This window comes from Peromyscus leucopus, chromosome 5 (genome assembly GCF_004664715.2).
Source record: "Peromyscus leucopus breed LL Stock chromosome 5, UCI_PerLeu_2.1, whole genome shotgun sequence".
In the NCBI taxonomy this organism is placed as follows: domain Eukaryota; kingdom Metazoa; phylum Chordata; class Mammalia; order Rodentia; family Cricetidae; genus Peromyscus; species Peromyscus leucopus.
In genome coordinates, this window is record NC_051067.1 from 134,310,670 (window position 1) to 134,382,758 (window position 72,089).

Sequence of the window (72,089 nt, forward strand, 5' to 3'; positions counted from 1 at the left end):
CATCTCCCTCCAAGGCTTGGAGAACACTGCAAAGAGAAAGCAGCAAGAAAGGCTCCGAAATGCTGTCTTCTGAACAGGACAAACATCGCAGTCATGCACTCGCAACAACTGCAGATGTCTGCACCAGGTCCGCCCAAGAACGGGACCAGCTGGAGAGATGGCTCGGCGGTTAAGAGTACAGACTGCCCTTCCAAAGGACCCAGGTTCAGTTCTCAGTATCCACATGTCAGCTTACCACTGTCTGTAGCTCCAAAATCTGACACCCTCACACAGATATTAATGTAGGCAAGACACCAATGTACATAAAATGATACCCGAGGGGCCCTCACTGCTGAACTACTTAGGAAAATGGGGAGTCCTTGACTTCAATTATGTGCCCATTCATGACACCACCAGGCTCCAATGGATTCCAATGGTCCCACAGAAGGCCCTGGTTCAACTAAATGGGTCACAAAACAAACCCAGATGAATTGGGTGGGGGGGGGGGGTACTTGTACTTAGGTAACTATGTAAGGTAAAGAAGATGTGTCAATTTCCTTATAGTAGGCATTTCATTAGGCATAAATTTATTAATGAATCATTTTTACATAAAATTGATAGAATTAAACTGGAAAAAAACAGGCAAGAATATTTGAATTTATTAAACTAATCTGCAGATGTTTTTAAAACTCCCCAAGGAAAATTATCAGTTTTCTTCATCTGTTCATCTACTCCTAGGCTGGAAGTGTTTGGGTCTCAGGAACAGCAGCATGAAGTTGAGGTCCAAAGCAGTGACTGGTTGTTGGCCACCCACTCCTGCCGGTACTGAACAAGGAATTAGTCTACTCACTCTGGGATTTCTGCTTTCCCTCTGCTCTGTGTTGGTTCTTCCCCTAGTCCAACAACGCATTCTGCGGGAGAGAGAGACTCTGCACGCTCCCTCTAGTGGTCACAATGGAAATCACAGGAACGTTAAATTAACCGACGCCAGAATGTGTCCCGAGGAGTGTCAGTAGCCTATGAAGGCTTGGGTTATAATCTTCCAAAAACAGTTAAACTTTTGGTGTTTATATTTATGGAAACTCTGAAAAATTAAGCTACAATCATACAACTTACAATAATACAAACTGTCACCTAGAGATTCCCATAAACAATTAAAGATCAAATTGATTACATCAACTGTGAGAATAGCAAAGTAGGAAATGCCATATGCAATGAAAAACGGAGAAATAAAGACTGTTTGGGACTAACATTTTAAAGGAGGCTCATTTATCAACATGTTTTCCAGAATTATACAGTCTACCAATCTCACGAACGGGTTCCCTGAGCATTGTGCTTTCATGGCGAGCCAGGAGCTTATACCCTCAGTTCCAACGGCATGCCATCTATCTGCTCTATCTCTCCTCGATAGAGCTTCTTCCAGACTTCCAGTTCTCTTTTAACCAAGAGCTCTTGGATGTTCTCTTCAGAGATGGCAGCTTCGATATCTTTCATTTCAAGTTCCATCTGAGTTAGGACTGCGACGCTCGGATTCTCTCCAGCATGCACTAAGTTTTCCTTTGCTGCTGCTTCTCCCTAAAACAAATCAAAGTGGTGTGTTATTTGAAATCCGAATCCAATGACCCATTCTGAGTTGAATACTCTAGTTTTGCATCAGTAATTCAGAACAATTGAAGTGCGTGTGTGTGGTGATATTGTATTCCCCAAAATATTGTGCCCTCTAATAAACTTATCTGGGGTCAGAGAACAGAACAGCCACTAGATACAGAGGCCAGGTGGTGGTGGCGGTGGTGGCGGCGGCGGCGGCGGCGGCGGACGCCTTTAATCCCAGCACTCGGGAGGCAGAGGCAGGCAGATCTCTGTGAGTTCGAGGCCAGCCTGCGCTACCAAGTGAGTTCCAGGAAAGGTGCAAAGCTACACAGAGAAACCCTGTCTCAAAAAACCAAAAAGAAGAAGAAAAAGAAAAAGAAGAAGAAGAAGGTATAACAATAAAAGAACTTCTGGAGGTATCACCATCCCTGATTTCAAGCTCTACTACAGAGCTATAGTAATAAAAACCACATGGTATTGGCATAAAAACAGACAGGCAGATCAATGGTATTGAATAGAAGACCTTGACATAAATCCACACACCTATGGACACCTGATTTTCCACAAAGAAGCTGAAAATATACAATGGAAAGAAGAAAGCATCTTCAACAAATGATGCTGGCATAGCTGGATGTCGGCATGTAGAAGACTGCAAATAGATCCATACCTATTATACTGCACAAAACTCAAGTCCAAGTGGATCAAAGGCCTCAATATAAATCCAGATACACTGAACCTAATAGAAGAGAAAGTGAGGAATAATCTCGAACACATAGGCACAGGAGACAACTTCCTGAACAAAACACCAGTAGCACAGACAATAAGACTGACAGTTAATAAATGGGACCTCATGAAATTGAAAAGCTTCTGTAAGGCAAAGGACATCATCAATAGGACAAAACAGCACCTACAGAATGGGAAAAGATTTTTACCAACCCCACATCCAACAGTGCTGATCTCCAAAATATATAAAGAACTCATGAAACTAGATATCAACAAACCAAATAATCCAATTAAAAATGGGGTTCAGATCTAAACAGAGAATTCTCGACATAAGAATCTCAAAGGGCCGAGAAACATTTAAGATGTACAACATTATTAACCATCAAGGAAACGCAAATAAAAAATAGGTGTTTCTTTGGATTTGAGGACCTTGAGATTCCATCTTACACCTGTCAGGATGGATAAGATAAGAAATACAAGTGACAGCTCATGCTGGAGAGGATTTGGAGCAAGCAAAACACTCCTCCATTGCTGGTGGGAGTGCAAATTTCTACAACTACTTTGGAAGCCAGTGTGGCAGTATCTCAGAAAACTGGGAATCAACCTACCACAAGACCCAGCTGTACTGATCTTGGGCATATACCCAAGGATGCTCAATCATACCACAAGAACACTTGCTCAACTATGTTCATAGCAGCTTTATTTGTAGTAGCCAGAACCTGGAAACAACCTAGATGTCCCTCAAGTAAAGAATGGACAAAGAAAATATGGTACATTTACACAATGGAGTATTACTCAGCTGTCAAAAACAAGGATACCAGGGCTGGAGAGATGGCTCAGAGGTTAAGAGCACTGGCTACTCTTCCAGAGGTCCTGAGTTCAATTCCCAGCAACCACATGCTGGCTCACGACCATCTGTAATAAAAGCTGGTGCCCTCTTCTAGCTTGCAGGCATACATGCAAGCAGAACACTGTATACATAATAATAAATGAATAAATTTAAAAAAAACAAGGTTACAAAGAAATTTGAAGGCTAATGCATGGAACTAGAAAACATCATCCTGAGTGAGGTAATCCAGACCCAGAAAGATAAACATGATATGTACTCATTCCTAAGTGGCTATTAGCTATAAAATAAAGAATAACCATGCTACAATCCACAGCCCCAGAGAGGCTAGGTAACAAGTAGGGTTCATGTGGGGACACCCAGATCTCCTTGGAAAGGGGAAATAGAAGAGATTTCATGAGGGGACTGAGGGCAGGTGGGAAAGGGAACATGAGCGATCAGGTTGGGGGGATGAGGGGAGAGAGTACTGAAAGAGACTACTGGAAATGGGGGTCACTTCAGGGTCAGGTAAAAACCTGACACAAGGGAATCTCCCAGGAATCTACAAGGAAGACCCCAGCTTAGACTCCTAGCAATAGCAGACACATAGCCTGAACTGGCCATCTCCTGTGACCAGATGAGTGCCTAGCCCAAGAGGCTTCATCCAGCAACTGATGGAAACAGATGCAGACCCACAGCCAAGCACTAGGTGAATCCTGCAGAAGAGGAAGAGAAAGGATTGTAAGAGCCAGTGGGATCAAGGACACCACAAGAAAACTCACAGAATCAACTAACCTGGGTTCACTGGGGCCCACAGAGACTGAACCAATAACCAAGGAGCCTGCATGGGACTGACCTAGGCACTCTACATGTATGTTACAGTAGTATAACTTGGTCCTCTTGTGGGACGCCTCTCAGTGGGAACAGGGGCTGTCTCCAACTCTTTTACAGGCTTTTGGGACCCTATTCCTCATACTGGATCTCCTTGCCCAGCCTTAATATATGGGGAGGTGTTGAGTCTTTCTGCAACCTGATAAGCCATGTTTTGTTGATACTCATGGGAGACCTGCCCTTTCCTAAACAAAAATGCAGGAGGAGTGGATTGGGGGATGGGAACAGAGGGGAGTAGGAAGAGGGATTGAGAGGGGAAATTATGGATGGGATGTAAAATAAATAAATAAATTTATTTAATAATCCAAAGAAGAGCAAGGTATGAGTGTGGTAGTCCCTAGGCCTAGAAAAAATAGAACTGATAAGGACTTTAAGGTCAGTGGGAAAATGATAATGAAGTCTGGCAGAACCAGGACTCAGCCAAGGGCAGCCAGGAGTGGAACTGGTGTGAGAAGTAAGGAGAAATGAAACATAAAGGTCCCAGCAGACACTGGCTCAAATACTTGCTTCCTGTCCATAACCTCCACACAAGCCAAACCACCACATAATTCGAAAATCAGTGTCTCCAGAAATGACATCAAACCCAGGCTGCTGCTGAGAGTACATGGTGTGAAGACCCACCCATGACCACGACTATGATTACATGCTAAGACTTCGGAAACATGTAAACCAGTACTGTAGTTCATAGATAAACCATAAGGTTACAAAAGTCTTAGAGGCATTCCAAGGTGAGAAGCTTTAACTCAGAGAGATTTGCAAAAGTGGCTTTATAGTGTCATGAATCCCAATAAAAGTCAAGAAGACTCAAGCTCTTAAAAAAAAAAAATTAAGTAACAATGCCACACCAACTCCAGTGTCGTCCGTGTGACATGAACAATTATGTCAATAACAGTGGACGGAGATTCGTGTCCCACGGGACTAAGCTCCCTGGAGGTCCCTGGCAGAGTGCCCGTGTTATGCCTCCCTCTCAAAAAAGATGTGCTTCACAGATCATGAGCTCCCTGGGCTATGGGTTCTGCATTACTGCTTTCCTGATAATGTTCTAATTAATCTATGAAGCACAGCCAAAATTAATGAATGCTTGGCTTGTGAACTATGGAGGAAAGGGGAGGCTGGACATGGGTCTTAATCAGATAAAGCAGAATGAGCTATTTCTTAAAAACCCCAAGCCGCTAGATAAAGAAAGTATAAAGGTTCAGGCACTTCTAGGGAATGAACACTCACCCACTAAAAATCCTTTGGGAATCCCAACTAAGTGATTTATGACAAAAGACGTTATCTCATAGGAGGCAGATGGTGGGCCTTTGCATGGGAAGTTCAGCATGGGAAACTTAAGGACTACAGCAGAACCCCTTCCCCTTACAGGCGTAAAAGTACAAGAGTCCATATTCCAACAGGTAAAAAGGTTTTACATTAAAAGAGATATATGGTAAAAAACTAAAAGAGACTTAGAGAGGGTCTACAACATCCAAATTGGCTAAGTGGGCCATGGGAACCAAAAAAGTAAAAATGTATTATAAACTAGAAAACTGCTGGGATAAGATAAAGGACACAGCTACAACCACAAGAAGTCTACACAAGTCTAGGGACTGTACTAAGTTTAAGAAACACAGACTGCTTTTTGGGTCATAAAGTTCTTGTGGATGAAGGGATATGTCTAGCGCCAATTAATAATTGTGTGCTTGCTGTTTTTTAAAAGATGATGTAATTGAATTATTGCCAAGCTCTTGTTGTTCCTTGTATGACTTGATAGTTTTCTTTTCTGTATATAAACTACTGATTTACAAAAGTAAAATTGCAGCAGATTCAAACCACTTCTGAGTGTGTTGTCTGTCTGTCATTCGCCAAATCCTTGCCTTCCTGACTACCCAAGCCCTGGTTCTCCTACGTCGTGGTACCCCCGATGGGCCAGTCCATGGCATAACAAAATACTGCTCATCCACTTGGATTAATAGCAACCAAAACAGTTTCAATTATACATATATGTATGATTGAACATATACACACATATTTATTAGAGAGTGTGAGAGAGAGAACAGTAAAAGTGAATGAAACACACGTGTATATGGAAAATGGAGAGACATCAGTAAAAGTGAATGAGGCCCCTGGACATTAGAAGTTCTCTGTACTTAGATACAAACATTGGCAATTTCTCTTTTTAGGGGAAAAAGGGAAGGAGGAGGAGGAGGAGGAGAAGAGAAGAAGAAGAAGAAGAAGAAGAAGAAGAAGAAGAAGAAGAAGAAGAAGAAGAAGAAGAAGAAGAAGAAGAAGAAGAAGAAAGTGCCCCGAGGATTCACCAAAGAGCCCTGGAGAATCATCCCCACACTGAGTGCTGATTTCTCATTGAAGTCCCATGTGGATAGTACCTCCTATGTATCTCTCATTTCCATCTGTGAGGTGGGAAGGGTGTGATGGGTTAGCAGAATATAGTGTGGGGGTGATGCCGGCTGATCTCCTGAGCTCTGAAGTCCCCACATAGAGAGAAATTGTTTCAGAGAACAGTACTCTAGTAACCACAGCCTAGGGCCCATAGCCCCTCCCAGTAACCACGGCCCAGGAACCTTAGCCCCTCCCAGTAACCACAGCCCAGGGGCCTTAGCCCCTCCCAGTAACCACAGCCCAGGGGCTTAGACCACCCTCCTGGACCTGATAATACTGATAGGACCTTGTGCTTCGAGTTTTCATGAAGTCGCGACAACTCAACAGTGGCAGGTACTGAAACTGTCAAGTGGGAGATGTAAGCCACTGCAGACAAAGAGCAGAGCACACTGGCTTTGAACAGGCCATCCTTTCGCGGTCATTCCACAGAGAATAGAGAACGATTAGAGGATTTCATGCAAGTTTCAACATTAATTAGGAAACAGTCTCAGAATGCTGCCCTGGGACCCCACCCTACCCTGTGAGGACACGAAGCCACAGAGCTAGGCCAGGCGTTAACAGTGTGGGGGAGGGGAGAGGTTCCAGCTGCCACCCCACATGGCCTTCCAGCCCAGGTGTTCCTGTGCTGGAGTTCTGGCTGCCTCCCTAGGCAAAGAGGAGCCCTCGGATAACAGCAACATCTCCAGCAACCAGAGATAGCCCCAGCACCCTAGGCACCACACTGTTCCAACGTCAGCTGAGAGGCGCAGAGACAGCGCTCCAGAGTTTCCCAAACCACAGATTCAGAAAGGAAATAAATGTCTGAAGCCACCAAATTGAGTAGTTTAAAAGGAAAACGGAAAAGATTGGTTTGAAAAAGACGCAGTAAGAGAGTGACTTCCACTATAAGAAACACTAACTTATTATATAATTCCTGTCTCAGAAAAACACTGAGACAGCCCTGATTAAACATCATCAAACGATGCTGATGAGAAGCGCAGACTCCAGGAAATCTACGAATACTCAGAAAATTTTGAACAACACCTGTCCTCTGTAAATTCTTACAATGAGACCAGTGTGTCTCCAGAATTTCCCCTCAAATTAGAGAATATGGAAGATGAAGATTGTTTAATTACGCATGCACTAACAGCTATTAATTCTGTAATCTAAGTGCTTACATTTCACGGCATGTTAACTATGACCCCAAAAAGCTGTTACCAGAAAGCTTGACTTCCTACTTGTGAATCTTAACAATATCGTGGTGTGCTGTTTAGCTCTATCCAGAAGCCAGTTTTAAGACAAGAAAACCAATACTGTGCCTTTCTAATAAAAAAGAAAAAGATGTGTTTCCCTGATATCATGTATGTAATATTATAGCTCAGTTTTCATTGCCTGTTACAAGTTTTCAGACATTTATTTTTCCCAAGGTTAAGTGATTTTGATCCCACAACTGGTTACAGATTACCTCGAGTCTTAGCCCGCCAACTGGACTATTCATTTCAGCTTGACTGGCTTTTGAAACTTCACGAAAGCTATGTCTTCTGCTGTCACACCTGTGTCCTTCCTTTGGGAGCATATTCAAGATCTTCTTTATTCTGTAAGACAGCAAAGGAAGAAAGTTTTTAATGAGTAAAAACCTAGTAATTGTTTAAATATTATACCCTATTATATATATGTGTGTCTATAAATCACAATCCTGTCTCAAAGAAACTTTATTTGAAACCATTTGGATTACATTATAATCTTATTGATGTCTTAGTTAGGTTGCTACTGTATGATGACACACTATGACCAAAAGCAACTTCGGGAGGAAAGGATTTATTTTGCATGTGTATCTTGGGAAGCCAGGAAGCCAAGACAGAAATTCAAACAAGGCAGGAGCCTGGAGGCAGGAGCTGATGAGGGGCCATGGAGGAATGCTGTTTACTGGCTTGTTCTTCCTGGCTTGTTCAGCCTGCATTCTTATAGAATCTGGGACCATCAGCCCAGGGGTGGCACTGCCCACAGTGGGCTGGCCATAAGTCACTAATTTAAGAAAATGCCTGACAGGCTTGCCTGCCATGGCTGGATCTCATGGAGGCAGTTTTAAGTTGAGGTTCCCTCCGCTTAGTTTGTGCCCAGCTGACAGAAGACTAGCCAGGACAATTGATATGTATGGTTAATGTTATAACTACATACAGAATTTTAAAGAATGACTATCCATTTCAGTGGATGACATAGAACATTAACTATTAGCTAGAACCCAGAAGTCAGTAGCCAAGATGAAGAAGATAAGTATACTTCTATATAATGTTTTCACAATATATATAAAAACATGTTTTGGTAATTATAGAATATGGTCTATAAGAAGAAAAAAAGGTACACACAAGAAAGCATCAGGGAGGCTGGGAGATGTAGAACAGCGCTAGAGGCCATGTTTCTAAGCCACATTCTGAGCACAGTCCCAGCCGAAAACACAAGAACATTCGTGGTTGAAAATAAACAGAAAAGGTCCTTGAAATCTCCACAGAGAGGGGAAGTAAGACAGAAAAAGCTTGGAAGGGAGGAAGTAGTCCACAGAGAAAGAATGAATAAAGAATCGTGACTTTTTTTAAACTACATAGCTTTGCTAACACAATATTGACTAAACACATGAAATAAAAACCATGTACAGAAATAGTTAGGTGGGAGGAGAATCTTAATTCACTCAGCAAACAAACTCAGCTACCCAGAGAGTACGTATAAAGGCAGCCATGTGTGGGGCAGCAGAGAGCCCAGAAAACACTTCGGTTTTGGTCTGGTAGGGGAAGCGTGAGACTGTGTCATTCTTTGTGTTCAGGTCATACATGAGCTTTTGTACATATGGCCCCATACACAGTTCAGCCTTCTGTGTCTACAAGCTCTCTGACTGAGGTCAAATGCAGACTGAAAATACTTGAGAGAAACACATCTGAACCAACATCTACACCCCTTTCTTCTAATTCTCTACACAACACAGAATTACGGTTAAGTGTCTTTTTTAGAAAAATAAATTTGAAGATTCTTTAGAAGTTTTTTAATATTGTATTTATTGTTGGAGGACACACATGTGTGGAGGTCAGAGGATAACTTTCTGGACTCAATTCTCTCTTTTCCTAGTGGCTTCTGGGGATAGAACTTAGCTCCTCTAGCTCCCACATTGACAGGTAAGCCATCCCCAGACCATCACCTCAGGCCCACACTCACACCCAACCAACAAATACGGATATAGAGTACCATCCCCAAAGAAGAAACTTAGAAAAATCCAAGACACATCTGTTCCACATGTTGCCAATCCTGTAATAATGGACTCCAATGAGAACAGCCTGGAAGAACTTTCAGATAAAAGAATTATTATAACAATGTCCAAACAACTCAAGGAAGATATGAACACACTCCAAGAAATAAAAGCAAAGAAATGAATGAAATGCAGATGCCAAGCCAAACATAAAATAGAATTAAGCAAAGAGAACTGCTGGAGGACCCAAACTAAAATGACACTGGAAAAGAAAAACTCAATAAGCCAAATAAGAGTTCAATGGAAAGCCTCACCAGCAAAATGGAACCTGTAGAAAACGGGAAAGCAGTGGGAAGAGAAGGTTAAAAACAAAAAACAAAACAAAACAAAAAAACAACTAGAGCACTCAATAAATGTAATTCTCCACACACATGGACTCATGGACAGAAATCACATGATCATGTCAATGGATGCTGAAGAGAGTCTTTGACAAAATACAACATCCCTTCATGATACCCTGGAAAGAATGGGGATGGGGAAAACATGCCAACATAATAAAGGTTAAGTATGGCAAACCAATAGCCACAATCCTAGGGAGTGGAGAAAAACTTGAAACACTCCCACAGAACAAGACAAGGCTGTGGGTTCAACAGTGCCTGGAATCTTAGCTCGAGCAACAGGACAAGAGAAAGAAATAAGAGGGACACACATAAGAAAGGAAGCTGTCAAAGTATTCCTGTTTGCAGATGACATAATTCTTCTACATATGACAGACCCCAAAGACCCCACCAGGAAACTCCTAGAGCTAGTGAACATTTTCAGCATTGTGGCAGGTTACAAAATTAACATCCCGAGACTGGAGAGATGGTCCAGTGGTTGAGAGGACTCCCTGCCTTCTAAAGGACCTGGGTTCAATTCTCAGTACCCACATGGAGCTCACAACTGTCTATAATTCCAGTCCCAGGGAATCCAATGCCCTCTTCTGGCCTCCAAGGGCAGCAGGCACCCATGTGATACACAGGTATACAAGCAGAGAGAGGAGAAAGTGGAAGAATACTCTTGAAGTCATTGGAACAGGGAAGCACTTTCTGAACAGGACTCCAATAGTGCATGTGGTGATATTTTATTTGTGCCTTAATAAATAAAGCTTGCCTGGCGATCAGAGGAATAGGAATGGCCATTATAGTAAACAAAGAAGTCAGGCAATGGTAGCACATGCCTTTAATCCTATCACTTGGCAGGCAGGAATCTGTCTGGATCTCTGTAAATTCAAGGCCACACTGGAAACAGAGCCAGGTGTGGTGGCACATGCCTTAAGTTCCAACACTAGTTAACCATGGAGGTCTGGAGGTCTGCACAGACAGGAAGTGACAGAGCTGGGCAGGAAGAGGAAGTGATGTAGCTGGACAGAGAGAGCAAATCAGATGGCAGAACAGCAAGGCATATAGGCGTGGGTAGACAGGAAGTAACTCACATTTGGAAGCTGCTGAGTTGGTGAGGTAAGGTTGGCTGGTGGCTTTCCCTATTTCCCTGATCTCTCTCAGGCTTTCACCCCTACATCTGGTTCCATGTTTTTCATTTAATAAGACCATTTAGGAATTCATCTACAAGTGCAGGCATTCAGATCAACAATTAATTAATGGAACCCTGTGAAACTAAAAACTCCTGTATAGCAAAGAACACTATCAGCCAAGTGAAGAGGCAGCCTACAGTGTGGGAAAACTATTTATCAGCTATGCAGAATATACAAAGAGCATTAAAAAAAACTGAACACACACACACATACAAAAAAAACTCTTGAACACCTAGAAAACAAACAACCCAATCAAAAACAGCATGAAACCATCAACAACAGAAAGCTATGCAAACAATTGAGCTAGGGCGCCAAGTCAGTGAGAATGAAAGACTCTGGGGACATTTGAAGTTGAACTAAATGCATTTTGCATTATGATATGGCTATAAGTCTATGAGGGTCAGGGAGAAGAATGGGGTAGCCTGAATGAGAGTGGCCCCCATAGGCTCATATATTTGAATGTCTAGTCATCAGGGAGTAGCACTATTTGAGAAGGATTAGTAGGTGTGGCAATTTGGAAGAAATATTTCACTTGGGGTTGGCTTTGGGGTTTTAAAAGCCCATGCCAGGTCCAGTCTCTCTCTCCTCTCCTCTCCTCTCCTCTCCTCTCCTCTCCTCTCCTCTCCTCTCCTCTCCTCTCCTCTCCTCTCCTCTTCCTCTCTCTCTCTCTCTCTCTCTCTCTCTCTCTCTCTCTCTCTCTCTCTCCCTCCCTCCCTCTCTGTCTCCACCTCCTCTGTCTCTCTCTCTCCTTGCCTCTGCCCCACCCCCAGCCTGCAGATCCTAGATGTGGTTCTCACCTAGTACTCCAGCACAAAGCATGCCACCATGCTCCCTGCCGTAATGATAATGGACTACGCAGCTGAAAAGTAAGCAAGCCCCTAATTAAATGTTTTTCTTTATAAGGGTTGCCTTGGTCATGGTATCTCTTCACAGAGATAGAACAGCAACTAAGATATAGAATGAACACAGAGATTTCAAAGAAGAAACACAAATGCCTGAGAAACAGACTTTACATGTTAAGTATCCTCAGCTATGAGGAAAATGAACATTAAAACTAATGTGAGATTTCATCTTACCCAAGTCAGAAAGGCTAAGTTTTTGTTTTTGTTTTTGTTTTAAAAAAAAAAACAGAAGAGAAAAATAATAAATGCTGGCATGAATGTGGGGAAAGAAACAGTCACTTACTGCTGGTGAAAGTGTAAACTTGTATAGCTACTATGGAAATCAAGGTGGATATTCTTCAAAATGCTAGAAATGATCCTGAGCATAGTCCCAAAAGACCCTATATCCTAGTACAGAGATAAATGCCCATCCATGTTCATTTCCACTCCATGTACAACAGCTAGAACATGGAAAAGGCCTAGATGCCCATCAACTCATGAGTGGATAATGAAAACCTGGTCCCTACACACAATGGAATTTTATTCAGCTACAAAGAAAAATTAAAAGTTTGGGGAAATGGATGGAATTGGAAATAATCATTCTGAATGAGGTGACCCAGACCGAGAAAGACCAATGCTGCATGTTCTGTCGTATACATGGATGCTAGCTTTGACTCTATAGATACATGTGTTTAAATTGGGAGTACCCACAGAAGGCAGGAAAGTAGTCAAGGGCTGTGGGTTTGTGCATCTCAAGGGAAGAGGAATAGCATGCATATACTATGAAGCAGAGAAAGGGGTAATGGAATAGGAAAGTTAAATGGAGTTGGGGATGGGAGGGCAGGGTAGAGGAGGGAATGCTGGGGTGAGGGATAACTAAACTATAGGCCCTTGAAAATGACAAATGAAAATCTGCCACCATAGAAACTTCATAAAATCTAGGCATATACATATATATATAAGTAATTTAAATGGAGTTACACTGTAAAGAGGAAACAATGCCCCTCTCAGATACCATAGACTATCTATAGAATAAAACCCACTGCCAGGTATGTGTTACCTCTTTTTGAAATGTTGATCAGTGGGGTGCCATAGACTTCTTCCAAACACTACAGATGATTGCCATTTTTCTAAGTTATTCTCTGGAATCTGATAGAAAGACCCAATGCTGGAGATACCACCTACTTGTTTCATGGTTCATGGAGAAATCCACCTGAAGGAGTCTATGCGTGCTACCAGGAGTAATCAACAGTCTTACCCAGCTGTGACTCCTGAGAGCTACAGTAATGACAGGTCATGAAACGTCCACTGGTGCAACAGTTAAATCCTACACCACAAGACTGAGCTCATGTCCACTCTTGTTAACTGGTCCCAAATCTACACCTGGCTAGGTCCTAGGCCCGAAGGGAAACCTTAGTACTATTAATGTGCTAAATGGACATAGTAACACAATTCCCTCCACATTCTTATCTTCATCCCCAGAGATGAATGCGTCTCTCAACCCCCATCAGAGAAACTTCTTTTGCAGTAGATGGTGATGAATACAGTGACTACACTGGCCAAGATGCAAAGCATAAGAGACTGTGAGCGCTCAGCTCTAACTGAGACATATATGCCACATTCTCTCCTTTCCAAGTCTTGGGGACCATTGTGGGAGAGAAAGAGGAAAGACTGCAAGAGCCATAGTAGTGGACATCTGCATGCAGCAAAGCAGGCTCGTCTGGACACAACAGGACTGCTGCACACATGAACTCAGAGCAGCAGTGACGACATGCACAAGACCTGCACACGATCAAGCCAAAGTCCCAGCCAGAACGGGAGAAGGGGCTGTCCTAGGTAGTGTTTCTCTCATCGTGATGAAACACCATGACCAAAAAGCAAGTTGGAGAGGAGAGCGTTTATTCAGCTTACACTTCCACATCGCAGTCCATCATAGAAGGAAGCCAGGATAGGAACAGGGCAGGAACCTGGAGGCAGGAGCTGACGAGGAGGCCATGAAGGGGTGCTGATTATTGGTTTGCTCCCCATGGCTTGCTCGGCCTGCTTTCTTACTCAGCCCAAGACCACCAGCCAAGGTGTGGCCCCACTCACAAGGGCTAGGCCCTCCCTTATCAATCACTAATTAAGAAAATGTCCTGCACGTTGGCCTACAGCCTGATCTTCTGGAGGCATTTTCTATTCTCAGATGACTTTAGCTTGTGTCAAACTGACATGAAACTCTCCAGCATGGGGGCTCACAGACTTCCACCCTTAGATGAGGAGCTATTGGCAATTAATGACTGCTGGGGGAAGGAGAATCAGTTTTCTTTGGGGATGCAGTCATTGAAAGGCTAGCCATACTCCAGAAGATGGTCGTACATCCATTCCCATACAAGCATCGCTAAGAGACTTGACATTTCTTTAAAAAAAAAAAAAAAAAAAAAAAAGTACATGAAGTGTAGAGGAAGATGTGATGGAGGCGGCACAGGGAGATGATGGAGGGAGGGATATGGAGGTGGATCTGATCAAAACATACGTGTATATATGATACCTTCAACAATAAAATAATTTTAATAATAAAAATCTTTTTGTGTGATATAATTGTAGTATATGTTCCCTCTTTTTGTACTAATTATCTATAATGAAAATCCATGTGAAACAAAGTTGACCCTCTTTTCTTTTGAATCAAATTGTTATTAGCATAAAATAAAGGAAATGGATGATAAAATCTGCAGAATAAAAATTCAAGGTAGATGAAGAAGAGTGCAGTTGGCATTATTCTTACTGTTTTTTAAAATCATTAAAGTGTAAATGTAATATTTTGAATTTCAAAAAGGCTTAGGATGCACCATGGGTACCTGAAGTCCATGGTACAGTGCTGTACTTTCAGTATGATTTTGCGGAGAGGTTTTCATGCAATTATAGTCAGGTCAAACAATGGTTGAAGAGACTTGAAATGCTAAAGCTTACTCAGTTAGCTCTTTCTCTAACACTGTAGTCCTCCTTGCTTCTCGGCGCAAAGCACAGAGCAGAGAATGTACTGAGCTGATCAGTTTTCTCCTTGCTTTCTCCTGATCCTCAGACTTTGGAAAGAAATTAGTAGAAAGGTTATTTTTTTAAATAAGAAGACTTTCACATCTTTGTTAAAACATAGCAGGACATCTGTAACCCCACTCACATGCATTTCTAACTCCTACTGTTAAGGGTAAAGTTTAAGAAAGCCAATCTGTGTCCATATGTTTACAAGTATTAACACAAATGATGAGCAGTATCTGCTGAAAATGAGAGCTTGGGGTAAGTTTTTGTTTGTTTGTTTGTTTGACTTTTATTCTTCAATCATACATTATATCCCAACTGCAGTTTCCACTCCCTCCATTCCTTCCAGCCCCTCCCCCACCTCTTCTCTCCCCACAGATCAACTCCTCCTCTGAATTTTTTAATTATAAATTTTCTCTTTTCCTTATGCACATTATTGTGACCTTGTCTTGCTAAGCAGAAGTCAACTAAATAACTCAGTAGTTCACCCAAATTAAGCACTAAGTGATGCCAGGAAGTTAAAAGCCAAAGAAAGAATGATTACTCAACTCACCAAGCTGGGATTTTCCATGAATTCACAGCTGCCTTCTGGGCTTTGAGAGGTGTGGGGCACACTTCCTTGTGACTCCATGCTGCTGCTGGTTAGATTTGCACCAGCAGCAAATCTAACTTGAGGACACTTGGGGTGAGGTCCTACAAGAGTCACCATTGCAGAGGTGTTTTGCCTCATCTCTTCCTCAAGATTTGCTCTCAACCCCTTTGGACACTTGCAAGTCCTGCACAGATTGGAAAATGTAAACACTGAATGTGTCTCATGCTCCCCCAAATGACTGCAGGGTTCTTACACAGCTTGCTTCTTAGAGAACGGTGACATCAGAGTAGAATGGTACATTAACACTGAAACTGAGACAGGACACCGACTGCATACAATTATTAGCTTAGGATTGTTCTCAAGAACCACAGCTACGCACAGAAGCATATTGCTGTAACCTTAGCACTTAGGAAGTGGATACAAGAGGACTGAGTTTAGGGCAAGACTGGACTATGTACTGAGTTCCAGGCCAGCCTCATCTACAGAGTGAGACCTTGTCTCAAAAGACAACAAGCAAACAAAACACAGTATGTCTATTTCTAGGGACATGCTGAACCAACTAGTGAATCAAACGGTATAGGATGAAGAAAAATCACCATCAATGATACATAGCTTAACAGTTAAAATTGTTTTAATGCGCCTCTGAAGATTTATATTTCTAAGGGTAACTCTGCAAGATAATGGCATACTTGATAATTATTACCACTGCATATGAACATATTTAAATATCATGCTGTACTTCTAAAATACATACAACTAATAAAAGTTAAGAATCCTTGGGGCAGGTGTGGTGGCACAACACCTTTAATCCCAGCACTTGGAAGGAAGAGGCAAGAGAATCTCTGTGAGTTCTAAGCCAGCCTGGTCTACAAAGAGAGTTCCAGAACAGCCAAGGCTGTTACACAAAAAACTTTCTTTCAAAAAAAAAAAGGGAGGGGGGAGTATGTCCATTAGACATATCATCCATACAAAAAGTGAATCAAGAAACAGAAATTAAATGATATCATAGGTGAAATGGACCTAGGAGATATTTATAGCACATTCCACCCAAACACCAAATTATAGATATTTTTCTTAGTAGCTCATGGAACTTCCTCTAAAATAAGTCATATATTAAGACATAAAACAAGTCTCAACAAATACAGGAAAACTGAAACAATGTCTCACTTTCTACCTGATCATGATGACATAGAGCTGTAAATCAATAGCTGGGAAAACTACAGAAAATATACAAACTCATGTAGCAACACACTACTGAATTATGAGTGAGTCTTTGAAGAAAGTGAGAAGAAAAAAATTTAAAGCCTAGAATTAAATGAAAATGAAAACAGTGTACCTGGACCTGTGGAACACAATGAAGGCAGTCTTCTTAAGAAGGACGCTTACAAATCTAAGTGCCTACATTTCAAAAATCAGAGATCTTAATAGACAAACAAGAGACAAACATTAAGGAACTGGAAAAAGCATAAACCAATCCCCAGAGAATCAGACTGATGGAAATAACCAAGATCAGGACAGAAAATAATGAAGTCGAAATGAACCAAAAACAATAAAGAGAATCAATGAAACAAAGACCTGGGTCTGTGAAAAGATAAACAAAATTAATAAATCTTTAACCAATTTAACCAAAATATACAAAGAAGATTCAATATAATATAATTAAGAGTGAAAAGGGAGAGATTGCAATAGACACAGAGGAAATTCAGAGGATCATGAGAATGTAGTTTAAAATTTTTGTAGCCCACTGAATTGGAAAAATCTGGAAGAATTGAGTGAATTTCTAGATGTATTTGACCTACCACAATTAAACCAGGATAAAGCAAATAATTTAAAAAGATCCAAAGCTACAAATGAGATAGAAGCAGTAATTAAAAATCTCCCATGCAGATAATCCTGGGAAGGGGAAATGGATGAGATCTTCATGAGTATACTGGGGGTAGGGGATGGGGGATGAGAACATAAGGGAATGGGATGGTCGAGCTGGAACAGGGATGTAGTGGGAGAGCAATGAAAGAGATACCTTGATAGAGGGAGACATTGTGAGGCTAGGGAAAAACAGGGTGCCAGGGAAGTTCCCAGGAATCCACAAGGATGACCCCAGTTTAGACTACTAGCAATAGTGGAGAGGGTGCCTGAGCTGGCTTACCCCAGTAATCAGATCAGTGAATAACTGTGGGAGCCTATCTGGGAGATCAGCTCCCACATTTTACCCCAGGGTACTCGAGAAATGAGAGATAAGAGATTTAGATTGAAGGATAGAGGGGATAGAAACACAGGATAGCCTCTGGAGGGCATGGATCCTTATCCACTGGCCCCTTCTGTCTCTTCTAAAGGGCTATTTATTGGAATGCCAAGGGGTAGAGCAAAAGACCTCCCCCTAGCTCAGCCAAGTGCAGACCCTTCCAATCACCTAGTGACCATGCCCACAGTCAAGCAGCCTTCTAATGCGGCTCTGCTGGGTAAAGGAAGCTCAGATCTCACTTGGAAGCCTTTGTGGGTCTTCACAAATACCCTAACTGCCATCATAGAGCTGTCTGTCAGCCAGTAACTGATGGAAGCAGGTGCAGAGAGCCACAGCCAAGCACCAGGCCGAGCGCCAGAAGTACAGCTGAAGAGATGGAAGAAGAATTGTATGAGCAAGGGGCATCAAGATTATGATGGGGAAACCTAGGAGACAACCAAAGCAAGCTAGTGGGAACTCATGAACTTTAGACCAATAGCTGTGGAGCCTCTATGGGACTGGACTAGGCCCTTTGCATAATCGAGACAGTTGTGTAGTTATCTGCTTAAGGGGCCCCCTGGCAGTAGGATCAGAATCCATCCCTGGTGCATGAGCTGGCTTTTTGGAGCCCAATACCTATGGTGGGACACCTTGCACAGCCTTGATGCAGGGGGAGGGACTTGGACCTGCCTCAACTGATTGTACTCTGCTGACTCCCCATGATAGGCCTTACCTTTTTGGAGGAGGGCATTAAGGGTGGGTTGAGGTGGAAGGCTGGGGGAAGGGGCAGGGTGGGAGGAGGGAAGAGAGGGGAGTCTGTGGTTGGTATGTAAAATGAATAAAAAATGTCTTAATAAAGAAAAAATTAAATTAAAATAGTTGCAAACCTTCAAAAAAAAAAAAAAGACCTCCAAGCAGGCCTGAGCCGGCAGAGAACACAGATGGCTACCCTATTGCCCAGACTTCTTGGTTTCAGAGTAGGGGGAAGGATCAAGCCTGCACAATCGACAGAAATTAGCTGGGTCTGGTCTTCTCCAGGCTTGAGCCAGTGGAAGACACAGATGCCCCACCCCCACCCACTCACCCCCCACCCCACCCACCCCACCCCAGACTTCTTACACCATCATACCAAGCACTCCCCGAGGTTTCTAGGCCTGGGCATATGAGAGAAGAAAAGCAACAGCTCCACACCATGCCTTGTGGCTGGGACAGGCAGGACTCCACCAAACACCACCTGTGACCCAACCAAGAGCCCTGGTGCCCGGTGATTGGACATCACTATAGTAAGCGAGTACAGGGTGGGGAAATGGAAAAGAGAGAGCCAGAAGGGTTCACGGGCTGGGGTGAGAGGCAGATCTGAAGAGGTGGGGGTGATTAAGAACAGGCTGATGTGAATGGCTTGCTAGCCACCTGAGTTCAAGCTGATGTCCAGACCTGGATTATTGCCAAGGGCCAGGTCTTTGTCTGAGGCCAAGGGGGCCTGTGCTGATGTCTGTGGCTCCTATTGTCACTGAAGGCAGTGTGAAGGCCTGTGGTCTAGGCTACCACTTGGGGCCATGTTGGTGTCTGATGGCCATGTTGCTACAGAGGCCATGCCAATCTGGGACCATGGAGTCATCCAGGCCCAGGCCACTGCCTAGGGCCATGTCTGGGTCCACAGCCCTGTAGTAGTTAGGATCTAGGGCAATGTCCATGGCTCCTGTTACCGCTGAGGGCTCCGCAGATGCCCAGGGTCTGGTCAGAGACCATGTTGGTGCCCTAGGGCCATGCTGCCACCAGGGCCCATACTCATCCAGATGGCCTGTGCTGCCACCAGGCCATAGTGATGTCTGGTCCCAAGTTGCTGCGGAGGGCCATGTCTGGGTCCATGATCCTTCTGCAGCTGAGGTCTATAATGATGTCCATGGCTCATGTTAGCACAGAGAGTTATTGGAACCATGATATGCTGAGCCACACCCACCCTTCACTGGCCCTAGGATAGCTGGTCCTGTCCCTCACTGGATACTGCAGTAGGAGAGATGACCCCCAGGGAAAGATAGCCCTACCCATCACCACAGGCGTGTATCTCACCTGAGCAGCATACTACAGCTGACCCTGTGGTTGGGGATGCAGGTGAGAAGACCCCGAGGGTATGTGAGCAGGAAAGCTGATCCTATCACCCCATCTGCCATGTGGTGGTGTGGGTGAGAGAGAAAGATGCCCCTCCACCCCCCCCCACACACACACATTACCACCTGTGACAGGAGGGAGAACTGGCCCAGGGGTCACAAGAGTGGGAGAGCTAGCCCTGACCCTCCCTGGCTGTGGCACACAGGAGAGCAGGCTCTGTACCCCGTCTTGGCGGCACACTAGAGCTGGCCCTGTGTCTGGTATGCAGGTGAGCCAGCCCTGGGGGCGTGAGAGCAGGAGAGCTGACCCACACACACCTCATCTGCCCCCTACAGCAATCAGGAGAGAGGGCTCTGCACCTTGTCTGGGCAAAACAGTAGAGCTGGCCCTGGTGGTGTGAGTGTGCATGACCTAGATCTGAGGATCTGAGAGCAGGAGAACTAGCCTGGTTCCTTGCTGCAGGCTGCATTGGGTGAGCTAGCCGAGGCAGTGCTGGAGAGCTCTCCTCTACCCAGTCCCAGAACCAGGGGCTATGAGTTGGCCCACCCCAACATCCACCTCACCTATGAACTATTGGAGCAGGTGAAGAGGACAAACCTACAGATCTCCATGACACAGGACAACAGCAGGAGCCCCAGTGAGAACCCATTATCTGTGGTGTAGCAGAAGCCAGAGACCTGGAGCCAGACCAATGACTCCTGGCAATACACGTAATTTGCAAGTAATGATGAATGGACTAAAGGGTAAACTGTGTGACTCAAAGGGCCACACTACAGCTTCCATGACAAGATTCTCTCTCTCTCTCTCTCTCTCTCTCTCTCTATCTATCTATCTATCTATCTATCTATCTATCTATCTCTATCTCTATCTCTCTGGTTGGTTGGTTTTTCCTTTAAATTTGGTTTTGTTTGGGGGGAGGGAAGTTGGCAAAGAAAGAGGGTACACATGAGGGGTGGGGAGATAAGTGGGATTGGAATGCATGATGTGAAATCCACAAAGAATCAATACAAGTTGAAAAGAAATTTACACTAAAGATACTATCTGAACACACACACACACATAGATGTAACCTATCGTCTTATTAAAATAAGAAACACAGAGCCAATGTAAAAGAGAAAGCTCAGAGGTCAGAGGTCAGAGCTAAAATCTTACCTCCTGCAGTGCTCCTAGCTTCCCCGAGAGAGAGCTACTTCCTGTTTGTCTGTCTTTAAATAGTCTTTCTGTTCTGCCTTCTCATTGGTTGTAAACCCAAACACATGACTGCCTCGTCACTGCCTGTAAGTACCGCCCTCCAGGTCTTAAAGGCATATGTCTCCAATACTGGCTGTATCCCTGAACACACAGAGATCTACCTAGCTCTTCTAACCACCACACTCTTGCTATGGCTCTAATAGCTCTGACCCCAGAGCAACTTTATTTATTAACATACAATTAAAATCACATTTCAGTACAAATAAATTATCACCATACACACACACACACACACACACACACACACACACACACACACACACGCATGCACGCGCATACCTCCTGAGCAGGGCTGGAGAGATGGCTCCAGTAGGCTTCGCTCCGGGGATGCAGAGATGGTTCAATATATGTAAATCATTAAATGGAATTTACCACACAAATATGTCCAAGGACAGAAACTATGTGATTATCTTATTAGGTGCATTAAAGGCCTTTCACAAAATCCAACACCCTTTATGATTAACCCTGGAGAGACAGGGATGGAGAAAATACATGCAAAAAAAAAAGGCTAAGTATGACAAACCAATAGCCATGATCCTAGGGAGTGGAGAAAAACCTGAAGCACTCCCACAGAACAAGACAAGGCTGTGGGTTCAACAATGCCTGGAATATCAGCTCGAGCAACAGGACAAGAGAAGGAAATAAGAGGGACACACATAGGAAAGGAGGCTGTCAAAGTATTCCTGTTTGCAGATGACATGATTCCACACATGACAGACCCCAAGGACTCCACCAGGAAACTCCTAGAGCAATGAACACTTTCAGCATTGTGGCCAGTTACAAAGCTCACAACAGTGGTTTTCCTACACACCAAAGACAAACAGGCTGAGGAAGAAATCAGGGAAACTATCCCATTCACACAAGCATTGAGAAATCAAGCTGGTACTACCAGGAAGCTTCCTCCCACTGGCTAGCTTTCATAGCACCAGAAGGTGCTGTGCAGGTTGATTGGGAAGAAAAGTCATCAACTGTCTTACCCATCTGTGAATCCTGCAAGCCACACTCATGATCAGCATGGTAAAAGATGTGCCCATGGAGACAATAGTGGCATTAATTATGGGGATAACCAACCACTTTCTGATTGGACATCAGGTCCACTTCACAAGAGAAAAACAAACATGTGATGCTATGAGCCTGGTCAAGAACTGATGGCTGGGGAGCTCATAGGCCCCGAGAAGTAAAACCCCTACTATTATTTTGCCAAATGGACATAGTACAAGACTGCCCTCTAAATTTGTAAAGATTAGTGCAACTAACTCTCAGACCTCACTGGAGAAATATCTATGTTCAGAAGACAGTGGTTAATGCAGAAACTCACAATTGGTCAAAGTACAGAGAATGAGTCAATGGTGTGCTAAGCCTTTATCAACCTCTCCCCACAAGGCTCAGAGACCATCTCAGAACAAATGAGGAAGACAGAGCATAAGAGCCAGAGGTCAGGGAGGACTAAGACAAACAGTATCTTCTAGGCACACCAGGATTGCTGCCTTCCTGAACTTGCAGCAGCCTGCACAAGACCAAGCCAGGCACATCCCAGCGTGTGTGGGAGAGGGGTTTTCAAGGCCTCACACCAGAGGTGCCATTGACAGTTAAGGCTCTGAGGGTGAATCAGTTTGCTTTAAGGCTGTGGCCCCTGGGAGGTGGACCAGTCCTCCAGCGGATGGCCCCAATCCCATGAGTATACCGGTAATAGAAATTAGACTTGGTGGGTTACAATTTTAAGGGAAAACAAACAAACAAACAAACAAAAGACAGGACACCCAGAAGCATTTGCTTCTGCTCTCTGTACGCTGCTCCCATATGAAGAAATCAAGCCTTTTCCACTGAGGAGGAATTCAGAGCCTAAGGGAGGCCAAGATGCAGATAAATTAAGAAACTGAAGCAGCCCAGGCAGTTAGTTCAGAACATCCTTACCAAGGTGTGGAGGTGGGGCTGCATTTTCTGTCCGCCTTACACTCCTGCCCACACAGAACAAGGAATTAGTCTAACCAGCTGGGACTTCCACTTCCCTTCTGTTGTAGAATATTATTTTAAGATGTGTTACTTTTGTTTATGTTGCATTTGTTTAACTCTGTGAAGCTGTGTTACTGTGCCTGTCTAAAACACCTGATGGTCTAATAGAGAACTGAACGGCCGACAGCAAGGCAGGAGAAAGGATAGGTGGGGCTGGCAGGCAGAGAGAATAAATAGAAGGAGAAATCTAGGAGGACAAAAGATCAAGAAAGGAAAGAGGAAGGAGGAGGACATCAGGGGCCAACCACCCAGCTACACAGCCAGCCACGGAGTACGAGTAAGATTTATAGAAGTAAAAGAATGGGGAAAGGCCTGAGGCAAAAGGTAGACGGGATAAGTTAAGGAAAGTTGCAAGAAACAAACCCAGCTAAAGGCCAGGCATTTATAAGTAATAATAAGGCTCCATGTGTGATTTATTTGGGAAATAGGTGGCAGGCCCCCCAAAAGAGCACTTTTCAGTTCAGGGTTGGTCTTTGCTTGTATCCCAGCAACGCAGTCAGGGAAAGAAAAAAAATGCTCAAGGGCAGCAACTCTGCAGCTCCCTCTAGTGGTGAAGCTGAGCCACAGGAAAGTTAAATTATCAGAGCCAGGATGTGCCCAGGAGCGGTGCCAGCAGTTAAATTACCAGAGCCAGGATGTGCCCAGGAGCAGTGCCAGCAGCACTTGACAGCTTGGGTTTAGGTTATAATCCTCCAAAGATCACTAAGTTTTTAATATATATATTTATGAAACACTGATAATCAGATCATCATAATAACTGTGGTTACTAGAGAATTTTCATAAACATTTACCTAAAAATCAGTAGATTAAATCAACTAGGTGAGACTACTAAGGTGGAAAATAGACGTAGAACGAAGAATAGAGGAGTAAGAAGTGTCCTGGATTAACATTTCAAAGCCAGGTCATTTGCCAACATGACTTCCCAGAACTACAATTATCTACTTAGCTTTCACAATCCACAAATCCAGGAACCCAGTTCACTAAGAACTACACTTTCGTGACCAGGCCTTGAGACTGGTTTCTCCTCGGCACTTCTCTCTCCCACTCACCTACTCGGAAGAAGTGAGAGTAAGGCATTATTACTTCTTAGTTCTTTTAGATACAGTTTCTTGTACTTTTCCACTTCCATTTTGCAAGTGTCGTCCTGCATTCTCACTTCCGAGAGCGCAGATGTGAGCTTCGTCAGCTCCGCCTGACTCCTCAGCACGGCAGCGTCCTCCCTCCTCTTCCCTGGATCGCCTTTGGGTGCTGCCTCCACCTAAGACACATCACAAAGGGGGACTTTCACAAATCAGAATACAAGTAGCTGCTGTGAACTTGAGTTGTTTTCAGTGTGGACTCATGACTCAGCAGCTACAAGTATGTATGCCAGAAATGGAACATACATTTTGAAAAGATACACTCTGAAGAAAATAAAGTGACCAGCAAAAAAGTTTAAAGGGACACAGGGAAGGCAGTGGGGTTTGGAGAAATAGCAATAACAGATAATGACATATGTACGTGAAAATGTCACAGGTTCTCTGAATGCTACTAAAAAAATAACTCAAAGAAAAACACTACTGGAGTTTAAAATACTTTTCTTCAGTATCAAATGTATTAAATATGACTAATAAATATCTGTGCTGCATTCTTCACACATGCACACAGTCTGCGTGCGTGTGCGTGCGTGCGTGCGTGCGTGCGTGCGTGTGCGGTTTCTGTGGGCGTGGATTGCTGTGCTTTCAAAACTGACCTTGGCACAAACTAGACGAACTGAGCTGCATCTTCAGTCACAAGTTACCTTGTGGTAGCTCCTGTGTAATTTCATAGTTCCAAAAATAATAAAATCAATCCAGAAATTTTAATCACAAACACTGCAACCTGCTGAGCCCACCAGGCTCCAATTCATGGTCACAAATGGCCCTAGTTAATCTTACAGAGTCATAAAACAAATGGATATACAGGAATGTGAGAAGAAGATTTGTAGGGAGGGAGAAGAGTGGATGGGGAGAGAGGTGAGGGTCAGAGTGGTCATTATGCAATGTATAACATGTGAGAAGTTACAAAAATAATTTTATAAAATTAAAAATAAAAATAAAACAGGCTCAGTGTGGTATACCTTGGGACGAAAGAAGGATGGAAGCCACGGGTTTTTCAGGGATGGTAGTGGATGCCTGCTGGTGCTTCAGGAGATTGACTAGAAGGGATTGAAGGCTGACTAAGGGATGATCTTGCTACACAGCGCTGAAAGCAAATCCACATGCAAGCTGAGCTGAAGAGCGATGATTGAGCGAAGAGCCTGGTCTTGCTGAGTCAAATACCTGTTTCTTGTTTGTCCTCCCCACATGTCAACTGACACACAAAGCTAAAATAAATGGCTTCTGAGATAACACCCAATCCAGGGAACATGGGGTCTAAAGATGAAACTGTGATAGTGACTATAAAACCTCTCATAGCTAAATCCCAAGGGTTTAGAGTGTTCCTTAATCCATGACAGGTTCTGGGGTTTTAGAATTCTCACAGCAATGTTCTAGAACCACTTCCTAGGAAGCCCAACAGGCGAAGTTCACCTCTAAAGGATTTGCAAATGTAGCTTTTCAAGTTGCACAGAACCTGATGATTTTCATGGGACAGTCAAAGTCCTTAAAAGAACCAGCTTAGCAAGCATACCACCTGCTGGTCTGGGTTGAGAGAGACCCAGGAAAATAAGAGAGGGCTTTGGGTATTGGGAGTTCTCCAGTGCTGGAATGGGCAGAGAAAAGAACTCAGATACAAAAAATAGGCTATTGTTTTGAAAGTGGGGGGAGGGGATGGGAAGAAAACAGTTGAAGAGATGGCTCAGCAGGTCAGTGTTTGCCCCTAAGCCTGATGACCTGAGTTCCATGTCAGGAATCCCACAAGAATATCAGGAACAGTCAACACAAATGTCCCTCCCCTGATGTGTCTGTATAACAGGTCTGCATATTTCTTGCTATTAAAACTTAAACGAAATAGTTAGTGTATTAGTTACTTTCTCCCTTGCTACCATAAAGTGTCCTGACAAAGACAACTTAAGGGAGAAAGGACCTTATTCTAGCTTACATTCTGAATGTTCAATCCATCATGTCAGGGAAGACTGGGGAAGGATCCTGAGGCAGCTGGTCACATTGTATCCATAGTTAGGAAGCAGAGAGCAAGAATGGCAGCTCACTCTCTCCTTTGTATATAATCTAGAATAATATAACCCTGGGAAGGGTGCTGTCCCCTTTTAGGACAGGTCTTCCCACTTCAATTAACCTAATCAACATAATGCCTCACAAGATGTACAGAAGTTTGTCTCTTAGGGCATTAAAGAGCCTATCAAGTTGGTGACCAATGTTAACCATTACAGAGAGCAACTACTTCATTGGTCCAATGTGGTGCTTGTTAAGGTCCTGGAGAAGCCCCACAAAAGACCACCATCCATGTATACAATCAAACAAGAGCATTTCATATCCAACCTGCCACTGTTGTGGAGCCAGTTTCCGATGCAAGCACATAAGGGTCCTTTTATTTTCTGGGTCCGAACCTGGGCCACCACATGGCAGGTGGAGGGATATGTGGCAGCGGCAGCAGGCCCAGGAGTAGAGAGTTTTTAATAGGGAAAATCCACAAGCCGGGAATTACATGCTTTGACATCTTGGGGTCGGGTAGAAAGGCTATGGGGCAAGGTGATTTTTTTTTTTAAACTGTTGGTCTAGACTTTCAACAAAACCACATTTGAAACTCTTGTGTTAGACTTTTGGTGGGGAATCACAACTTGCTGAGCAGGATTATCTGGGTTGCTCAGCAGGATTATCTGGATATCTTCAAAGGGCCATAAACAGCAGACAGAATGTCTGCAGGAGCATACTGTTCTGTATCTGTCCGAGTTGTCATGGCACATTCCTGAGGTCCTTCCTGGAACCGAAGGTGGTCTAAGATGATGGTCCTTCCCTGAGATGGAGTCTGCACTGCCTTCACACCATCCCATACAAAGACAAGATGGCAATGACCCTGACAAGGAAGTGAGGGCTCCTTTTAAGCCTAACTAAGGGGAGTGTCCAAGGAAGCAGCTCATCTTAGATATGATTGGCTTATGCGAGTGGCAGTCATGTTAGTAACTGCTAATTGGCTAGGGTTAGTTGGGGGTTGGTCTGGGCTACAGTTTTTCATATTTGAGCAGGTCTGGATAAGCCTCAGACTTTGTCCTTATTTGGTTATTACCTTGAGCTGTTGATTATGGGGGCTGGCTCAGTGGCCCAGGCTTGTTACATCCTGACTCCCTTGTCCCTGTGTCATGGGCACCAGTGATTGATTGCCCTTTGTGTTAGTATTCTGACCTGCCCCTTGGGGACCTGCCCCTTGGGGACCTGCCCAGTCCTCTTGACTCCCTTTAAGAAGAAAACTCCTTAATCCAGCGCCTTAGACCGCTCGGCCATGCTACCCTTGTGTCCGACCTAGGCCGGGCGGTGGTGGCGCACATCTTTAATCCCAGCACTCGGGAGGCAGAGGCAGGCGGATCTCTGTGAGTTCGAGGCCAGCCTGGTCTCCAAAGCGAGTTCCAGGAAAGGCGCAAAGCTACACAGAGAAACTCTGTCTCGAAAAACCAAAAAAAAAAAAAAAAAAAAAAAAAAAAAAGAAGAAGAAAACTCCTCCCTCTTCGCTCTCCCCCCCTTCCTTCCTCCCCCACCATGAGGTGTGCACACCTCCGCTTTCCCTCCCTCCCCTCTCTTCTTCTCTCTCCCTCTTTCCCTGTCTATCTTTTTATTGTAATCAACCCTCTCTCCACGTGGATGCAGTGCTCGGGGTGTGAGTGACTTTCCACTCCAGTCACCACTATCTGCATGGCGGGCATCTCGGCTCTACCCGCCAAACCCTCCCCTGCACCACATTACACTATGTTCGCGGTTCCTCTTTCGAAACTGCTTGCTCAGTTCCAAAAAGCAGAGTTCCAAAAAGCAGAGACCGAGGCCTAGTTCTTAACTGAGTTATTAGGGCAGGCTGTCATGATATTTGCCTGGCCTTCTCAGTGTTCACAATGCAACAGGGGTCAACTTCCAGGAAGGAAAACACAGATGCCAGGATGTTGCTCATCTTGGTGTATAGATACACAGTTTTCATTGTATAGCAATCATATTTCAATCCTAGTGATACTGTGGAAACCAAAGTTACATTTTAAGTTTTAATCACTATGCCTAAGAGATCCATGAAACAAAAATGCCTCTGATTTGCAAGCCCCTTGCCTAAGGACAGATAGTTCCTGAAATGCTGGAGGCTGTTGTTTATGGGAGACAACAAGGCACATGCTGTCACTCCCCTAAACAAGTTTGTTCGACCCATCTGCACTGGGTGTGCTTGATCACATGTGGGCGGGAGGTCCACAGGCAGGAAATACGTCAGGATGTACACTTGCCCCTGACTGGATGTAGGCTGGAGGCACATCAGGATGCATGCTTGCCCCTGCTTGGACCTGATGGGAAATTCTTAAGCAGCTAAAAACTGTGACATGGGGCCATTTTTTTTTCTGGGAAACCGGAGATGAACCTGGTCAGAGTCCATCCACCTGGCCAGTATTTAATTAAAGCTTGCTTCAAATTTGGCCTTAAATTGTGGTAGTGTTCTTATTCTCAACTGGTGGGATTAACAATACATCCACCTTTCAGGAACGTGGACAGTTACATGGATGGGAAGCTCGGACACAGATGAATGTCAGCGTTAGGAGTAGTAGGTTACTCTATGAGGCCCAAGACAGCCAAGAAAACATGTCTATTTTTTATTTTACTGAATAACTTTCCTTTTTAAAACCCCAAAAGGGGGAGGGGAGAGGAGGACAATTCTCTGGCATGAAAAAGGGCTTCTATAAGACCCAGTATTTGTTCTTGATGAGGAGTAGAAATCATAAGTCACTTATCCCCCAAAGCTGTCACAGTTAGCTTCGGTCGTCACCTTGACAGAGCTGGAAAGAGGAAACTTCAAGAGAGGAATTTCACCGTCAGATTAGCTTGAGGTAGGTCTGTGGGGCATTTTCTTGATTGCTGATTGACATAAGTGGGCCCATCCAACTGAGGGTGTAGCACCCTTAGACATGTGGGCCTGGGCTGCTTAAGAAATATAGTGGAGCAAGCCATGGGAGTTGATCAGTAAGCAGCATTCCTCCATGCCTCTGCTTCAGTTCCTGCCTTTAGGTTCCTGCCTTAAATTCTGGCCCTGACTTCCCTCAGTGATGGACTGTGACTGGGAGTTCTATGGTGAAATAAACACTTTCCCCCTGGTTGGCTTTGGTCCATGTCTCAGTGAGGGTTCCTATTGCTGCAACAAAATACCATGACCAAAAGCAAGTTGGGGAGAAAAGGGTTAATTTGGCTTATTAATTTGGAAGTCAGAACAGAAACTCAAGCAGGGCTGGAACCCGTGGGCAGGAGCAGAGGCCTCAGAAGGACACTGCTCACTAACTTGCTTAACATGACTTGCTCCGCCTGCTTTCTACAGAACCCAGGCCCACCAGCCCAGGGATGGCACCACCCACCGTGGCCTGGGCCCTCCCGCATTGATCACTAATTGAGAAAATGCCTTACAGCTGGATCTCATGGGGGCCATTCCTCAGCTGAGCCTCCTTCCTCTGATGACTCCAGCTTGTGTCAAGTTGACATGCACAACCTGGCCAGCACAGCCCGTGTTTTATCAACAACAGAAAGCAAAACTAGTGCAGAAGCTGTGAGACTCTGGCACTAAGAGAAACGCAGGATTCCCCGTCTAGCCACTACTGAATGTAAGAGTCATTCAAAACTTTTATCAGGGACTCGGCCATATTCACAACAATGTCCAAACAGCACTGTCGACAACAACCAAAATGTGGAAACCAGTCGGTGTGCCCATCAGTGGCTGGATATATAAAACAGGACCATCACTATTTCTTATTAAAAATTACACCAAAATCATTTCTTATATTAATTAGTCAATTACTATAAAGCCAGAGGTCTTGCACCTCTACTAATAATAAATAATAGTAGCAACATAATTAAAACAAATATTTTTATCAATATGCCTTTTCATAGCAGATAACCTACTCCTATGGAAAACTACTCAAGAACGAACGGCATCTCTTTCCATACCAATGACATTAACGAGAAACCAGGGAAACTGACTCACCGCCTCAGCTCCCGCATTTAACAGTTTCTCCCAGAGAGCTTCCATTTCTCTTGCTTGCTTTTCAGTTGTGACGATTAAGTTGGAATTTTCAAGTTCAATCCTAAATATTTTAAAGGAATTGTTCTCACAGGTGAATTTTAAATACCACATAATTCCTAAATAATTGTCTTAAAAGCAATTTTGCAAATTCTTTGAAAAACAAGATATTCGGTAGATGAATCATGTTCCTAGCTGTGCTGTGAAGTTCAGAGATTGTGTGGATAACTGCTTTCTCCTTTTATTTTTGTGGATGTGAATGAAACAAGGGCCTTATGCATGCAAACATACATGCTGCCACTCAGTTACCTCCCGCCCCCATGCAATTGTGTAATGCAAGTCAAATGGCTGGAAGCAGAAGTTTACCCTGGCCTTACACATGTGCACCTCTGCTTCCGTGGATGTGTTGCTCACACTACTCTGTCTGCCTCACAAACACTCCAGCTGTCTTTGCAAGCTGCATGCAGTTCTACCTCTGAATCCTATGGCAGATCATCTTGGCAGCTTTTAGTATATCCAGTGCTTCTTGCAACTAGAACAAAGAACAGGGAGAAGCTACAATTAGACACGTACAAGCTGGTCCATCTCGTGTTTGTGTTCCCTTCTCAGATTCCATTGGAGCACAGACAGACCCTTCCTCTGCATGTCGTCCACAATTATTCTGTGCTATAATTGATGAGCTAGCAGACCTACTGCTACATGGATCTGGTGATCTGTAAAGCCCAATATCACACTATCTGGCTTTTCCCAGAAATGTTTATGACCCCAGAACTAATGTTGAAACACATCATTAGTTTTGAATTATATTTTATCAGATGCTCAAGTTGAAACAATTGGTAAAATAGAGTATATTCCATGTGGTAATAATATATCTGCATTTTTACTTCCAAACATCTCCTCACCATAATTTGAGAAGCCATATCAGTGATGATAAAAACTAACATGATGCATTCCTTAGATGACATCTTAGTCACTGTTCTATTATTGTGAAGAGACACCATGGCCACAGCAACCCTTATAAAAGAAAGCATTTAACTGAGAGCTCACTTACAGTTTCAGAGGTTTAGTCCATTTTCACAGCAGTGAACATGATGGCGGGCATGACAGACTGGGCCTAGCATGGGCTTTGGAAACCTCAAAGCCCACTCCCAATATCACACTTCCTCCAACAAGGCCACACCTCCTAATCCTTCTCAAATAGTGAACTCCCTGATGACTGAGCATTCAAATATATGAACCTGTGGGGGCCATTCTCATTTAAACCACCACAATGTCTCATAGGATCATTTTCAGGGACAGTATCTACACAGATGCCACAATGCCTGGGTCTCCATCTCAACTCAACAGTTATGAGGTGAGGGATCCTAAGAAAGTTAATGTTTTGTCTTGGTTGCTTCATCTGTGATATGGAGATATTGATAGAAACCACTACATTGGATTGTCGAGGGTATTGTTGGGAAATATATAGAAGGCATATTATAAGCTACATATAACATCTGATTCTGGCGTTAGCATCAAGATTACATTTTATATTCTAATATGCAAGGGGAGAGCTCTTCCTAGTGAGTCCTTTCTTACTTTAGTGAAAGTGTAGGCATATGAGGAATGAGACCCCTAATGCATCCTTAGTACTTCTTGAAATTTGGCCAATTATACCAGTGTTGTGCAGCTGTTTCCTCTGGATGGCAACATTCCTTCCTGGAGGAGAATGAGGATCGTGAGACTCTAGAGGCTCATGAAAATTACTAGGCTCAGGATGCCCACAAAACTTACAGGACCCATGGAGGCCCCTCCAGGAGATCAAACAATACCTGGGGGAGACAAGACTCTTCCACAGAGCTGCCTGTATGCTGTGCAGGAAACATCTGAGCTGTCACTATGCTGGGGTGGGCTTTTTGGGGATGCAGCTGCGAATGCTGATGATCTTCTTCAGCGATCGCCAAAACTCAATGTTGATTACAACCCATCTTGGGCAGCATTGTTCTTTTGGTATACCATTGTTGTTGTATCTGGTGTGAATAGACATTTAGTCACAGCTCCACAGAAGAAGCCACACAGCAACTGGACAGTAGTACTCCTGCCTACTTAGAATAGCCCATGCCTCCAGGATCTTAGGACTACTCAGCAGGTTGTGATAGTGTAAGGCAGTGCCAGTGGGACCTGCTGGAATAGGGGACATGGAAGTGACATGACCCAGAGGTAGGCTAAAGCTCTCATGGACTCTACTGTAGAATCAAAGGTCTTTATCAGTCTGTCCCAACCACTGTCATGAAAGGCTGCTTTGTCACCCCCATGTGTGTTAAAGTGTTATGGAACAGTGCATAAAAGAAGCTGCTGCAGGGGCTTACCCACCAGTTATGTGCTAAGCATCTGCAATCTCCAGTTCTGGCTACAGAAGGAAGGAATGCAGATATACATTTTCCCATTGTGAGGCAAACAGGAACATTTAATTAAACAATGTCCTAGTCATTAAGTGCATTTGATTTTATACTAAATTTCTCAGAATATATTGAAAATAAAAGTTTCACTATATCCTGTTCTCAGGAAAAAATTATTGGTATGATACAGAGGTATGATATAGATTTTATCCTGTAATTTAAGCAAATATGTTTTTAGTTAATTTAAGAAAAAGCATCACATATCACCTGATATTCTTCCCAAGTTAACTTATACTTAGACAATATTTTCTCTCATGCAGAAATAATTAAATCAATGTAAAGTTGAAGGATAAACTGCTCTGAACAGACAAGTTCTACATCGACTTTGAATAATCAGTCCAGTTGGAGAAGGCTTCGTGGAAGAGAAAATGGTGAGCCACTCCTAAATAAATTAGGCCAGATGAGTGAATACAGAGAAGACAGAAAGAACAGCATGAGGAAAGGCAGCTAGATGGCACCATGAATTCAGCTGGCTAGGAGGGCAAAACCCTGTAGCAAGGAAATAAGAAGAGGTCTACAGAGCTGGTAGAGCAATGTTCACAGCAGAATTACTAGCAGGAGCTGAACAGTGGAGCAAACTAATATCCATCAATCAAGGAACAGGCACACGGTGCATCCACACAAGGGTGTGTGTGTGTGTGTGTGTGTGTGTGTGTGTGTGTGTGTGTGTGTTGAGACAGGATCTCATTAGGTAGCCCTGGCCAGGAACTCACTATGCATGCCAGGCTGACTTTGAACTTGAGCCTATCTTCCTTCTTCTGACTCCTGAGTGCTGGGATTACAGATATGAGCCACCATGCCTGGCCATACAAGAGATGCTACACAGTGACATAAAGAAATGAAGATGAATCCCAAAAGTACTGTGCTAACTAAAAGGAGTAAGTAATGGTCTTGATATTTTACGACTCTATCCACATGAAACGCTCGGAACATTGGAATTAAATTCACAATGTATAGATTGGCATTTTCAAAGAATAAAGAAGGTTGAGGGAGTAAGGGGCTAATGGGGTCTAAATATGTAATCAAGAACACAACCTACAAACACAAAACCTTGCTGAAACTAAGTAGCAAGTACAGTCTCACATATGTTATTGTGATGGTTTCAAAAAAAATGGCCCCCAAAGGGAGTGGCACTATTAGGAGGTGTGGCCTTATTGGAGTGGGTGTGGCCTTATTGGGGTGGGTGTGGTCTTATTGGAGGTGTGTCACTATGGAGGTTTGCTCTGAGTTCTCATACATACTCAAGATACTGCCCAGTGAAACAAACCACTTCCTGTTGCATGCAAGTTGTAAGACTCTCAGCTACTTCTCCAGCACCATGTCTGACTGCACACAGCCATGTCACATTGTGATGATAATGGACTGAACCTCTGAACTGTAAGTCACCCCAATTAAATGTTTTTCCTTTATAAGAGTTGCCATGGTCGTGGTGTCTCTTCACAGCAAGAGAAATCCTAACTAAGATAGCAGCTGGTACCAGGAATAAGACATTAGTGTGATAGGCCTGATCATGTTTTTGTTTGGAGGAATTTGGACTTTGGTACTTTGGGTTAGGAAAGCAGTGGAAGGCTTTAAGAGCTGCTTAATGGGCCATACCGCTAGGGACGTGGAAGACAGTGTGTAGTGGTTCCCCTACAGGCTTTACAGCAGCCAGGGGAAAAAATGATCCACGAAGAGACAAGAAAGAATCTCAGCTAAGCCCAATTTTATTATAACCAGTGCTGGACCAGGACTTCTAGATCTGGCCCAGATCATTTTACTTCAGCCGTATTTAAGCACAGCACAATTTTTGAAAAAGGTATTCAGATAACAAGTAACTCAGTCCCAAGTGCACAACAAATTAAGATGTGTTTACACTGAGATTCTTACAAAGTCCATCTGGCTTCTTTCCCAAGAATGGGTGCTGTTGACTCAGAGATAGTGCCCAAGATTCAGGGTCTAGGGAGTGTGACTGAGGTAAACACAATGTCTGTGGGTGTCAGGATTGGCCTGGTCCTAAGATGACACAGAAGTCACTTAGGCTGTTGTAACGCACACGTGACCTCTCTCCTAAGAGAGCAGTGCTCAAGATTTAGGGGAAAGGTCTTGGATAAGGAAAAACATAAATTCTGTGAGATAAGGCAGAGCCTGTCTCCTCAGACAGCAAAGGCTCACCAGGGCGTGACAGGACATCATTCCCAGCATTCCAAGAAGAGCAACTCCACACTCCTTCCTCTGAAGAGGTCTAACTTTCCTGGCTTCCCTAGTGCTTATCTGTGTGCACAAGGCTCTTTGTTCTCAACAACAGTGGTGCTAAGAGGGATTTGAACTGTTGGGGGCTGGCTCAAGAGGTTTCAGGAAAGAATTTTAGTATATTGCCTAGAGATCATTCTTGTGATATTTTGGTGAGGAATGTGGCTGCTTTTTTACCTTGTCCAAAAAGTTCGCCTGAAACTAAAGTGAAGAGATTTGGATTAATTCACTTAGCAGAAGAAATCTCAAAATAGCCTAGTATATACTCTGTTGCGTGGTTACTAGTGCTAACTCTGATGAAGACATAATGAGAAGGAGCAAGCTGAGCAAGGAAAAATATTTGAGGAAAAAAGGAACTCCAGGCAGGAAATCCATGCAAAGATACAGGGAGAAGAAAGGCAGAGTCAGGGGAGACACTTCGAGCTGCCAGGGGAGCAAGATGTAATAGAACACAGGTAAAGCCACGAGACACATGGCAATACATAGATTAGTAGAAATGGACTAAGTTAAGATGTTAGAGCCAGCTAGCAATAAGCTTGAGCCATAGACCAAACAGTTTGTAATTAATATTAAGCCTCTGAGTGATTATTTTTTAAAAACAGCTCTTCCCGGGCAGGACTAGGCTGGAACAGGCAGGACCCAGAAACTTCAGTCTATACGGGTGTCCCTGAATGGAGGTCTAGAGAGGCCATTGAATTCCATTGAATTAAGCTATGAAGTTGAAGCCTGGATTGCCTTGGAGACCCCAAGATGATAGAGATGCTAGAGCCCTGGGATACCTCCCAAGGAAAGGTGCTCACAGGGAGTAGAAGCAGCCCAGGAGAAAGAAGTGTGTTGCAGTCAACAAAGCTGAAGGGTATTGGAGATCTGAAGAGTTCTTTGACCTCAGACATGGGGATGCAGAGTTTGGAGTTTGCCCAACAGGTTTTCAGTCTTGCTTTGGTCCAGAATTTCTTCACTATGCTCTCTTCTCTAAGTTTTGGAATGATAATACATCTCCTGTGCCATTATGTGTTGAAAGTATATGATCTGCTTTTTTTATTTTAGCTTTACAAGGGATTACAGTTAAGAGATTGCATGAATTTCTTCTGAGACTTTGCATTTTAGACTTTTAAATAGGTTTGAGACTGTTATAGACTATGGAGACTTTGAAGGTGGACTGCATGCATTTTTGCATCATGACATGGCTACAAGCCCTTGGGGCCAGGGAGTAGAATGTGGTGGTTTGAAAGAAAATGGCCCCCAAAGAAAGTGGCAATGTTAGGAGGTGTGGCCTTTTGGGAGTAGATTTGATCTTATTGGAGGAAGTTTGTCACTGTGGAGACAGATTCTGAGTTCTCATATATGCTCAAAATACCACCCAGTGTCTCAGACCACTTCCTGTTGCCTCTAAGATGTAGGATTCTCAGTTTCTTCTGCAGTACCATGTCTGCCTACATGCTGTCATGTCCCACCATGGTCATGGTGTCTCTTCACAGCAATAGAAACCCTAAGACAATTATTTAGATTCCAATTGTTTGAATGACAGCTGAGTTTATCAAAGAACAAAACAAGTTCTTTAATGCAGGTAGAGACAGTACCAGGAATTAACATTACATTACAAAACATTTAACTAACATCATCATAATTTCAAAGCTAAGTAAGCCTTATTTTAGCATAAAAAATGCCTAAACTGATATTTATCCTAGGGGTTGCCCTTGGCTTACCTTTCATGCCATTATTCAGAAAAATATATGCTGAGCATCTGCTATATGCCAAGATTTACAACAAACAAAAATCAAAAACTTTGTCATTTCCTTTTAGGATGAGACAACAATTTGTTTCAAGTCTAAATAAATGTCACATGCCACAGAATGTTCCGGTCCACCATGGACCACATGTACACAGTGGTCCCACAAGACTGCGGGACATAGTGCTGTGGTAGCACCCAGGGATTATATAAGCACAGGGTTTGTGTGAGTGAGCACAGGACCATGGTGTTTCCACAAGTGAAATTGCCAAACACCACGTTTCTCAGGTTGTATCCCTGTCCATAGGCAAAATACAACTATGTGCGTGAAAGGCAAAGAGTGTTATATGTTATACTGATGAAACAAAGTCAGAGATAGGAGATTTTACCAAAGATTAATTCACCTCATTCCAAGTCTTTTCCTCAGTTTCTGCCCAAGGACACACTCCAGGGTGTGTCACGTCAAGTTTCTCAAGGTGTTGCTCTCTTTCAGTTCTCAAATTTTCCATGTTGACATCGGGCAACTGTGCATTCATCACAGTCTTCTGTTCTTGTGAGGCAAATCTGCAATTGAAAATGCTTTTATTGAAGTCATCTGTGTATTCATATGTCAATTACTACCCTGTACACTTTTGTTCATTTCTCACTTAGAACTTTTCCAAAAGACTTAACGCTTGGGAGATAAAGATGTAAGCATTCCACCAATGGCTAAGTTTCTCGTCTAACTAATTCTACTTAATATGGATTTCCCAGTAAAGTGACAACTTGAAAGTTCTTTTTTACACATTCTATTATGCCCAGATCGATGGGACCCCTAAAAGATCACCATGGAGACCAAACCCGCATGCAAAAGCAAAGAGGCTTTATTCAAGCTTGTGCATGGCCCCTACACCTGTCCAACACAGAGGTATAATCAGAGAGCTCCAAGCCCGGTCGGGGTTGGGTTTTTATCATAGTAGAGGTTGGAATGAGGGGATTTCCAAATTTCAGGACCCCTGATTGGCTGACGTTTGTGTCTTGGCAAAAGGGGATAGGTGTGTGCTGGGCTAAGGGACATCTGGTGATATCTGTAACGGTTGGAATGTTAGGTGTTTTCACCCTGAATACTGATTGGCCTATTCTTGGGTGGTGCCAGTTTATGACTTTTCCTGAAAGCAGATGTTGCCTGCCAGTAAACCAAAACTCAGGCCTACTCTCTGGCTGGTTTCTACTGAGCCTGTCATGGCAGCCCTGTAGCCAAGCTGCCCTGGGCCCCACAGTCTCCTCAATCAGACCAGATAATTTAAAATTAAATAATTTTTTAAAAGTTACTGTTAGCTGGGTGTAGCAGTACATGCTTTTAATCCCACTCAGAAGGCAGAGGCAAGCAGGTCTCTATAAGTTCAAGAACAGCCTGTTCTATGTAGTGAGTTCTAGGCAAGGACTGCCAGGGCTATGTAGAGAGATACCATCCCAAAAAACAAAACAAAACAAAACCAAAAACTAGAATAAGTTACTGTTTACAGGTTTATAGACTAGTTTATAAAATTGTGAGCTAGTTCATAAATTTACTAGAAATAAAATTCCATCTCCACAAAACGTTATGTTAACCCCTTGAGACTTTCCAAATACCATGCATTGCTAGCTTGAAGAGTGGACATGAAGTCTAATATCTGTTACCACATAGTATTTGAGACAGAATTTCAATCAATAGCTCAGGCCTCTTAGTTGTGATGGAGCCTCCTGCCTCTGCCCTTCAAGTGCTGAGAATACGGTGTGTTTCCCCCACACCTGGATGCTATTGTGTTGTTAAACATTTTTTTGTATGACATTTTCAGTTCATCTTGTGGATGATTATAGACTTTATAAACATTTTTAAATACCATTTTAGACAGTAGGGATTACTAATTAACTTAATAAAAATAATACATTTTCAGCATAGAAATTTGAATTACTTTTATCTACATGTGAGGGAGAGGTGCTATGTACACAATAATTAGTTTCCAGTTTACTTTTTATTCCTTGCTTGTTGAGACTGATGGAATTCCTGGCCGCTCCCCCAGCTACATGACCACACATGCGCTGTCCAGTAGCCAAGCAAGAGGCTTAGTCATTCCAGGGCCTTACATCCTACATAATCCATGCACTGCTTGGTCACATAATTTGCATGCAGTGTGACCATGTAATCTACGTGCATGCTTGGTATAGCTACATAAACCCATATGCGCATGTTCGGGGGGAACCTATAAAAAGCGGGTTCCATCTTATCTCTGCTCTCTCTCCCTGCACTTCCACTTCCATAGGCCTAAGCAACCCCCCTCCTTCTCCTAACAAACTCTTATAGTGGATTTTGTTGTGCCCCATGGCTTTTCTTGAAAGATAAACAGTGTTGCTTAATGAATAACATTGTGCCGCATAATAACTAAAAAAGACTAAAACTACATCTGGGGTAAGGCTGGGCCTGTAAGCTGGTGAAAGGCCTGAGTTGAACCCACAGACATGCATACACTTAAAACATTTTCTAGCTCAAGAAAAATACTCATTTTATAATTTTTTTGTGAAATTTGGAATTAAGAAACATTTTTTTTGATATTTAGAAATGTAGGGCCAGGCAGTGGTGGTGCAAGCCTTTAATCCCAGCACTCAGGAGGCAGAAGCAGGCAGATCTCTGTGAGTTCAAGGCCAGCCTGGTCTACAGAGTGAGTTCCAAAACAGGCTCCAAAGCTACACAGAGAAACCCTGTCTCACAACAACAACAAAAGAAGAAAGAAAAAGAAAGAAAGAGAGAGAGAGAGAGAGAGAGAGAGAGAGAGAGAGAGAGAGAGAGAGAGAGAAAGAAGAAAGGTAAAAGTTTGTTTTGTTTTGCTTGTTTTTAGTTTGGGGAGACAAGTTCTCAATATATAGCCTTGATTGACCTGTAACTCACTATGTAGACCAGGCTGGCCTTGAACTCACAGAGATCCACCTACCTGCCTCTGTTTCATCAGTGCTAGGATAAAAGACATGAGCCACCACACCTGGATTGAACACATTCTTTAAGTCCCTTAACCATATAGTTCTATGCTGAAGAACTCATTCAAAGTAAATAAAAATCTAGAAAGTTACAAAAATAATGTTCCCTCATTTCTGAACACAATAAAGACTATGTAAACCTAGCCGGTATAACACTAAATGGGCAAAATAGAGCTCATTTCCTCTCAATCTGGAACTACAAGGGTGCTTATTTTCTCTACTCTTATTAAATGTAGTCCTTAAGTTTTGATGGAGCAATGCAATAAGAGAAAGCCATAAATGGGATAGAACTCAGAAAAGAAGATGTTAAACTATCCCTGCTTGCAAACTATATCATTCTACACTTAAAGGACCCTAATGCCTAAAACACGCTGGATCCGATAACACCTTCAGTAAAGTAGCAGAGTACAAAATCAGTAACTTTTATATATGCTCAAGAAAACAAACTTACTAAGAAGAAAAGTCAGGAAAGATAGACCATGCAGAGTAGCCTCAGAGCAAGCTACAGTAAGGAGTGTCCCGGCAGCACGTGTCCATTGGTGCAACAGAGGTACAAACGTCATGGGAGTAACCAACCCCTTTCTGATTGGATTGCAATACCACTCCACAAGATGAAGCCCACACCTAACACCATTATCAGGCCAAGCATAGACAGCTCATAGCCCCTGTGGAGAACCTACTACTATGATGCTGCTAAACTGACATGGTATTAAATTGTCTCATAATGATTTATTATTATATGCACAGATCAATGCATCTTTTAACCCTCGTCTGAGAAGCTTCTGTTTGTGGTAGATGGTGATTACACAGAGACCCACAACTGGTCAAGATGCAGATAATTAGAGACTGTAGACTGCTCAGCCCCCAAAGGAATGTGTGCACCACATCCTCACCCCTCCCAAGACGTAAGAGGAGGCAGAAAGTGTCTAAGAGGCAGAGGTGGTGGGTGATGACAAACACCTCCTGGACGCAGAGAGGCAGCTGCACATAGGAACTCACGGAGGCTGTGACAGCCTGTGTGACAAGGCCTGTGTGACAAGGCCTGTGTGACAAGGCCTGTGTGACAAGGCCTGTGTGACAAGGCCTGTGTGACAAGGCCTGTGTGACAAGGCCTGTGTGACAAGGCCTGTGCAAGCCCAAGCCAAGACCAAATCCCAGCATGGGGAGGGGAGTGGAGCACACAATCCCACGAGCCATGGAACAACTGGTAATTGTTAGCTGCTGGGATAGGAAGAATCCGTTTTCTCTAAGGGTAAGAGGACCACTCTCCCGTGGAATCCCACACATCTAAGAATATTTGGTTAGCACAAATTTGCCTTGAAGGTTTAGGGTTTGGTGGTTTTTTTTGGGGGGGGGGGCGTTGGTAGGTTTGGTAGGTTGGTTTTGTTTAAAAGGACACAAAGTTGGGTGGTGTCCTGGCTAGTTTTATGTCAACTTGACACAAACTAGAGTCATCAGAGAGGAAGGGAGCCTCAACTGAGAGAATGCCTCCTCATAATCCAGGTGTAAGGCATTTTCTTAATTAGTGATTCATGGAGGAGGCCCCAGCCCATTGTGGGTAGGACCACCTCCTGGCTGATAGTCCTGGGTTCTATAAGAAAGCAGGCTGAGAAAGCCCTGAGGAACAAGCCAGTATGTAGGATCCCTCCACAGCCTCTGAATCAGCTTCTGCCTCCAGGTTCTGGTCCTGTTTGAGTTCCTGTTCGGACTTCCTTTGCTGATGGACAGTACTATGGACATGTAAGCCAAATAAACCCTTTGTTCCCCAACTTGCTTTCGGTCATGGTGTTCCGTCACAGCAATAGCAACCCTAACACAAGTGAGTGAGAGTGCAGAGCAGAACTGAGAGAGTTAGGGGTCTAATGTGATCAAAACACACTGTATAAAACTTGAATCTATCAAATAACTAATGAAATGTTTTTTAAATAAGAAGTTCTCACACAAAGTATAAGAATAAACCTAACTGCTGGGCAGTGGTGGTGCATGCCTTTAATCCCAGCACTCAGAAGGCAGAGGCAGGAGGATATCTCTGAGTTTGAGGCCAGCCTGGTCTACAGAGTGAGTTCCAGGACAGCCAGGACTGTACAGAAAAACTCCTGTCTCGAAAAAACAAAACTAAACTAAAAGAAACAAACAAAAAAGAATAGACCTAACCAGGCAGGTGAAGACTTCCACAATGAGATCTTCAGGACACTGAAATAAGAACACGAAGAAGGGACTAGAGGCTGGAAAGCCTGTCTGGACTCCCAGGGTGACTGAACTTATATTGGGAAGCTGTCAAAAAAAAAAAAAGATCTGTGCTACCAAAGGCAGCCTACAGATCAAAGCAATCCTCGTCAAAATGCCAGTAACGTCCAGTAACGTTCTTCACAGACCTAGGGGGGAAATTCTAAAATTCCTGTGGGAACACAAAAGACAACAGATACCCAAAGAAACTCCTGGCCGAAGAAACACAGCTGGAGTCTTCGACCTCAAACTATTCTACAGAGCCTTCGTGATAAAAACATCAGGATATCCGCACCAAAACAGACATGTGCGCTAATGGAACACAGCAGAAGACTAGATGGGGAAACCAGTGTGGAAGCTTCTCAAAACACTAAAATACAGCAGAATCCAAGGCATCGACCCAAAGGTATCCTACCGCAAAGATATCTACCATCCATGTTCATTGCTGCTCTAGGCACAATAGCTAAAAAATAAATAAATAAATAAATCAACCCAGAACAGATGACCGACAATGAAAATGCACATACGTACAATGGAATATTAGTCAGCCCTAAAGAAAAGTGAAGTTTGCAAGAAAATAGATGGAACTGGAAAACATAATGTTGAGGAAACCTAGACTCATAAAGACAAATACTGTGTATTCCACCTTACACGTAGATCCTAGCCTCTGTTAAATACGTGGATTCGGGTGAGAGTAAATATAAAGACAGAAAACAGAAAGGGGTCCATGAAACAAGGGGGGGGGAGAGACTTTAGAAAACATGGTGAGAAATGATAGAAGTTAAGGGAGGATACTGGAGGCCAAAGACACAAGGAAGGGAGAGCAGGGAGGTAAGGAGAAGGGGAAGTCGGTCAAAATGAAGTAAGTCACACGTGGAAACCGCTACTTTGTAAGCTAATTTTTAAAAATAAACACTTCTTAAAAGAAAAATTTTAAATGATGAATAAAATATGACTCCTTGGAGTTAGTTTAACTTAAATATAGCTCTAAGTGGGGGGGTTGCTATGTGAATGCAGAAAAGACATACAATGGATGAAATGGCTGTGGATGGATAAAAAAAAATAGCATAACATTCTATGGACACACACTAAAAACCCACAAGGAAAGAACAAAGATTTTTAAAATGGTGCTCCTTGCAGCATTAATTAAAAGGCAAAGCCCTCAAACCACTGAATGTGGTTATTAGAAAAGTCTAATGGGTGTCTATGCAGCCATTAAGCTGGGATTTGGAAGAGCACCTTTTACGTTATAATTACACATGGCTTGTTGGGTTATTTCTAAGAATTGCACACCGAAAAGACCATGCTCTCCCGTAAAGAATTCTGTGCACTAGTCTACAATGACGAGCCGCCCCTAGGTTTGTGCAGCAGAGCTGGCACTGCGTACTTTAAGTTGTAGGAATACTTTTTCCTCTTCACTTTTTCCTGCTGTGACTGGGACCTCGCATTTTTCTTTTCTGACAGCTCCTCTTGGAGGCCACTAAGTTTATAGTCCACGTTTTTGTTTTTTTCTGTAACTAGATCACGGTGATGTTCCAGTTCCGTCACTCCTTCATTTGAGTCAGCTACAACCTCCATTTCCAAAAGGCTTCCAGATCTACATTAAGAAGAAAACACATTTCTAAAGTCACCTGCATGTAGTGGAGAGTCCATTTTCATATCTACTAAGTCATAACTGAGCCATGATATACCAAGTTCCTAAGTCCAGCAGATAAAGCCCTGGCATGTTTTAGGGGTCACCAGGAGTGTTCCTTTACTTAAAGCCATTTTGCTTAAGGATGTGGTTTGACAGGTGTCTTTGCGAGTCTGTGGGGTTTTATTTTATTTTATTTTTTATTTTGATTCAGGTCTTACCAGTTCATACTCAATGTTCTCAATGCAAGATCTCAAAGTGCTACAACTGAAAAGTCATGTTTAAAATCTTTTCTCCTACACTCAAAATGGAAGTAGGGCTTTTCCCCCTCTTTCTGAGACTAAATTTCACATATCCTAACATAGATGCTTGAGAAGTAAAACATAATGATGGCTATGATAGAAGTTCACAGTGTGATATTTGAATGACAAGATAAAGCAGAGTGTGGGCTTAAGCCAAGGCCTTTCTCCAGTTCTTCCCCGGAGGGACCTACAGCCTTTTACAAGGGTAACTGTACAATGGGGGGGGGGTGAAACAATAAGACTTTTGGGGGCCTATTGGATACTGGTTCTGAATTGACACTGATTCCAGGAGACCCCAAAACACACTGTGGCCCTCCAGTTAAAGTAGGGGCTTACAGAGGTCAGGTGATTAATGGAGTTTTGGCTGAAATCCAACTCACAGTAGATCCAGTAGGTCCCCGAACTTATCCTGTGGTTATTTCCCCAGTTCCAGAATGTATAATTGAGATAGACACACTAAGAAGGTGGCAGAATTCTCATACTGGTTCCCTGATCTGTGGAGTGGGGGCTATAATGTTTGGAAAGGCTAAATGGAAGGCTTTAGGGTAGTCTTCTACCTCAGTGAAATTCTTAGGAGTCCAGTGGTGTGGGGCAGGCAGAGATACTTCTTCTAAGGCGAAGGGTAGGTTATTGAACCTGGCCCCTCACACCGCCAAGAAAAAAGCACAATGTTTAGTGGAAACTTAAAGTTTGACAACAGGCCACCAAGCACTGTGCAACCTGAGCTGCCCATCATGAGCTGGGTGTTATCTGACTCACCAAGTCATTAGGTAGGACATTCACAGCAGCAACCTATTAACTAATGGAAGTGGCATATGGATGATAAGGCCTGCGCCGGTCCTGAAGGCACAGGCAAGTCACATGAAGAAGTTGCCCAAATGCCTGTGATTTCTACTATTACAATATTGTCCTCTGCCAAACATGTACCTGCAGCTTCATGAGGTGTGCCCTATTATCTGTTGACTGAGGAAGAGACAAGGGCCTGTTTTACTGGTGTTTCTGCACATTGTATAGGTACTCCTCAGAGGGGGTCAACCACAGCATTATAACAACTCTCTAGGAGAACCCTAGAAGACACTGTCGAAGGAAATCTTCACGGCGGGCAGAACTTTAAATAGAACACATGGTTACACTTTTTGTATGGAAGGAGAAATGGCCAGCTGTGCAAATGATCACTGGTTCATGGGCTATAGCCAATGAGCTGGCTAGCCAATGATCAGGGACTTGGGAAGAGCATGATTGGAAAGTTAGTGAGAAAGACATCTGGGGAAGAACTATGTGGATAGATCACTCCAAATGGGCAAAGGATGTGGAGATACTTGTGTCCCATGTAAGTGCTCACTAAAAAGTGACTTCAGCTGAGGGAGGAGTTCAGTAATCAAGTAGAGAAGACGGCCCATTCTGTGGACAGTCAGCCTCTTTTCTGAGGCTGTCATCAGGAAAGTCATCCCTGTCACTGCCCCATGGACCAAGGGTCAAAGCAACCATGGTGGCAGAGATGAAAGTTATACATGGGCTCAACAACATGGACCGCCACTCACCGAGGCTGACCTGGCTATAGCTGCTTCTGAGTCCCAGGTCTGCCAACAGCAGAGCCTAGCATTAAGCCTATATGGCATCATTCCCCAGGATGACCAGCCAGGGACCTGGTGGCAGATTGACTACCCTGGACTACTTCCTCCATGTAAAAAAAACACTCTGTCCTTACTGGAGTAAAACTTACCCTGGTTATGAATTTGTCTTTTCTACATGTAATGCTTTTGCCAAAACTACCATGTGTGGACATTCAGAATGCCTTATCCACTGTCGTGGCATTCCACACAGTATTGCTTCTGACAAAGGATCTCACTTCACTGCCAGGGAAGTGAAACAGTGGACCCAGGATTGTGGAACCCTCTGGTCGTACCATGTTCCCTATCTTGCTGAAGCAGCTGACCTGATTGAAAGATGGAATGGAGAAAATTAGGTGCTACAGGTCCAAGATGAAGGAATACTTTTAACTCTGTTCAGTTCCTATTCAGCAGGGCAGGGTGGGGGTGGTAGTGGGAAAGACTCACATTTAAGGAAGTCACGTTGTGGGGATACAGCACGTAGTATCCAAGAATGTGGATGCTTCCCCCAGATTCCAAAGAGACTTGATTCTCTTCTATTGATGATGTCAGGAACCCAGATACCAACGGAAGACACTCCTGTTCAGACTGGGTCACTAAGAGAGTGGGACATGAGTTAAAGGACACACAGCAAAGCAGCTGTGGTTGCTTCTCACTAAATGACCATTTCTTCTACAGAAGATGAAAGGTTTATATTTCAGTTGTGTGAATGCTCAGTACAGAATCATATTTGCACATAGGAGGATAATCCTGTGACCCCAGTATACACGCACGATTTCAAACTAGTGTTCCTTCTGTTTCTATTTTAGTTACCATGTGCTACCACTTTCATGTTAGGTAAAGTATATAAGAAATAAAAATACAATAGGCCATCAAAAATTCTAATACACATCTTTATCGATTAATTTGAGCAAAATGAAAGCCACTAAATCACTTGCATTGTTAAGGAACAATGCTGAAGAGAACTACATAATTTTGTTTACAAGAAGCATAACTCCCCCAGTGAAAACCACAATTAACCCAATTAGGCTTCCAGGTACTCTAGTGGGAATATGACTAGTTAATAGTACTAAAGGAAATGCTTTTAGAAATCCCACCTCTTAGCCGGGCATGGTGGTGCACACCTTTAATCCCAGCACTCAGGGAGGCAGAGGCAGACAGATCTCTGTGAGTTTGAGACCAGCCTGGTCTACAAAGCAAGTTCCAGGAGAGCCAGAGCTGTTACACAGAGAGAAACCCTGTCTCAGAAACCTCCCCACCACCACCCCCCAAAAAAATCCCAACTCTTAGCATTCAGAAACATCTAACAGAATGAATTAAAATACATATTATAGATTAAATATATAATTATCATGAATTAATATACTTTTGGAAAACCTAAAATATATTCTGTATTGCATAGGTAAAGTACATGACCATAGGTAAAGTACATGACCATAGGTAAAGTACATGACCATAGGTAAAGTACATGACCATAGGTAAAGTACATGACCATAGGTAAAGTACATGACCATAGGTAAAGTACATGACCATAGGTAAAGTACATGACCATAGGTAAAGTACATGACCATAAGTAAAGTACATGACCATAGGTAAAGTACATGACCATAAGTAAAGTACATGACCATAGGTAAAGTACATGACCATAGGTAAAGTACATGACCATAGGTAACATGACCATAGGTAAAGTACATGACCATAGGTAAAGTACATGACCATAGGTAACATGACCATAGGTAAAGTACATGACCATAGGTAACATGACCATAGGTAAAGTACATGACCATAGGTAAAGTACATGACCATAGGTAACATGACCATAGGTAAAGTACATGACCATAGGTAAAGTACATGACCATAGGTAAAGTACATGACCATAGGTAACATGACCATAGGTAAAGTACATGACCATAGGTAACCTGAAAACACACAGGGGAGGGCCTCATTACTGTGTGTGGTGCCCCCTGCAAAGGCACAAAGGGTCACATGAACACAAAGGAGAGCTGATTAGATTCTTTTAATATCCTCAAGTCCATGCTTCTGCAGAAATCCCCCGTGTCTTAAATGGGGCCTCGCATCATGAAGGAAACTCAACACACCTGTGTGCCATGTCCATGCTACAACTATTGGGTTCTACTCTTCACTGTGGGCATCTTTTCAAATGTTGGGTACACGGCAACTATTTTCATGTGAAACCGTATCTTTCCTTAACATTGTGCTTCACCAAAAAATTAGCCCCAGTATGGAACAGAAAGGGTCACAATGCCTCCTTCACCTACTTCCCTAGGGCTTAGCTACAGTTCACTCATATTGAATTGTCCCAGGCTGTTAAGTAAATGAACAAAAAAAAAAAAAGAAAAAGAAAGACAGACATTCAGTAAATAACTGTTAATTCATCTACATTATAATCACTTTTAAGAGCTTTATACATGAATGTAGTTGCTTACTTTATCTGTCAAAGCAGATTGTTAGGTTGAAATTCTCAACATCCTTCTTTCAGTTTTGATTTTGTTCGGATTTATTCATTTCACTGTGGTAGAATATCTAAACAAAATAAATAATGTTACCACAGTTTTTAAAAATCTACAAGTTGTTTTGAAGTCACTCTTAGAAAATTATTTGAAAATAAAGACTATATGATTAAGAATTTGATTTTTCTGGGGCTGGAGTGATGGCTCAGCAGCTTAAAGCTCTTACAGAGGATGTTAATTCAGTCCTCAGAGCTCACACTAGGCAGCTTACAACCAACTGTAACTCTAGCTCCTTAGGACCCCACACCCTCTCTGGCCTCCACAGGTGCCTGCATACACGTGGCACACACAGAGAAAGACATGCACATAGATAAAAAATAAGTCATTTTCAAAAGAATTTGTTTTTTTTTCTTCTGGTACATTTCTCACTTTTATATTATTAAAAATTCCACCCAGCACTGATTTTGTGATGTAAAAGTGTAAAGGTAACTTTTCTAGGAAGAATTAAAAAGGCATTTCTTTCTTGAATAATTCTTTTTTTTTTTCCTACTGAATAGGAAATGTCCTCAGCCTTGAGTTATAAACTCTTATGTGTATTTGGATTTTCTAGTCTGTCTCACATGGTTGTCTGTCTGTGAGTAAGCAATTAACCTGTGATGATGAAAGGCATATTCTGATACCTTTAGGAGCAAGTGTGTGCTCATTACAAGTGTTTTCTCCCTGACATTTCGCAGAAGAATTAGGAAGGGGCTACTGTAAAAGCCACTTTCATTTATGTCAAATCAGACAGTATAGAAGAAGCTGAGTTCAGAAAACAGGGAGTCTCCTCATTCAAAAACATGGAGCCAAGGCTAAGAGAAAGTTGGCCAAGAGCAGATGGTCAATGTCAACGGTCTAAACGCAACTGTGGCTCGTCTCCCCACAGTCCTCTGGTGGCATGAACTTGCAATACTCTCTGGTGCAAATTCAACAAAAACACATGAATGGAGAGCAACAGAAAGTGGTATGGCAACCACAGGAATCTCCATTTTCCTGAGGCTTTGAGAGAGATTAGTGACAATAGCTTGCCTGAGGTTGAGAAAAGAATGGAAAGCACAAGGTGTTTGGAGCTTGGTAAATGGGAGCCATGGCTTCTCTTCTCTATTGGATGTTACTGAATTTAAGGAGGCTTCCGGGTCTTGTGAACAAATCACATATGACCAAGAGAGTTGATGGGTCAAGTACGTTCTGAGTAAACCCACAGAAGCAGACAAAATAATGGGTGAAAAGGCATGTGAGAAAGACAGAAACAGACTGGACAGCAAAAAGGGACCCCTGCATAAAATACTGTGAAATAAGGAAGACAAAAAGAAGAAAACTCCCAGCCAGCTGCCACTCCACTCCACTGTCTCCTGAAAGGACCTCAGGAAAGAACACAGCCTGGGTCAGGGTCAGTGAGATGGCTCCATGAGTAAGGTATTCCCACCAAGCCCCACAAGCTCATGGAGACCTACATGGTAGCAGAGACCTGGATCCTTTAAATTGTCCTCTGACTTCCACGCAAGCACTATGGCACAAGCACACCTACAAGAAATAAACTAAAATGTCATTTTGAGTTATTTTTAAATTATATATGTCTGCGCATGTGTACTTGCTAATGCTGGTCCCCTCAAAGCCAGAAAAGCCACAGGATCTGCAGCCAGCATTATACATGCGGTTGTGCGCCACCCACATCAGGGTGCTTAGAGCAACCCGAGGTCTTCTGAAGGAGCGGAGAGTGCTCCTAACCACTGGGAAATTTTCTTGAGCCCCTCTAATCACTTTTACATGGTAACAAACACATCCTCAGAAGGAAGCAGAAACCGTTTGAAGCTTTGGTACTATGTTGCTGTTCACAGTATTTGGATGGGCTCCCCGCCCTCCTGTGGAGGTCCCAGATGCCCAAGAACCATCACCTGGATGAAGGCAGAGCCAGCAATCTCTGGGCTCTCTTGACCTAAAGCCACCCTGGAAAGCAGCCTTTCTCCCTCATAACACACAGTGCTGCCCCTCAATTCGCAGGTCTCATGACCTGTTGTGCTTGTAATCACTCACACAAATTCTCCAGCATGCAAATTGGCTCTGAGCTCTGGTGACATTTCCCATGCTGACCGCCTTAGAGCTTTCTGAAGACTCTGTATCCTTTGAGAGTCTGGACCAGTCTGAGCAGTAAGGATGTTGCCGCCCTGCTTCCCAGTAGGGTCACCATGGGAAGCCAAGGAGCCTCAGATCTACTTCAAACTGGAGGCCTCGAACCACATGGCCCCTCCCCTCTCCGTACCCAAAATAAGCCTTAGAATAAGCCCTGCCCCAAGTGCCGGACTTATTTAGTTTAGGGTAAGCACCATACACCGCGGAACCAAGTCCCACAGGATTGCTCTCTTGTGCGGGGTCTGAAAGCCACAACACGGATAGCCCCATGGGTTTGCAGATATACCTCCACTCACGTGATCAGGACCGTTATCCGACAGCACTTGCTGTACACGTGAAACATCCTACCAGCCACATGAGCTCACGGGGAAGCCTGGAACCTCTTACAGTGTCAGATCCCGGTGGCAGTTGAACACAGATCATGTACTTTGTTCAAAGCAGACTCACACCACAACAGGAAGCAGATTTTGGACAGCACGGGGCTTGACCTAGAGGGGACCTCAGGGCACTGAAGCCCCAAATATATCTCTCCTGATGTCCTAAAGCTTCCTCTAGCTGGGGCCCCTTCCACCCTAGGGGTGCAGCAGCTGGAGCAGGTCTTGCTGACTGGAGCTGCAATAACAAGAACTGTTGTCACAAGCTCTAGAGACTAAGCTCAGCCTCCCAGGACACTGGCAAAAACACTGTGCCTGCCTCCTGGCCTCCCCTCTCCTCAGCCTGAACACATGTTCTCGTGACTTTTATTTTCTGTTATTCAATCGGACAATGATGTAAGATAATTTCCTAAGCATCCATTTGCCCAGGAAATCCGTTTCCTGTGTGAAAATGTTGCTTTGAGAGGCCAAATGGCAGCATCAGAGGCTGAGCACGGTCCAGGCAAGGACGCCTCCCCCTTGCCTCCTTGTCACCCTGCTCCCCTCCTTTCACTGATGATATCTCTGAAGCAGTCTCCAGCCCAAGCTCCCACCACCTCAAATCTCGGGACTCCTGGAAACAGTGTCATCATGCCCCGCCCTCTACAGCCCATGCTGACGTCACTCTGAGTCTCCATCATCCCCATCTCTGCTCCTAAGATCCACCCCCTGACGGATGGAGCCTCCCACCTCCCGAGTGGCACCTATCTGAGTGAGAGGGTGTCCATGTGCAGCTTGCCACTCCCCAGGCTCAAGAGGAACCACAGGGGACCACACAGTGGTGACAACACCCTAAAGACTAGCCATGGGAAGGAGGAGGCCAACCTGGTATGGCTGCATGTCAGACCCCAGGAGCACCACCTGCCAGTCAGACAAGGGCTACATATCTTGCTCTTCTCCCTTGATGCCTCGGGATGGGCAGTCTCTGGCTTGTGAGGCAGACCTTCAGACTACCACATTCGTCTTCCGAATCCCACCCTGTCATCCCTGTCATTTGGAGAGATTAAGAACAAAGGGGGTGGGCTCACCTCAACGACACTGCTGAAGAACTTTAGCTGCAGAAGTGGAGAGTGTGGACTTGATCTGTGACTCCCGTGAACAGTCAGTTCTGGAGAGACAGCTCGGCAGTGAAGACCACTGACTGTTCTGCTAGAGGACCAGGGTTTAATTTACAGCATGCGCATGGCAGCTCACGAGCATCTATACCTCCAGGTCCAGGGGCCCTGATACCATTTCTGGCCTCTGTGGACACCAGGCTCTCACTCAATGCACAGACATGCATGCAGACACTCATACACATAAATGAAAATAAATAAATCTGTCTTTGAGAAAAACAAGAAGTCTGTTGTCCTGGGAGTTTACATGCTGCAAAAGCCACAGAAATAAGAACAATGTCTTATTGCAAAGGGCACAAAATATGATGTATTGTAACATAATTCAGGAACAAATTTATTGCCAAAAGTTAAGGCTTTATTAGTTAAATAGACCAAAGGTGAATAGCTCATCCATATAACAGATGCAAAATTTGTAAAGAAACATGGAAAACATCTTCAACAATTAAAAGTATAAACTGAGACAACAAAATAGTATCACCATTTGGACAGCTACATGGCACTTGAGCAAAATGGCTATAACAAGCTTAACTAGGAAAAAAAAGAACCCTGACTGTGTGTGTGTCATGTTTATAGCTAATTATGGGAACATGATTTGGAAAAAAAACACAAATGTTAGGTGTGATTTGGTCTGCTAGAATTAAATTTCAGCTTCATATTCTGGTTCTCTCTTGCTTTAACTTGGTACTGACCAAGCTGCTAGGGAGGGGGAGGTACAAAGGTTGATGCTCATCCAAGAACCTGCTCCCTGATTCCACATTCTACAACCCAACACCCTTATTCAACCAGAGATTAACACTAAAGAGCCAGGAACATACATTAAAAACCAATGTATGAACTGAATTCAATCAAATTTCAACTAAATGAGTATGATATTGATGATGATAATGTCAGTGATTATGATGATGCTATTACACGTAGTATTCTTCACCATAATCATGGTAGCATGAGTTAGATTCAGTTACAGCCAGGTTCCTCCCAGACTGAGATGACAATTCCCTAACACTTATTGGTTGAGATGATTCTAATCTGTCCACTCATACAGCTTGTACCATTATCTAGCTGTGGTTGATTGTCCCCATAGTCTCAGGTATTGAATGCCTGGTCTTCAGGTGGTGATGCTGTTTGAGGAGTTTCGAGCTGTACAGCCTTGCTGGAGGAAGGGAGTCACTGGAGAGGACTTTGGGGTTTGCAGTTTGCTCTCTCGGCTTCCCGTTCCTGCTGCCATGCCTCAGCTACACCAGGATGGATTCAACTCCCTCTGGAAACTAAACCCAGGTAGACTCTTCCTTCTGTAAGTTGCCTTGGTCCTGATGTTTTATCACACCAACAGAAAAGTATGAAATACAATGAACTCTGCTTGGTGTGAATGTATCATTTACATATCAGTTCTGTTACGGTTCTTTCCTAATTACCTTACTGGTACAATAAATCCCTGTGTAATGTGCTAAGTCCATTATAAGCATAACCACAATGTCAAAATCGCAGGGGAAGCTCTTACTGTAGAGAGGTCCTCCACATGACTCACCATGTGCCTTTACCATTTCAAGTTACTAAATGAAAATATAGAATTGTAAATGTCAGTGTCTCTAGCCTGTGAATCTACCACAGATAAGTCCTAAAAGTAGGAAGTGACAGACACATGTCTGAAAACTAGATTTCTTCTTGAGATGATGGGGATTAATGGCAGGGTCTCGCACATACTAGGCAAGGGCTGCAACACAGGTCCTCTTTCTGAAAGACGGTAGGCAGCCCTGTGCCAGGCTGCTGCTCAAGAACAGCAAGGATGCCTCCTCAGTCATTCAGAGCCAAGTCTCCAAGGTTCCTTCCCTTTCCCGCTGTAAAACAGGCTCTTTGCTCTATTTTGCTGCTTTGATCCTAAGTATTTGGGAAGGAGAAACCACAGGGGTCAGGTTTAACTACAAGAATTCCACATTGAATGTTTAGAGTGATGCATGTAAGTGTGATAATACGTACTGTAGATTTTCGTGGATTTAGAAAACACCAGGAGATTGGTGAGGTGCAACTGAGTTTGTGTCCTGTGGGGGCCTTTATGAGGAGGATTCCCTGATGAGGGAACTCCCACACTGGATGTGCACAGCATTATCCCATCGGTGTGAGGTCTGCACAGAATCACAGAACAAAGGCAGCTGAGCACCCCAATTTTTTTCTGCTTCCTGACCAAGTGTGGTGTGAACCACTCAGCTGCACCTTGCCTTCCTTGTCATGATGGACCGAGGCCTCTGAAGCTGACAGACAGCTCAGTTTTCCTCCCTGTGCTGCTGGGAAGTACTTAGTCACAGCAATGATGTCACTACAACAATGTCAGCCATTTGGAGAGATTATTGAGCCTTTCAATCCATGAACAGAGTAATACAGGATCTCTTTACTAGAGATTACATCATCCAAAGTTTATCTTGGAAATGTCTGGTTTTTACTGTGTACATTTAAAACATAATCTTTTGTATTATATTACTGATAACAATTAATTTTGTGATATTTTCATTTTCAATTAAAGCAATACTGACAATTTGGGGAAAGTGTTGAGCCTTTCAGTCCATGAACAGGGTAATAAAGTATCTCTTTCCTATATGTTAGATAGTGCTGAGTATTTTGGAAATGTTCTGGTTTTTACTGTGTACATTTTAAATAAAAATTTTTGTAGTATTTTACTGATATCAATTTTGTGATGTTTTCATTTTCACCTCTTTCATTGATAAAGATTGAAGATTCAGTTTTTATCCATAATTCATTTAAGGCTTGGCAGTCCCTTATTAGCTCTAATGAGATCTCATGGAGGCTCACTATTTTCCATATAAGTAATCTGTAACCCGTAAGAGCAGTTTCTATTCTGTTTGTGTATGAACACCCACAGATCTTCACCATCTTGCATTTCCTGAACTGTCATGTCACAGACAGCCCACTGCCCCTGCTGAGGCCATTTCACTAGGAAGCCTGATTCTAAACCATGCAGGATGGGGATCTCTCAGCTGACTTCCTGCACAACTAGATACCCCCACCACATCTCACCCTACACAGACCTTACTGAAGCTCAGCTCAAGCTCAAGCTATGATGTGGACTCCCTGATGTCTGGACGCTTGTATTAGGTAACTGAGACTTGGGGGATATTTTTTTTTTCCCATGAAAATGTCATGGTGACTGATGGGTGGGGTTCCTTCATTCCTAGGAAGCTGTAATGAACAGATCTGAGACCCCTAGGAGTCTTGCACAACCTGACTGGCCTCACTGGAGAGACAAGCTCCTTAGATGCCCAAGGTCACATATGTGGGTCATCAATAGGTGGTAGTCACCAATGCAATTGTCCTGAGGAGAGCCACAAAAGCATGGTGAGTGTAGTTAGTTTGTACATTCTGGTAGTTTTATGCTCTCCGGCTCTGGTGCACAAGCTGGTTCCTACTCCAGGGTAGCTGTTTTCACTGCCGGTTAACAGACTTCACACTCTGGATCTGAGAATGTTTGGCTGTCCAGATCTAAGGATGTGGACAGATGTGCTGCTGATACGGGCATCTCAAGAAGGGGAAGTGGCAGTGGAGGTAGGCCCCGGATGAGATCTCCTTCACAGCGTTTCCACAGACAGAGGAGACCATGTTTGTTGGGAATCCCGTATCCTATCCTACAAAAGGAGATGTGCCCGGGCTAGGGCCCAGCGACAGCTGCTGCAAACAGGAGGCTCTCAAGCCTCGCCCAGCACACCAGGTACTAAACACACCTCAGGGGATTGTCAAACACCCACCTGAGGCTTCTTCATCCTTGACCTCTGATCCAGTGGACTCTTGTTCCTCCAAATGGGTCAGGAACATATGGACATAAACAACAAGATCAGAGCTGGGCATATTCACAGTCAAGTGGTTCTTCATCTATTTCACTATGGTCAGGGCTGAAGACTGGCAAAATTCCTCAGGTCTCCTGTCCATCCACGTGTCCAGGAGGGTACAGATGGTCCTAGGCAAGGGGAAGGACAACAAAGTCAATTGCCTGGAATTTTCTTTTCCAACCCCCTCATGGCTCCCTACGGTGAAGACTGCAAGGTAGAAGATGTTCAGCCCTTGTGCACGTGAGTACAGTGAGTAGGGCTGTGAGGTCCATGTGAACAGGGAGCTCCACACAGCCTTTCTTGGGCTCTAATGGAGGACAGCTGAGCAAACCTGCCTGGCATGGGTTGAGATGAGGGTAGAGTCTCACGGGGGCACCTGAGGCTGAAGGTTTCCCACATCTCCCCACGAGGAAGGACCCTGCCCATGCAATTCTTCTCACCCCGCGGGCAACGCTTAGACATCAGAATAGGAGTAGAAACCAGAAGTGAGAGACCCAAGCATTGGCCATCCCTAACCCTTGACCCCCAAATGACCCCAATGTGGGGAGCCAAGGCCTTCCTCTTGCTGCAAAGCCCACTTCTTTCTTTACTTGTTCATCCTCTTCACAGTGAGGGTGGAAGTGTGGAGACCTAGAGGAGACCAGGAATGACGTCATCTGTAAAGTCTCAGGTCCCCCAGCCAAAAGACATCTAGGGGCCAGGATCATTCCTGGAGTGAAATGGCAGTACGGTTATGTCTGCTCTCAGAATTATTAGTTCACCTGCATACAATAGGTGCTTCAAAATCGTTTGTGCAGTGGGTGAACATGAACATCTCTGTCCAGATATCTCAGGGGGCAGAGGGTCCCTCAAATTATACCCCACCGGTCTCCACATGGAACACATTTAAGTCAGTACTCCAATATGAGTTCTAGTGCCTCCTTTACGAATGGGAAAAGTGCTTTAACCAAAGCATATGGGAAACTGGGTCAGGGAAAGAGAGTTTTTCCAATGTGCAGGGGACAGCCACATTCATTAGGGTCCTAGCTCTGGACACCCCAGTCCCTAGGGCCAAGCCTATAGGAAGCAGTTTCTGACTCCATGCAGCTGGGTCCTGACAATCCTCTAGAAATCAAGTAGGCTCAGAGAGAGGCAGAGTGCTTCCCAGAACCACCAAGAGGATCTGAGGCCTCTGGACTTGGAGGTGGTCCTCACCTCTTGAACACCAGGTCCAGCACCTGCTGGGTGGTGGCAAACCTTGGGTAGACGTGCAGGAAGGCAGGGACAAAGAAGGGGTCCCCCCTCTGCTGGGAAGGCACCAGTGGTTCACCAGCTTTTCCACCGTGTCTGCACCGATGCGGGACTCTCTACAGCGCTCCTCCATGTCCTTTGGGACAGACCCCTTCTCAGCCTAAGGAGAGATCAAGGTGGATGATTCAAACAGGCACAGGACTGCAACGTTCTGATTGGTTATTATCATTCCAAGTTTTCCTGAACCATTACACTGTCAAACACCCCAGGTGAAACTTGAGGAAGCGCTGAGATTTCAGAGTGGTTACCTGGTCTGTGTGGTCCTGGCCCTGGCTGTCCTGGGTCAAGTGTGTTTCCTTCCGGAGCAATGGCCAGAGGCGTTGGAGGCAAGAGTGAACCCTGTGTCTCCAGACACCGCCATGGCCTTCACTGCTGTCTTTCTTGAGGCCTGAGCCTTGAGTAGTCTGAAGACAGCAAGAGAACCTTCTGCTCTCTTTAGGGTCTCAAAGACAAGACCCTGCTAGCCTGACCCTCAGCAATTGGCTGTCTGGGTACCAGGATTTTGAACTGTTAGGTCATCATTGTCCAGGAAGTGAGGTCACATCCTAGAGATCACTCCTCTGAGTCTCGTCCTCGAATAGAGCTTTCCCCAAAGACCGCTGTTCCCCCCAACTCCCCAGGTTCACTTCGGGACACAGTCACACAGGTGCTTCCCATTTAGTGCCCCCAGGGATGTCTGGGTACAGGCAGCCCCTCAGTTTTGCAATCTGAATCCCTACTGTTGAACTGCATCTGTTACCCTAATCCTAAACTCAACCCTAGTTGCCCTAGTTGACAGCCATAAACACTAGCCATATTGCCTTGCTTTTAGACTACTGTGTGTGTGTGTATGTATTGGGGAAAATTATAAAGGCCACTCCACGTAGTTAAAAGGAAGATTTATTTAGTGGATGACTTACAAATGAAGGAATGGATAGGTCGCGGGGGTCTGGGGAAAGTGTATCGCAATCCAGCGGTGTTCTCTGGAGCTCTGCACAATCAATCTCCACTATCCAGGGTCCAGGCGCAGAGAGCGCGCCCAGCGCGAGCGCTTGCCCATCCAGCTCTCAGGTTTCCAGCACCTCCCCTCGCCCCGCCTCGTAGGCGTGACAGTTGCCAGAGTCTCAATGGGGGTTGGAGCTTCCAGATCCAAGCTGGAATGGCTACCCACTACATGTATGTGTTCTGTGTGAAATGTGAGCACATAGACACACAACCAGCCCCCAGCCCCCACGTCATTGTTCCTTCGCAGAGATTGTCTTTGCCAGAACCAGATCCTGTAAGCATGATCATCTTAGGACTCAAGCCCAGAGGGTTGAAGTCCACAGTAAATGCCAGCTCAGTCACATCCACAGCTTACAAGATGGACGCTGGCCCCCCAACACTGCTGCTCCCTGACTCACTCATGCTCCATTGTGTCTGCTTCGAATGCCTGCTTGAGTTCTTGTCCTGACTGTGACGGACTGTGACCTGTCACCTGCTATAAACCTTCTCCTTCCCTAAGTTGCTTTTGGCTCTGGTGCTTGTCCCAGCGACAGAATGAGACTCGAACATCACACTCTCTTGTCACTGTCCTGTGTTACCTGGCAGCTAACCTCTTCTCTAGCTCCTCATCTCCTCCTCTTTTCTCAGTGTTTATCTTTTTCCGTGTTCCCAGTGGTCTCTGCTCCAGAGACATTCCATGTTCATCCCCCGCCAGCCCATTCATTCACCAAGAGGATCTGGGTCAATGTTTAGCAAGCCAGTGATCTGATGAGTCAGTCTCGTGTGCTTGTGTCACAAGGAACTACGGAGCGATGCAGTTTTATAGTGATTTAAAATCTTGTGTGATTTGTCGTATTGAAGCGCAGCTGTGTTCCTGCTTGCTTTACTCGTCTCTGCGAGGCGTTCACAGTTTCTGTTACAGACTCCTTCAGTTCTGTGCACCTAGGGATCGCTGACGTCATCTCCTTTATTCTGAAGTTTGCCTGCACGAGAGGCAGTGCAGGGAAAGACACTGGAGAGAGATCCAGACAAAAGGCCCGGAGCCTTCAGCGGCTCCTCCCCACTTCCCAGCCCTCCAAAGGCTGCTGCGCCTCACCACTGCCCCCATGTGGAGGAAAAGCACACAGCGGAAGAGAATAACAGAAAAGTCACCTTCAGTGCAGTGTAATTATTTTATGAACAAGATCATCTGAAGGCTGGATTTCACTGGTGTAAGAGCTAGTTATGATAAAAAATAGATTAATAGGTAATAAATATCTGTGTTCTATGTACATCCTTCAGTACAATGCAAATACTTCAGGAACAACATCTGAAGACTAGATTTCACTGGGATAAAAGCTAGGTATGAAAAAGTGGATGAATAAGCAGTAAGTGGACTTCAAAAGAAGATAAAAACTTTGGCAAAGTATCTGAAATACCTATTAAGATATCTAAAAACTACAAAACATTCTTCAGAAAATAGAACAGTCTTTAAACATGGGGAGACTTCATTCAAGAGTTCACAGATTTGTTATTAAGAGGTAATTCTCCAGAAAACCATTTAACAGCAGGATACTTGGCCTTTTTTTTTTTTTGTAATGGTTCCAACATTCCCAAGGAAATCTACCAGTTGAGTTCAGTGGCCCAGCACTTGACTGCTCCGAAAAAGGGGGTGGTATTTGATGCCCAGAGATTTAAAAAAAATCATATGTAACTGATCATGTTCAGGAATTATCAGGATAACCCTGAAAAGAGCAAGTTAGGAGTGGGGAGTGATTTGAAAACACAAACCTGTGATAATCCAGACAGCGTGACTGTCGGCATGTGGAGGAGCCCACATCTGTGTCAGAAAGTGAATACGGGTCTGTACCCCACACCATACACAAAGTGAACTCAGAATGGATCCTAGATCCAAAGGTAAAACCCCAACCATAAAACTTCTAGAAAAGCTGGATGTGGTGGTGCATTTTTTTAATCCAAGAACTTGAGAGGCAAAAGCAGACAGATCTCTGTGAGTGTAAGGCCAGCCTGGGCTACATACAAGGTTCCAGGCCAGCCAGGGCCCCAGAGGAATACCCTGTCTCAAAAACTAACAAACTTCTACAGGAAAGCATAGATGTATATCTTTGTGGCTTGTTAACAGACGGAATCTTTACCCTGACATATCCCATCAAACCTCATGAGTGAAGAAACATGTAAAAATAGTTATAATGGACCTGCAAAGACTTGTGGACTGGTGGAACAGAAGCATGGATGTATGGGAGTAACTAAGCACAATCTAACTGGAACCTTTGCCCAGTGCCTTTATCCATGACCAGAACTCGTGGCTGCATAGCTAGAGAACCCAAGGGGAGCATCCACTGCTATTGTCTGCTCAATGGACTTAGTATCCAACTCACTCCTAATGAGTTATGCTATAACCGTAGATTAGTGCATCTCTCAACTCTCAGTAGAGAAGCTTCTTTCTGCAGTAGATGACAATTAACACCGAACCCCACAACTGGTCTGGGTGCAGGAAATACATGACTGGAAAGTACTCGGCCCTAAATGGGAAACCTGTACCTCGCCCACGCTTTTTAGGTCAGGGATGATTTCAGAAGAGGGGGCAGAAAGATCAATAATGTTTTCCAGACACAACGGGGAAGTTGCACATACAGACTCACAGCCTTTGTGATGACATGCACAAACCTTCACAAAGTCAACCAGACAAAAACCCAAGTGTGGGAGGGGCAAGCGGGCCTGGAGTCCCGCCCCTAGCTGCCGGCGACTGCTGCTTGGAGTAGAGTCAGTGTTCTTTAAGAAGGTGGCCACTAGGAAGTCAACTGTGCCCCAGCGGGTGGCTCACATGCAGAAGTGTATGGGCAACACAAACCAACTGGATTTCCACCCAGAAATACTCGGGCAGCACAAATTGGACGGGATGGATTATTTTTCTAAAAGGGCATGAATGTGAGGGGGATAGGGATGTGTGGGTGGATCTTGGAGAAATTAGGAGAAGTAGAAAGTGAATATGAAGAATGACATTGTATTAAATTCTCAAAGAATTCATGCGGTTTTTCATGCAATAGTATTGAAGAGCATGCGAACCTAAGCCAAAGACTCAGAAAAAAATTGTGCCATCCAGAATCTATAACAAACTCTTAACCCTAAGCAAAAGCAAACAACATAATTGTAAATAGCAAAGAAGTTGAAAGGATGTTTCAGCAAACATAGAAAAACGGGAAATAAGCAGGTGGAAAGACACCAGTCATAATCCTGCTTTAGAGAAATCCTCAGAAGCCCATAAATTCAGGCAACACACACATATTAGAATGGGAAGTTAAAAGCTGGGGGGGGGGAGGCGCTCAGGCCTTTAATCCCAGCACCCAGGAGGCAGAGGCATGCAGATCTCTGTGAGTTCAAGGCCAGCCTGGTCTACAGAGTGAGTTCCAGGACAGCCGGGAATACACAGAGAAACTGTGTCTCAAAAAAGCAAAAAAAGAAGGAGGAGGAGGAGAAGAAGAAGAAGAAGAAGAAGAATTTGTTGTTGTTAAAATATATAGAACCAAGGCAAGGGACTATTCCATCCTTCATATGTGCTGGTGAATATAAAATGGTTAAACCGCTTGGAAAAACAATAAGTCATGTCCTAGTAAGGAAATCTAAGGAAACATGGGGACTTTGTGAGCAATGTATATGTAAGTTTCGTTTAAAAAAAAATACATGAATTTGCCCCACCCCTCACGAAGGGCGCGCGCGCACGCACACACACACACACACACACACACACACACACACACACACACTGGAAATGCACAGCACCATCCCTTGGTCTGGGGTGTGGACAGAATCACAGAACAAAGCCAGCCAAGCACCCTATTCTCTTCTACTTCCGGACCAAGTGGGGTGTGAACAGCTCAACTTCACCTTGACCACTTTGTCATGATGGGCTGAGGCCTCTGAAGCTGAGAGCCAGGGCATGGTTAACTGGCCTGTTGGTCCTGACCCTGGCTGTCCTGGGTCAAGCTTCTTTCCTTCCGGCCAAATGACCAGAGGCCTCTGAAGCTGAGAGCCAAGACACCGTTTTCCTTATTTGCTTCTTGCAAGTACATGGTCCACCCACGATGACGCCCACAAAGCCAATACTTGGAGAGAGTTGAGACTTTCATCGCGTGAACAGTGTAATACAGTGTCTCTTTAACACACTTCATGTAGTCCTAAGTTTATTTTGGAAATACTCTAATGTTTCCTGTGTATAATTTAAATACAACATTTTGTTTGTTTAACTGATAACAATTTTGGTTAATTTCAGTTACAGCCCTCTCATTGATGAAGATCCAAGGTACAGTTTTTATCCATAATTCATTTATGCTTTGGCGGTCCCTTATGAGCTCTAATGGGATCTCATGGAGGCTTACTATTTTCCATATACAATTAAACTGTAGCCTGTAAGAGCAGTTTCTATTCTGTTTGTGTATGGACACACACAGATCTTCACCATCTTGTATTTCCTGTCACATCTTGTCACAGTCCGTCCACTGGCCCTGCTGTGTTATGCTGCATACCTGTTTCACCAGGAATCCAGATCCTAACCCAGTCAGCATGGGGGAGTCTCTCAGCTGACTTCCTGCACAACTGGGTCCCCCGCCGCATCTCACCCTCCACATACCTTACTGGAGCTCAACTCCCATGCTGTGATGTGGACTCTAAAGTGTGGACACTTGGCTCAAGAGAATGGAGACTTCTGTGCTCTTTACCCATGAAAAATGTCATAGTGACTGATGGGTGAAGCCCCTCATTCCTGGGAAGCTATAATGAGCATATCTGTGAGCCCTAGATGTCCTGCACAACCTGATTGGCCTCAGGCAGGAGACAAGCACCTTAACTGCCAAGGGAATACAAGTGGACACCCATTGGTGGTAGCCATCAATGGAATCGTATTGAGGAGAGCCACAAAAGCATGCTGAGTGAGGTTGGCTTATTTCCAGGTCATAACCATAGACACAGGAGGAAATATAAATAACATTGTCACTTCCAGACTATCCCCAACATTGAGTTAAACATTCCTTCAAAAATTCAGGATGGTTTAAACGTCATCAATAGCTTGAAACACCTCTGAAAATCCTTGCCATTCCTCTGTTCAATATCTGTCCTAAATATGGGCAATGGTGGAGGTGTCTCAGGGAAGGAGGGATCTCATGACATTGCAATGTGTCCTCATCAGACCCTGAAATGGTACTGCTACCCAGTGTATGTGTCCTCATCAGACCCTGGAATGGTACTGCTACCCAGTGTATGTGTCCTCATCAGACCCTGAAATGGTACTGCTACCCAGTATAAGGAGCCTGAAACTAAAGCAAAAACCCCATTGAAGGACACCTGGGCAGCCTGACCTATAATCACATGACCCTAGCCACTAGGACTCCAGCAAACCAAAGCCAGTCTCAAATATGTGTATTTCTTGTACCACTCCCATGCATTCACCTGGTTACTGTCAAATAAGGGGCTTATGCCTCCCACCCTCCAGGATGGTCTGTCTCCATGTACCCTCTCACAGAACCCGTGTGGCCTGCCTGGGGACAGTGCTGTGCATAATGAGCATACTGACTGGACGCCATAAGCCCTAACCATGGTGCCTTGCTTCCAGGCTACTTTTTGCCTGTTCTGTGTGAAATGTGAGCACAACATCTTCTGTGTGTGTTGGAACTTCACATGGAATTATAGAGTGGGGCAGTTTTATAGTGATTTAAAATCGTGTGTGCTTTGACGAAATAAAGTGCAATTGTTTTAATTCTTCCTTTACCCCTGTTTTCATGGTTTCTGTTACAGACTCCTTCAGGTCTGTGCACCAAGGAGTTGCTGAAGTCACTTCTTTTATACTGAAAGTTTTCCAGCATGAGAAAGATACTCCAGAGAGATCCAGACAAGAGGCCTGGAGCCTTCAGCAGCTCCTCCCCACTTCCCAGCTCTCTAAGGGCTCATGAGCCTCACCACTGCCCCCATGTGGAGGAAAAGCACACAGCAGAAGACAGCAACAGAAAAGTCACCTTTAGTGCAGTGTAATGATTTTATGAACAAGATCATCTGAAGGCTGGATTTCTCTGGGATAAGAACTAGTTATGAAAAAAATAGATTAATAGGTAATAGGTGTCTGTGTTCTATGCACATCCCATAATAGCCTCTTCCAGTGACTTGTGTCTGAAGTGAGTCAGAGGCCACCTCACTGAAGTGAGTCAGAGGCCAGGGGCTACCTCTCACTCTCCATCCTTGCACATGGAGCTCTGTGAGTTTGAGGCCAACTTGGTCAACATAGAGAGTTTCAGGTCTGCCAAAGCTACACAGTGAGACTTCGTCAGACAAAAAAAAAATGAAAAAAAATTAACATACCTCCATAGAAGCTATATTTACAGTGTGTTTCATTTGTTCTTATAAAACATTTAAATTATTATTATTATAATAGTTCCAAAACTCCCAAGGAAATCTGCCATTTGAGGTCAGTGGCAGGGCACTTGACTGACATCAGCCAGGGCTAGGATATGATCATCAGAGATCCTTCTGTAAAATTAACACAAACATGAACATGTCCAGGGACTGTCAAATAGGGGCTGGAGAGATGGCTCAGCAGGTAAGAGCACTGGCTATACTTCCAGAGGACCTGGGTTCAATTCCCAGCAACCACATGGCAGTCCACAACTGTCTGTAACTCCAATTCCAGAGTATCTGACATCCCCACACAGACGTACATGCAGGCAAAACACCAATGCACAAAAAATAAAATAAAATAAAATAAAATATTATTTAAAAAGAACTGTAAAATAGCCCTAAAAAGTGAACAAGAGGAGTAATTTCAAATACATACCCATGATAATCAAAGTAGTGTGATACTAGTTAGAAAGACATCAACTATATCAAAGGAATATTACAGAAACGACAGGAACTGTCTGCACATGAGTGACTAGCTCACTTTTGGAAAAGGCAGGTGTTGCGTCTGCACCTGTGCTGTGCTGCAGCCGGTGAGGTGTCAGGCCAGTTCACATGTTCTCATGACCTCAAGCTGTAGCTACAGGTGGTGAGGGGTGGGGCCTGGGGTGGAGAGGGTCACCTCTCACCACCCTGTGGCAGATGAGGGGCAGGGCCAGATCTCTCAAGCTTACTTTCTCAGGGTTGGCTCACCTGTGCTCCATCAGAGAGGTCAGCTCTACTGGGTTGCCCAGGGGAGATGCAGGGCCTGCTCTTCGCAACTCCAACGTTGTAAGTATATCATCTGGGTCTCAGTAAGTGGATCATATGGCTTCGGGGGTGGGGTGGCAAGAAAAGTCTTCAAATGCCCTAGCTGTGTTCCAGGTACAAGCCTATACCTAATCAGGGTAGAGGTACAAGAAAACAGTTACCAAGAAGACTGAGCGGCCCCCACATGCCTGAGAGTGCAGCAGAAGATGATCACAGCCCCAGGGTCACACATGGAGAAAAGTGCAATGCAGATGTAACGGCTCCAAACCGAGGTACAGCAGTTCTCCTGTGTGGTGCTATCCACCATGTTAGTGATGTAAGCAGGTCTAACCACTAGTGAACTGCGATGCAGTGCTGAGCATGTGTGCATATTCTATAGCACACATTCAAAGACCTTATCCTCATGTTATTGTCAGACATCTACAATCCATCTGTTGTTGCACAAATTCTAAATGGTCTTATAATAAAAGCCCAGAGCTAGATATCAGGGTAAAAGCTGAAAGATCAGAGAAGCAGAGCAAGCCACAGCCACTTCTGACCTCACCAACTCCTCAGCCTGAAAGAGCATCAGGCAACCTTTATTTGCTAAGAGTACAAACAAAATATCACCACAATCTGTCATAGTTTGCTTTCTAATGTTGTGCTAAACACCATGGTCAAAAGGAACTTGAGGCCAGTTGTGGTGCAAGTTAATCCTTGCACCAAGAGGCAGAAGCAGGAGGATTTCTGTGAGTTCCCGGCCAGCTTGGTGTGCAGAGTGAGTTCTAGGACAACCGGGGCTACATAGAGAGACCCTGTGCAAAAAACAAACAAACAAACAAACAAAAAACCTGAAGCAGAGCCTGCTTTCTTATTCATCCTAGGGGCAAGTGCCCAGAGATGATCTGGACCCTTCCACATCCATTAGTCAAACAAATGCCCCAGAGACATGCCTCCAGGCTAGTCTGGTGGAGGTGTCTTCTCAGGTGAGATGCCTCTTTCCTGATAACCTTAGTTTGTGTCATGGTGACAAAAAACCAAAAACCTCACACACACACACACACACACACACACACACACACACACACACACACACACTATTGTTCTAAGTTGGTCAATTAGGGGCAAAATACTCTCTGAATTAGGAGGCTCACAGTCCTCTGAGTCTGAATCAGAGGACAGAGAGAGGTCAATAAAGTCAGCTGTGGTGTGTCCTTGTTCTGTGACCTATAAACAAATAGCACTATTTCCAAACGTCTTCCAAGTGTGTTACTGCTCTAGTGGTGGCATGAAGCTAGATATGTGTGGCCTAAAAATGAGGAGGACTAAAGTCTTCTGCAATAGCCATCTTTATTCCAGGCCTCAGACAATGTATATTGAGGTTATTCTGAGGGTTAGGCAACCTCATAGGAGCAAAGTCCACTTGAGTCCAAGCTGCATACAGTCACAAGGGCAAGGGCACATGGGTTTAGGCTGTATACACGAAAGAGGACAACTCAGGTGTGGAAACATCACTCTGAATAATAATGGGTAAGATGGTGGGTAATCTGGAGTAAACCCACTCCTGTTTACTACACCCGGGAGGGTCAAGAAAGCACATTCCAAGAACAACGCCTGTTATGGAGGAACAGATGTTACAAGACTCTAGTCTTGTTTACTTGGAGTTTTCTCACGAGCTCTCAGAAATCTCCTCACACAGGTTTTTTCTTGGACCTGTTCTGACACAAATGTTTATACCATATCTAAATGTACAAACACAGTAATCATTCATCTTCTACAAAATCAGAAAACAGGGGCTTCTGAGAACACACTGTCAAAAGACCTCCTCTTCCTCACCCTCTGCTCTTTCTTAATAACTTCTTCTTGAGGAAAGCCTTTCCCTACCCACAGCTTCATGATTTTCACTTTAATTTGTATATTTTCCACTTATTTTGTAATGTATCACTTTGACTTTTGTATTTTTTAAATAAAATTATATTTTGATTTTTTAAAATAAAAACTAGACTTTTCCTTAGAGGTACTCTAGTGCCCACGAAATAAAAAGCATATTTTTAAAGCAAGCATTAATTCTATAAAATACAAAGAATATTTACTATTGTCTTTTTATAGTCTCTACATTTGTGATTCATTTCTCCTACTCACAAAGTGTGCCAGCCACTTAAAATACAATCGTTTTGTACGAGCGAGATTCAGTTTGACTTAGAAAGGAATATTAACAAAAAGGACTAGCAAAGAATTAAATTTAGCAACAGAAAAACATGATTATTGTTTGCGTTATTTGACAGAGAAACATATGATATTTTTATAATCGTCTTCCCCAGGCTTGTTTGTTAAACCCACTACAGTGTAGAAATATTATCTCCCTCCCTGGTAAGAATGTTATTTTCTTCTTTAAGGGAACACAATCTTTCTTCTCACAACCCTTTTCCTGACTGCCCCCTTCCTAACTCCTCCCTCATAGGTTCGGAAACCTTCTACCTCTTTTATGGGTCATTGCTGCCAAAGCTGAGCCTGCGCCGCACTATGGCGACGTCACCCAAGCTCGCAGCCTCGTGTCGTTTTCCGAAGGCTGTGTAGCGTTTGGGGTGTGTGGGCGAGGGGAGAGGCCCCCCCACTGTCACACTGACAGGGCGGGCTCCGGCTGGAGGAGGATGGCTTTGACTTCAGAAGCCTAGGATCTTCTCCCCCGCCCCTTCCCGTAGGGCAAGCATCAGGTCCAGACAGCGCCACCGCTATGAGCTGGATGCTCTGTCTGACAACCCGACGCTGTGGACTAGCCAAGGTCGATAACCGCAAGTGCGCTTGCGCACTTCAGACCGACCCTATGGGATCGATCTCAAAGGTACTCAGTGCGCATGAGTAAATCTGGACCTGTTAAATCAGGTTTTGGTGCAGCCCCCCTGCTGTGAGTAAGGGGCGGTTCAAATCCTTTGCCTGAAGTGGCGTTGGAACCACACTGAGCTCAAGGGAATCTTAGGACATTGGATGCCTTGTCTCCAGGAAAACCCTCCAAAAAGGCGAAATCTGCCGCCCCGCTATTGGTTGGTTTCCCTCCCACGCTGCCCTCCCTCGCCGGTCTCTACCAGGATTTAGCAAATGCAAGGCCAGGCTGCTTTAATGACCCCAGCGACTGTGGCAAGATGCATCAACGTAGAATTTTGAGGGGGAAAGAATCTGCACATCCTCCAGGCAAAATGCGAACTTCAGTGTGCTTGTCTCCCCACGTCTCTCCTGACATTCACGATCTCTTTACTTCTAATTTTCTCCTGTTAGATTTGTTAAAAGACAAACGACTTTTTTTGCAGTATGGTGTAACACAGATGATTTTTTTTTTTAAAGACAATGTCTCTCTATGTAGCCCAGATTAGCCTTGAACTCACAATTCTAATGCCTCTTCAGCCTCCCTAGAGCCGGCATAGCAGGCTTGGATATTTTTACTTATTATTATTGTGTATGTGTGTGTGTGTGTGCTGCGTGGGATGGGATTACGAGCCTCAGCCATGTGCAGAGACGGGAGAATGAGGTGATACAGTAGGTTCTCTCCTCACACCTCGCACCTTCATGTGGTTTCTGAGGAACAAACTCAAGTCGCCAGGCTTGCACAACAACTGCCCTTATCCTCTGAGCCATCTCATCAACTCCCAGTTTCTTTTCTTCTTTAATTGATCATTCACTCTTCATAGATTTCCGTGTTTTCTCAGTACACTGCTGTGAGTCCCAGCATCCCAGCCTGCTCTCCATTTCTGCCTCCTCTTCCCTTTCCGTTTTCTTCACCCCCTCCTTGCTTCTCCCTCTTCCTCTTCCTCTTCTCCCCCTCCTCATTCTCCTCCCCTAGTCTCTGGCCACTCCTTGTTCCCTACCTCAGCAGCTGTGGCAGCAGCAGCTCCCAATTTCCCCTGTCCCCAAGCCTCTGGACTCACCCCTGAGAAATGAGTTCTCGCTCCCTCTCTAAGCAAATCTCCCTCCCAGGTCTTTGTAGTCTCCACGAGCTGCTCTGGTGGCCTTGGCCGTGTCCTACAAGCTTTCTGTCTCATACTTTCTTGGTCTTGGGCTATTAAGGGCCCTTGGAAGCCAAGGAAGTCCAAAGGCCATCTGGGTCTTCCTTGGCATGTATCCTGCACCCAAGAAGGACCCAAATGAACAACTTGAGAAAGAAAACTTCCAATGAGGACATCCCTTGGGAGGATGAAGCCGGCCTAGTGAAGCTGCATTATTCTTTTGTACGTCAGACCCTGGGGATTCCATCTAGCCACCAGACCAGGAACAGGTTCTCTTAGAAAATTCCTGACTGAGCAGCCCACAGGATGTATAGCTTCTGACCACTGGTGCTTTGAGTATACTCCACTCCCACACTGTAAAGCCCACCCAGAAAGAATACAGACCGCAAGGCTTAAAGGCAGAGCCCCAAAGAAAGCTTAGACCAGGAGCCAAGAGCAAGGCTGGGAGCATTAGAAATAAAAGGTCCTCAGAAGTTTTTGCAATCAGCCCCCAGTCTCCACACTTAAAGACTGGAAGACATGCCAGGCAGTGGTGGTGTAGGCCGGGCAGTGGTGGCGCACGCCTTTAATCCCAGCACTCAGCAGGCAGAGGCAGGTGGATCTCTGTGAGTTTGAGGCCAGCGTGGTCTACAGAGTGAGTTCCAGGACAGGCAGGACTACACAGAGAAACCCTGTCTCAAAAACAAAACAAAACAAAAAAGGGGAGGGGGAGGAGGACTGGAAGACATTTATTCCTTTTTGTCCATTAAACATCTTTTTTTTTTTTAAGTTAAACCATTTTATTTGAGAAAAGTGGACACCCGAACCCTACCGTTTTCATGGACGAAGCGGCGGCCGCCTCCAGATCCAGTCGAACCTGGGCCAGGAAGCAGCACCGCACACCCACGATCACTAGGAGCCCATTAAACATCTTAATAATTCTGACCAAGAGTGCTAACAGACACAGTCTAGGCAATACAACACTGCCTGATCCAAGTCATAAATACCCCATGTACATTACCAGGAGGGATATTCACAGAGGACAGACATAGTAGTAGCAACCACAGATGGCTTTCTAAGAGCATATTTCTCTTTTTACTATTAGAGCCTATCAGTAATATACAGACACTACTGTGCTGGTGGATGGTCTCTCCTTGGCTCTTGTCTTCTAGAAGTAAAAAACCCAGTCAAGGAACACAGACAGTTTAAGCAGAAGTTTATTAAGCAAAGCAAACACTCCAGAGAGACCAAAGTGGGCATGAGCTGTCAAGACAGTGGGTAGCAATGTAGTGGGTTGTACGTTGTGCATTTTTGTAAATGGACAGTTCCTCTCCCCACCACCTCATTCCAAAAAACCAGCTCAGAGGCTTAATTTTGCTTATCAGTACTTGGTGGATAGCTCAGGCTTGTTACTAGCTAACTCTTACATTTAAATTAATCCATTTCTATTAATATATGTATTGCTACGTGGCTCATGGCTTTACCTGTCCTCTAGCATTTCTTGTTTCCTGGGTGGCTAGCTGGCATCTCTCTCAACTCCCCTGACTCCACCCTCCTTCTTCCCATCATTCTTAGTTTGGCTTTCCCATCTAACTTCCTTCCCATGACCAGTAAGAGTAATACATATCCATAGTGTAGGAAAGGATTGTTCCACAGCAGGTTTTTAAGACATTTTCATGAATATTTATGAGTTAGGTAGCATATTTTTAGGGTGAAACAATCATTTTTCCTTCAATTCAAGGTGAACTATACCTCCTTTTTATGATATTTCTTCTAGAAAAGTCCCACAGACCAGAGGGGGAGGTGGGTTAGGGTGAAGATCAAAATCACTATGTGAAAAACACTGTATTGAAGCCAGGGGCCTTTTGAACATGCAAGAAGCAAAGATTGATTGAAAATAAAACACATAATGAATCCAGCAAGTTATCAGCAGCACTTACCAGTGTTGGTTGTGACTTTACCACAGCCCTGGTTCAGAACACATTTCCTGTGCACATACATGGGTGACTTCACACCTCACACGGCCAATGCTATTGAAACACCTTGACTACTGTATGCTATTGTAGCTTGAGTTTTCCTGCCTGGCCCACAGTCAGGACAAATCTCTGTCACCACAAATCTCTGTCACCTGCCAGTCCCACAGCTGCTCAGACCCAACCAAGTAAACACAGAGACTTACGTTGCTTACAAACTGTATGGCCATAGCAGGCTTCTTGATAACTGTTCTTATATCTTAAGTTAATCCATTTCTATAAATCTATACCTTGCCATGTGGCTCGTGGCTTATCGGCATCTTCACATGCTGCTTGTCATGGCGACGGCTGGCAGTATCTCCCTCCGCCTTCCTGTTCTCTCAATTCTCCTGTCTGTTAGTCCTGCCTATACTTCCTGCCTGGCCACTGGCCAATCAGTGTTTTATTTATTGACCAATCAGAGCAACACATTTGACATACAGACCATCCCACAGCATGCTATGAATTGCAGTTATTGTTTTTAACTGCACGTAGAATGGTTTTGGATCTTATAGAAACACAGTGGATCAATGACAGAAAGCAAAGACTTCCAAATTTTCCTGCTGGTGGCCAGGTCAGAGGAGCAGCAGTCGGCAATTTACTTAAGGGGATCAGTTCACCAGGAAGCAAAGCTCTGATGGGTGAATTTTGAATACACAAGGCCCGAAGGGCTTCAGCTCCAAAATGTCTCTTGCTACTGCTGTGCTTTTACACATTTGCCACTGCCATTTTGATCTGGTATCTGACATGGTGTGAGGTGTAGGGAGATCCCCACTGCCTTTAATGTAGCATGATTATTTCATGGAAATATCCGTTCTCCTGGGCATTTTTACCTGTGGATTATTATGATGATTTCCTCTTAGACTGTACTATTTAACTGAGGCAATGATTTTATACAATAGTAGTGTTAGTTTAAATAGAATTTTGATGATTGAGGGTTTTTAATAAATATAGTAAGGAATTATAATAGAGGTTAGTTTAGTGGGAAAGTTTATTTAGGTAAAGGTGGGATATAGTGTTTCCCCTGCCCCTGATAAAGCAGGGCCTGCAAAGGGTAGAAAATAGAAATAAGGAAGTGTCACACGGCCAGGACTTAT

The 72,089-nt window shown here is 44.1% G+C and overlaps 1 protein-coding gene across 2 annotated transcripts; it reads right to left on the reverse strand.

The window, feature by feature from the left end:
* Positions 1 to 1,213: 1,213 nt before the first annotated feature.
* On the reverse strand, positions 1,214 to 48,122 carry Ankrd26 (ankyrin repeat domain 26). 2 transcript variants are annotated; one of them, XM_037206387.1, is made up of 12 exons: positions 48,030 to 48,122; positions 46,030 to 46,178; positions 45,696 to 45,908; positions 43,425 to 43,634; positions 37,225 to 37,384; positions 30,895 to 30,953; positions 30,386 to 30,485; positions 24,307 to 24,515; positions 15,625 to 15,847; positions 15,006 to 15,118; positions 7,833 to 7,962; positions 1,214 to 1,554 (listed from the first exon to the last, which is right to left on the reverse strand). In XM_037206387.1, exons 4-12 carry the CDS (start codon positions 43,613 to 43,615, stop codon positions 1,336 to 1,338), a joined length of 1,404 nt encoding a protein of 467 aa, XP_037062282.1. In that variant the 5' UTR covers positions 43,616 to 43,634; positions 45,696 to 45,908; positions 46,030 to 46,178; positions 48,030 to 48,122; the 3' UTR covers positions 1,214 to 1,335. The 2 variants fall into 2 exon arrangements, with proteins under 2 accessions (XP_037062282.1, XP_037062281.1); XM_037206386.1 differs by lacking the exon at positions 45,696 to 45,908.
* Between the last annotated feature and the right edge of the window lie 23,967 nt (positions 48,123 to 72,089).

Coding starts and splice junctions, on each gene's coding strand:
- Ankrd26 (XM_037206386.1), bottom strand. CDS start 43,615: ATGGAGGTTGTAGCTGACTCAAATGAAGGAGTGACGGAACTGGAACAT. Junction 24,516..30,385: donor TAAATGCGGGAGCTGAGGCG/GTGAGTCAGTTT, acceptor GATGTGTCTTAG/GTGGAGGCAGCACCCAAAGG. Junction 15,848..24,306: donor CTCTCACTTCTTCCGAGTAG/GTGAGTGGGAGA, acceptor CAATCTGTGCAG/GACTTGCAAGTGTCCAAAGG.